Source organism: Callithrix jacchus, chromosome 22 (assembly GCF_049354715.1).
Source record: "Callithrix jacchus isolate 240 chromosome 22, calJac240_pri, whole genome shotgun sequence".
Classification (NCBI taxonomy): Eukaryota; Metazoa; Chordata; class Mammalia; order Primates; family Cebidae; genus Callithrix; species Callithrix jacchus.
In genome coordinates, this window is record NC_133523.1 from 7,719,307 (window position 1) to 7,790,256 (window position 70,950).

General features: G+C 50.4%; 1 protein-coding gene across 2 annotated transcripts; it reads left to right on the forward strand.

Annotated features, from left to right (window-relative positions):
* Positions 1-10,225: 10,225 nt before the first annotated feature.
* CERS4 (ceramide synthase 4) lies at positions 10,226-60,544 on the forward strand. 2 transcript variants are annotated; one of them, XM_035284175.3, is made up of 11 exons: positions 10,226-10,350; positions 46,214-46,419; positions 49,053-49,170; positions 51,631-51,749; positions 51,840-51,897; positions 52,378-52,428; positions 52,758-52,850; positions 53,072-53,200; positions 54,043-54,149; positions 57,664-57,820; positions 57,912-60,544. In XM_035284175.3, exons 2-11 carry the CDS (start codon positions 46,247-46,249, stop codon positions 58,092-58,094), a joined length of 1,188 nt encoding a protein of 395 aa, XP_035140066.1. In that variant the 5' UTR covers positions 10,226-10,350; positions 46,214-46,246; the 3' UTR covers positions 58,095-60,544. The 2 variants fall into 2 exon arrangements, with proteins under 2 accessions (XP_035140066.1, XP_035140068.1); XM_035284177.3 differs by lacking the exon at positions 10,226-10,350 and adding an exon at positions 10,942-11,193.
* The last annotated feature ends 10,406 nt before the right edge of the window (positions 60,545-70,950 follow it).

Genomic DNA, 70,950 nt, shown 5'->3' on the forward strand with positions numbered 1-70,950 from the left:
ACCAAAGGGCCAGACGCAGTGGGTCATGCCTGTAATCCCAGAACTTTGAGAGGCTGAGGCAGGCAGATTACTTGAGGTCAGGAGTTCAAGACCAGCTGGCCAACATGGTGAAACTGCCTCTACTAAAAATACAAAAATTAGCTGGGTGTGGTGGCACGTGCCTGTAATCCCAGCTACTCTGGAGGTAAGGCAGGAGACTCCCTTGAATCTGGGAGGTAGGACCTGCAATGAGCTGAGATCCTGCCACTGCACTCCAGCCTGGGCAACAGAATGAGACTCCATCATAAAAAAAGAAACGGCGGGGGGCAGGGGAGGGAGAAGATTGCAGTTCATAGAATAGGAGATAATTTCCTTAATACTAAAAAGAGCTTCTATATGTATTTTACCACAATGAAAATAAAGAGACTCTATAAACCAATAATAGAAAGGATGTTCCCCGCCAAAACAAAAAGTTTCCAGGGAAAGACTAGAGGTCCGTGTTTAAACATGTTGTATGTTAAAGGCCAGGCATGGTGACTCACGCCTGTAATCCCAGCACTTTTGGTAGGCCAAGGCGGGCGAATCACCTGAGGTCAGGAGTTCGAGACCAGCCTGGTCAACATGGCAAAACTCTATCTCTACTAAAAATACAAAAATTAGCCGGAGGTGGTGGCAGGGGCCTCCCACCTACTCAGGAGTCAGGAGGCTGAGACAGAAGAATTGCTTGAACCCAGGAGGTGGAGGTTGCAGTGAGCCAAGGTCATACCACTGTACTCCAGCCTGAGTGACAGAGCAAGACTCCTGTCTCAAAAAATAAAAAAGAAAGGCAGAAAAAGAAAAAAAAAAACGAGCAAAGTGGTTCCAAAAGTACTGTACCTGGTAGGTGTATACAATTGGCCGGGCACGGTGGCTCGTGCCTATAATCCCAGCACTTTGGGAGGCCGAGGCGGGTGGATCACGAGGTCAAGAGATTGAGACCATCCTGGTCAACATGGTGAAATCCTGTCTCTACTAAAAATACAAAAAAAATTAGCTGGGTATGGTGGCACATGCCTGTAGTCCCAGCTACTCAGGAGGCTGAGGCAGGAGAATTGCTTGAACCCAAGAAGCGGAGGTTTCGGTGAGCCGAGATCATGCCATTGCATTCCAGCCTGGGTAACAAGAGCAAAACTCCATCTAAAAAAAAAAAATACAATTAACATTTGTCAATTAAAAAAAAAAAAACTGGGTGCAGTGGCACGTATCTGTAGTCTCAGCTATTCAGGAGGCTGAGGCTGGAGGATCACTTGAGTCCAGGAGTTCTGGGGCTGTGGCACGCTATGCTGATCGGGTGTCTGCACTAAGTTCGGCATCAATATGGTGACCTCCTGGGAGCGGGGGACCACCAGGTTGCTTAAGGATCAGCGAACCAGCCCAGGTTGGAAACGGAGCAGGTCAAAACTCTCGTGCTGATCAGTAGTGGGACTGTGCCTGTGAATAGCCACTGCACTCCAGCCTGGGCAACATAGCGAGACCCTGTCTCTAAAAAAAAAAAGAAAAAAAAAAAGATGGCAAGAACTGCTGAACTCTGTGAATGGAACAAAAACCTTTGACTTGAAAAATTGAAATAGGTAAATTGAATGGTAAGAAAATTATATCTCTAAAGCTGTTGCCAAGAAACACAAAATAAAACACTCACTTGCCCAAGAAAGAGAAGGGCAGGAAGGAGACCCCATCTCTACAAAACATAAATGAATAAGCTAGGCGTGGTGGTCCATGCCTGTAGTCCCAGCTATTCTGGAGGCTGAGGCAGGAGGATCACTTGAGCCTAGGAGTTGTGGAGGCTGCTGTGAGCTATGATTGTGCCACTGCACTCCAGCCTGGGTGACAGAGTGAGATCCTCTCTCAAAAAAGAAAAGAAAGACGGAGACAGAGAGAGAAGGAAGGAAGGAAGGAAGGAAGGAGGAAGGGAGGGAAGAAGATGTCTTGATGTACTGATATCAAGGAACTCCCAGGAGTGGCTCATGCCTGTAATCTCGGCACTTTGGGAGGTCAAGGCGGGCAGATCATCTGAGGTCAGGAGTTCAAGATCAGCCTGGCCAATGTGGCGAAACCCCATTTCTGCTAAAACTACAAAAATTAGCCAGGTGTGGTAGCACATGCCTATAGTCTGAGCTACTCGGGAGGCTGAGGCAGAAGAATTGCTTGAACCCAGGAGGTGGAGGTTCCAGTGAGCTGAGATCATGCCACTACACTCCAGCCTGGCTGACATAGCAAAACTGTCTCAAAAAAAATTTATTTTTCTTTAAAGAATAATATAGGCCGGCTGAAGTGGCTCACGCCTGTAATCCAACACTTTGGGAGGCTGAGGCAGGTGGATCACTTGAGGTTGGGAGTTCGAGACCAGCCTGGCCAACATGGTGAAACTGTCTCTACTAAAAATATAAAAATTAACTGCGCGTGATGGCAGGCATCTGTAATCCCAGCTATTCAGGAGGCTGAGGCACAAGAATCACTTGAACCTGGAAGGCAGAAGTTACAGTGAGCCAAGATAGTGCCATTACACTCCAGCCTGGTGACAGAGTGAAACTCTGTCTCAAAATAATAATAATAATAATAATAATATAATGGGCCAGGCTCGGTTGCTCACACCTGCAATCCCAGCACTTCGGGAGGCTGAGGTGGGTAAATTCATGAGGTCAGGAGAGCAAGACTATCCTGGCCAACATGGTGAAGCCCCATCTCTACTAAAAATATAAAAATTAGCTGGGTGTGGTGGCAGGTGTCTGTAGTCCCAGCTACTCAGGAGGCTGAGGCAGGAGAATCACTTGAACCCAGGAGGCGGAGGTTGCAGTGAGCCGAGATTGCACCACTGCACTCCAGCCTGGTGACAGAGTGAGATTCCATCTCAAAAAACAAAACAAAACAAATATATATAATGGACTTTGGGGACTCAGAAGGAAAGGGTGGGAGGGGGATGAGGAATATCGGATGCAGTGGGTGCACCAAAGTCTCAGAAATCAGCATTGACCTCAGAAATCACTATATTGGGTACAGTGTACAGTGCTTAGGTGTACTGAGACAAGTGCACCCAAGTCTCAGAAATCACCACTAATTTGTTTTGTTTTCTGAGACAGAGTCTTGCTGTATCACCCAGGGTAGTGGCACCATCTCTGCTCACTACAACCTCTGCCTCCCGGCTTCAAGCAATTCTCCTGTCTCAGCCTCCCAAGTAGCTGGGACTACAGGTGTACAATACCACACCCGGCTAATTTCTGTATTTTTACTGGAGACGGCGTTTCACCACATTGGCCAGTCTGGTCTGGAACTCCTGACCTGGTAATCCACCTGGCTTGGCCTCCCAGAGTGCTAGGATTACAGGCATAAGCCACTGCACCAGGCCCACTAATCATTTAGTGATAATTTGACCATGTAGCCAAAACCCACCTGTACCCCCAAACACTATTGAATTTTTTTTTAAAAAAGGAAATTTTGATACAAAGGAAGAAAAACAACAAAACAACAACTGCTTCTAGGGTTCCCCTCAAGGCCTCCCCATCAAGCCTAGGAGAGGGGATGGTGTCTTCGACTGGCGAGTGCTGGCCTGCGGGCTTTTGTCCTAGCTGTGTGACCTTGGGGAATTCATCTCACCCCTTGGTAGGGTGACCAAGCATCCTGGTTTGCTTGGGACTGTCCTGACATTAGCCCTAAAAATTCTGTGTCCCCAGAACATGGGACAGCTGGTCACAATGTGTCTGGTTCCAGGTTTTGTTTTTGCCTCTTTGGGTGGGTGGGTGTGTGTGTGTGTGTGTGTGTGTGTGTGTGTTTGAGACGGTGTGTCATTCTGTCCCCCAGACTGGAGTGCAACAGCATGATCTCGGCTCACTGCAACTTCGACCTCCTGGGTTCAAGGTTTTCCTATCTGCTGAACAGGGATAACGGTAGGCAGAGCTAGGTGACAAGCACCTCCTCCCACTTCCTCCACCTTGCGGCTCTGTGGCTTTGAGCAGCTTACTGCACCACTCGGTTCATCTGTAAAATGGGACTTTTGTTTGTTTATTTAGAGACAGGGTCTCGCTCTATCACCCAAGCTGGAGTGCAGTGGTGCAATCATGGCTCACTGCAGCCTCAACCTCCTGGACTCAAGTAATCCCCCTGCATCAGACTTCCAAGTAGCTGGGACTACAGGTATGTGCCACCACACCCAGCTAATTCTTAAAATTTTTTAGGCCAGGTGTGGTAGCTCATGCCTGTAATCCCAGCACTGTGGGAGGTGGACAGACCATCTGAGGTCAGGAGTTTGAGACCAGCCTGGCCAACATGGTGAAATCCCATCTCTACTAAAAATGCAAAAATTCGCTGTGTGCAGTAATTCACACCTGTAATTTCAGCACTTTGGGAAGTCAAGGAGGGTGGATCATGAGGTCAGGAGTTCTAGACCAACCTGATCAAAATGGTGAAACCCTATCTCTCCTAAAAACACAAATTTAACCAGGCAGGGTGGTTATGGTGGTAAGCACCTGTAATCCCTGCTACTCAGGAGGCTGAGGCAGGAGAACTGCTGAACCTGGGAGGCAGGGGTTGCAGTGAGCGGAGATCTTGCCACTGCTCTCCAGCCTGGGCAACAGTCCATCTCAAAAAAAAAAAAAAAAAAAATTAGCCAGGCGTGGTGGGGCACACCTATGATCCCAGCTACTTGGGAGGCTGAGGCAGAAATTGCAGTGAGCCGAGATTTCACCATTGCACTCCAGCCTGGGCAACAAGTGTGAAATTCCATCTCAAAAAAAAAAAAAAAAAAAAAAAACCTCCTGGGCTCAAGTGATCCTCCCACCACAGCCTCCCAAAGTGCTAGGATTACAGGCTTGAGCCGTCACAGCTGTTCTAAAATGGGACGCTAGAGTGCACCTGCTTCACGGAGAGGGCCGGATGTGTCCATCTCTGTACATCCCTTTGCACAGCCCTTGGCACTGACCAGGTTGTCACTGCTCCAAAGGGAAAGGGCAGGACAAGTTTTGCCACTGCCCTTTCCTCACCCAGGCTTGGAGGGCTCAGCCACTGGGAACCTGAGGTGGTGCAGGACCTGGCTTGGCAGGAGGCATCATCAGTGAGAACCGGTTAGCCTGCTGGACCCATGCTGGGTTGCCAAGTGCCCTGGGGAGCTGGGCAGGGCCAGGTGGCAGGTGAAGGGGATCAGGTGCCAAGTACCTACCCTGGGCAGATGAGTATTTTTAGGCATGGAGCAGGGAGGACCCTTGGAGGGAGGCAAGCAGAGGCTGGAGAGGAGGCCTCTGCCACCAGCCAACCAGGCTCTGGCCTCCCCTTATCTCCTGAGCCCTGGTAATTTGACCTCTAAATCCCCCCTGGAATCCCTCCCTCTCCTCCTGTCCATCACCCCCGAACCAGGCCCCAAGTGCTCCCACCAGCTGCCCACAGTGGAGAGACACCTTGCCTAGCCTCCCACTCTGTTCTCTCCTAATTTTAAGTCCAATTCTTGACTGGGCACAGATTATGGTCATGCCCATAATCCCTCGAGGGATCACTTGAGGTCAGGAGTTCAAGGCCAGCCTGGCCAATATGATGAAACCCTGTCTCTAATAAAAATACAAAAATTAGCCAGGCATGGTGGTGTTTGCCTGTAATCCTAGGTACTCAGGAGGCTGAGAATCACTTGAACCCTGGAGGCAGAGATTGCAGTGAGCTGAGATCACACCACTGCTCTAGCCTGGAGGGCAGAGTGAGACTTTATCTCGAAATAAATAAATGAGTCCATTGGTGCCTCTCCCTTGAGAGAACCCAGGAGGGCTTTCTGTGGCTGGGCCAGCCCTGCTGTCCTCCCGGGAAACACTCTCAGTATAGTTCCCCCTCTGCTTATCTCTCAGGGCTCAGATGTCACCTCTTCTGGGAAGCCTGCCCTGAACAGTAACCCACTCTTGAGAGAGCTTGAGCTTGGGGTCTGGCCTGAGCTCCTGAGCTTAGGGATCGGGGTGGAAGGTGGAGGCAGGCGAGACACTGCCCAACTGCAGAGGGTGCAGCCTGGGTCCCTTCCTGCCTGGCCGACCCCGGGTGTCTTCCTCTAGCTTCCCAGCCTTTGGCCCATGTGGTATCTTCCACCTGAAATCTCTCCCCAGCTCTGGCCCACCCAGGTCCTCTTTTGAGCTCCCCTACTCCACTTCTCCAGGGTCCTGGAGATTCTCCCCCGGGGCTTAGACTCCACCATCTCACCATGTAATCCTGTATTAGATCATCTTTTTTTTTTTTTTTTTTTTCTTAAGACAGAGTCTCGACCTGTCTCCCAGGCTGGAGTGCAATGGCGCGATCTTGGCTCATTGCAACCTCTGTCTCCGGGGTTCAAGCGATTCTCCTGCCTCAGCCTCCCAAGTAGCTAGGATTACAGGCCTGCACCACCACACCCAGTTAATTTTTGGTATCTTTAGCAGAGACGGGGTTTCACCATGTTGGCCAGGCTAGTCTCAAACTCCTGACCTCATGATCCACTTGCCTCAGCCTCCCAAAGTACTGGGATTACAGGTGTGAGCCACCACACCTGGCCTTATATTATCATTATTATTATTATTTGTAGAGATGGAGGTCTCACTATGTTGCCTAGGCTGGTCTCTCTGCTGGAGTTCAGTGTCACCATCATAGTTCACTGCAACCTTGACCTCTGGGCTCAAGTGATCCTCCCACTTCAGCCTTCCAAGTAGCTGGGACTACAGGAGTGCACCACCATGCCTGGCTAACTTTTGTATTCTTGGTAGAGACGGGCTCACCCCATGTTGCCCAGGCCGGTCTCGAGCTCCTGAGCTTGAGCAATCCACTCCTCTCAGCCTCCCAAAGTGCTGGGATTACAGATGTGAGCCACCAACCCCATCGTATATTATTATTAATTCAAACAAATGCCACACGCTGAGCACCCCTGAAGGTGCCAGGTGTGATATTCGAGAGCTTCCTAGTCACAACAACTGAGAAAAATTGCTTTATTATCCTTCTTCATCAGGTGTGCAAACAAGCCGTTGGAGGGAAGGAGAGGGAAAAATAAACAGGTGAATACTGTGGGAGGACGGCAGAGCAGGCAGTGGAGGAGGAAGGAGGGGACTGAGGGCTGAGGGAGAAGAGGCAGGCTTTTGAAAAAGAGGCTGGAGCACAGTGGCTTTCGCCGTAATCCCAGCACCCCAGAAAGCAGAGGCGGAAGGATCACTTAAGCCAGGCCAGCCCTTGCAGCATAGCAAACCCACCACCTCCACCAAAGATTTTCTTTTTCTTTTTTAGAGAGAGTCTAGCTCTGTCACCAGGCTGGAGTGCAGTGGCATGATCTCGGCTCACTGCAACCTCCACCTCCTGGGTTCAAGGGATTTTCCTGCCTCAGCCTCCTGAGTAGCTGTGATTACAAGTGTGTGCCACCATGTCTCGCTAATTTTTGTATTTTTAGTAGAGACAAGGTTTCATAATATTGGTCAGGCTACTCTTGAACTCCTGACCTGGTAATCTGCCCACCTCAGCCTCCCAAAGTGCTGGGATTACAGGTGTGAGCCACTGTGCCCAGCCTATTTTTCTTTTCTTATTTTTATTGAGACAGAGTCTTGCTCTGTCACCCAGGCTGGAGTGCAGTGGTGTGATCTTGGCTCACTGCAACCTCCACCTCCTGGGTTCAAGCAATTCTCCTGCCTCAGCCTCCTGAGTAGCTGGACTATAGGTGCCCACCGCTGTGCCCAGCTAATTTTTGTATTTTTAGTAGAGGCGGGGTTTTGCCATGTTGGCCAGGCTGGTCTCAATCTCCTGACCTCAGGTGATCCACCTGCCTCAGCCTCCCAAAGTGCTGGGGTTACAAGCATGAGCCATCATGCCCAGCCTATCAAAGATTTTTTTAATTAAAAAAAAAAAAATTAGCCAGACATGGTGGCAAGCATCTATAGTCCTAGCTACTCTGAGGCTGAGGTGAGAGGATTGCTTGAGCCCAGGGGTCCAAGGCTGCAATGAGCTAGGATCGTGACGTTGCATTCCAGCCTGGGCAACAGAATGAGACTCCCATCTCTAACAAAAACTTCTTTGAGATGAAGTCTCACTCTGTCACCCAGGTTGGAGTGCAGTGGCATGATCTCGGCTCACTTCAACCTTCACCTCCTAGGTTCATGCAATTCTCCTGCCTCAGCCCCTCCAGTAGCTGGGACTACAGGCACGTGCCACCATGCCTGGCTAATTTTTGTATTTTTAGTAGAGACGAGGTTTCACCGTGTTGGTCAGGCTGATCTTAAACTGTGGACCTCGTGATCTGCCCACCTTGGTCTCCCAAAGTGCTGAGATTACAGGTGTGAGCCACTGTGACCAGCCAATTTTTTTTGCTAATTGAGACGGAGTCTCGCTCTGTTGCCCAGGCTGGAGTGCAGTGGTGAGACCTTGGCTCACTGCAACCTCCACCTCCCGGGTTCAAGCGATTCTCCTTTGTCAGCTCCCCAGTAGCTGGGTCTACAGGTACACACCTCCATGCCCAGCTAATTTTTGTATTTTTAGTAGAGACGGGGTTTTGCCATGTTTGCCAGGCTGGTCTTGAACTCCTGACCTCATGTGATCTACCCATCTCAGCCTCCCAAAGTGCTGGGATTACAGGTGTTTGCCACTGCGCCCAGCCTCTAACAGAGATTTTTTGTTTGGTTTATTTTTAAAAAAAGAGAAGGTAGGGCGAGGTGGCTCAGGTCTGTAACGAGGCCAGGAGTTTGAGACCAGTCTGGCTAATATAGTGAAACCCCACCTCTACCAAAAAAAAAAAAAAAAAAAAAAAAATTAGCCAGGCATGGTGGCCAGCGCCTGTAATCCCAGCTACTCGGGAAGATGAGGCAGGAGAATCCCTTCAACTGCAGAGGCAGAGGTTGCAGTGAGCCGAGATCACCGCATTGCACTCCAGCCTGGGTGACAGTGCAAGACTTGGTCTCAAAAAAAAAAAAAAAAAAAAGAAAAAAGAAACACAAAGAGAGACACAGTGTAGCAGAGGGAAGGCCAAGTGCAAAGGCCAGGAGTCTGCACTTGGAGGGACAGGTTCTTCCACACTTGCAACAGAGGTCTCCTGCCTCCTCCCTTCCCCCTGCCCCTGCCCTCGGCCCCCTTTCTCTATGAGGAAATCAAATCTCAGCTTGCCTAGGGCCCCATGGCCAGGGAGGCCCCAACTTCACCCCAATGGGTCTTGTGGGTCTTGGGTCTGCTGAGCCGAGTCAGAGAAAGGTTTATTATCCCCATTTTACAGAGGCTTATTGTTCAAAGGTGAAGCCACTTGTCCAGAGGATACGCGGTGTGCCAGCGACTCTGAAACCTCCTGGGACTGTCCTCTATCCACCGACTCCCCAGGCTCCCTGCCCCTGCGCGCTGCTGAGACCGGGTCATTTTCGGTTCTACCAGGCAAGTGGGGGACCCTGTCCCTACTGCTGTTGCCCTCAGCCAAAACCAAGTCTGCGTCACCACCCACCCCGCCTATCTCCCAGCCTTATCTCCCCAGCTCTGCCTCTTGACCCCTGCACCCCACCAAACCTCAGCCTTTGCCCGGATGCCCTCACCGCCTCGGCTGGACCCCGCGCGCGCCTCATGAGAACCCCTGGACTGGCCTGGCCTGGCCCTCCAACGGGCCCCCAGACTCGGGATGCCCAGGGTGGCCGCTGAGGCCTGGAAAAGTCTGGGCCTCCCCCGTGCACACACAACAGTGCGCCCCAGAGGCTCAGGACACCCCGGCAGTGTGGGATGTGGAAGGATGAGCGGAGCCCGAGCATCCAGGGCAGAAGAGGGGACCCGGGAGGGGGCCGGGGAGACAGCGAACAGGGGTGAAGCCGAGGCCGGACGGAGCGCGCAGTGGACAATGCTGAGTTCAAAGGGGAGAGATAAGGCGCAGACAAGAGACGCGAGGCTGGACCCGGGCCAGGCGCTCCGCAGGGCGGAGATGGGCGGAAAGGGGGCGGGGGCGGGGGCGGGGGCGGGAATGCAGAGGCGGGGACAGGGGGGCGGGGATGGGGATGCGGCGCGAGGCTGGGGGCCGGGGAGAGGCCTGGTTGCGCCGAGGGGAACAAGCGCCTGGAGGACCTCCCGCCCGCTCCAGGCCCTGCCCCTCCAAGTCCCCAGCACTGCGCCAGGCCCCGCCCCTCCGGGCCCTACCCTACCGTTCCGGGGCGCGCTCCCCGCCCCGCCCCGCCCCGCCCCCGCGGCCCCGCCCGGCGGCCCAGCCCCCGCCCCCGCCCCGGGCTCCCCCCACTCAAGCCTTTTTCCCCTGGCTGGGGGCGGAGACCCGGCCGGGAGCCGAGTCCGGCTGCGTGGCTCGGGCGGTGCGTGTCTGCAGCTGCTCCGGGTCCCCCGCCAGGCGCGCCGTACTCATCCCCGCCGCCGGCCCCCGGTGCGCCCGGCCTTCTGCGCCCCCAGGTAAGCGAGCGCCCCGCGCCGCGAACGCCGCTCGGAACGCCACACTCCTGGCAGGCTCCGGCCCCGCCTCCGCGGTCATGGCGGCCCCAGCCCGGCCCCCATCACCCAGTCCCGGGACTGTCCCCTCGGGGCTCCCCCTCTGGGCCGCCTCCCGGAGAGATCCGCGCTCCCCCATGAGGGCCGGGGCGCCGCGGGTGCCCGAGGACGCGCCTGCGAAACGGGTGGGAGTGAGTAGGGGCGATCCCGGTCTCGTCACGCGGGGGAATCCGGATGTGTGAGCTGGAGGAGCGCCCCGTGCCCCCGACGTGCCAGGGCTGGGGACGCAGCTGGGACTCTGGCCTCGGAGCCCGCAGCCGGCCGCATAGACGGCTTCAGAGAACCGCTTAAACACGTCATTCCAAGCCCAGGCTAAAGCTTCAGGATGCCGGTGTGGGATGGAGGGGCCCAGGTGGGGATGGGGTCATTTGGCCTGGTTGAACCAGCCAACGAGGGCTTTTTAGGCCCAGGAAATGCATGATTGCGGGGCAGGGCCCAACCGGGAGTGCGTGCCGAGCAGAAAAGGGGCCAGCGTGGCTGAAACGCGAAGAGGGAGGGTCAGGTTGGCTGGGGCCTGGGAAGCGGTGAGGAGAGCGTGGAACCCGTCCTCCGGGCAGTGGGGACCAGGGAGGCTTACAACAGCAGGTGCATGGCATGATCGGATTGTGTCTTAAGAACATCCCGTGGGAGAGATGGGGATACTTGGAAGGGTCTGCTGGCCTGACCTGGTTGGAAGGTGTGAAGGAACTGGGGGAACTGAAAATACCGCTTTGACAGAGGAGCATCGTCTACTTCCTCTGTCTGCTTGTAAGTGGGGCGTGGGGGACATGTTTCTCTTGGGTAGTTAGGAGTATATAGAAGAGGCTTTCATTGCTGGGTTGGGAGACTTTGGGGGAAACAGGGAAGCGGGCAGGGAGAGGCTGTTGTGATTTGCAAACCTATGATGGGAGAACGCTCCACAGATTGCAGTCTGAGCCCAGGTGAGGTCTGGGGCATCTGAGCTGAGGCCAGGGTGACCCCACTGGGGCGACTTGGATGTGTTCTATGGGGATAGGCTTCCTGGACTGTGGCATTGTCTTTGAAGCCCTCGGCCTACCCAGCCTCAAATGGGGTTTCCTTCCAGGAGCAGCTGCTGTGAATAAACACAAGTGGAGCTGGGGGTGCTAACCAGAAGCTTCATTCAGTGCACCTGGGCCCCAGCAGGCCCAGCCAGGCATGGAGGAGAAGGCAGTGAGGACTTTCCTTACCTGTATTTCCAGCTCACCCACTGCTAGAAGAGATACTTTGAGCCTGGGGGGTTGGGGGAGCCTTGGTCATTTAATTGGTTGTGGGGCCCCAAGGAGAGGTTTCCGACCTTCAGTCTGCCCATCTGTAAAATGAGTCATTAGTATCTGAGCCTAGGAGTGTTCGTAGATCAATGAAAGCAGAGGCTAGGCAGATCTCAGTGGCAGCCACACCCCTAAGGAACCAGGGAGGGCTCTAATGCCAGGTGGGAGTTCAGGGCTGCACGGACTTCCATTTCCTTCTCTGATAAATTCAGAATAGGCCAGGTGTGGTGGCTCACGCCTGCAATCCCAGCACTTTGGGAGGCTGACGTGGGCAGATCACCTGAGGTTGAGAGTTCGAGACCAGCCTGATCAACATGGAGAAACCCTGTTTCTACTAAAAATACGAAAGTAGCTGGGCATGGTGGCACACACCTGTCATCCCAGCTACTCGGGAGGCTGAGGCAGGAGAATCTCTTGAACCCAGGAGGCAGAGGTTTCGGTGAGCCAAGATGGCGCCATTGCACTCCAGCTTGGGCAACAAGAGTGAAAAAATCAGAACAGTGCCCACCTCCTGACCCAGGGACGTCTGCAGGTTGAATAAAGTGGTTGGCCCGGTGCCTGGCACAGAATGTCTTGGCTCAGGAGCTGCTGGGATGACTGTAGTTGGCAGCATGAGTGGACCCAAGTCCCCTCCTCCCACCCTTGGGATGGCACAGAAAGGCAGGCGCCTGGGGAGCTCCCTGCCCTGCCCCCTTCTCTGAGTACCACAAGCTGCTCCCTTTCCTACTGGCTGGGCTTGAGCCTGCCCCCTGCCCTGTCCTGCCGGTTTGAATTGAGGGCCTCTGGGCCACAGACTTCACCACTTCCTGCCCCAGTTTCTCCATCTATAAAATGGGATAATAGCAGTCATGACCTACAGACTGGTAGGTGAATCCAGGCTGGTGATGAATGAAGAATCCGTGGCTGGTGATGAGTACTTGCTAAACAGGCTATTAAAATATCATGAGAATATCAGAGCTGGAGGCTATGAAAATATCACAGAGGGGCCAGCCTCATGCCTGTTCCCAGCACTTTGGAAGGTTTAAGCGGGCACATCACCTGAGGTCAGGAGTTTGAGAGCAGCATGACCAACACGGTGAAACCCTGTTTCTACTAGAAATACAAAAATTAGCTGGGTGTGGTAGCATGTACCTGTAATCTCAGCTACATGGGAGGCTGAGGCAGGAGAATCTCTTGAACATGGGAGGCAGGAGTTGCAGTGAGCTGAGATGGCACCACTGCACTCCAGCCTGGATGACAGACTGTCTCTCACACACACACACACACAAGAAAATCACAGAGCCATGCCTGGGGGCAGTCCAGAGGAGTCACCTGACTCAACCTTAGAAGGAGTCAGGGAAGGCCTCCTGGAGGAGGTGACAGTTGGCTGGGTCACTGAGGGTGAGTAGGAGTTAACCAGGCAGAGAGGCCAGTGGGCAAATTACAGAGGAGAGAAACTGCCAGAGTGCTTAGATGAGAGAACCACAAAACCAGGGTGGTAAGATTCAGAGGGGAGAGGAGGAAGGGCAGAGCCAGCCTGCTGGCCTTGAACATGCATTTGGTATTATTCTGATCCCAGTGAACAGACTGCAGGGGTCCAAGGCAGGAGCCTGGAGACCAGGATGGAAGGGACTGCCCCAGGCCAGGGGAGCAATGATAGGGCTGGACCAGGTAGAGGTATGGATGGGTGAGGCTTGGGTGGATCTTGGAGAGGTATGGAGGAGCCTGGGGAGGGAGCAGCTGCTGGGAGGGAGCAGGTTTAGGTGCAAATCAACAATCTGTTCTCAGCATCTGGAAATTGCAGTGCCACTAGACACCCAGGTGGCACAGCCCAGCATGGCTTTGAAGCAAGCTGAGAGCTTGGAAGATAGCAGAAAGAGGACAGAAGGAAAACCAGGAGTGGGTGGAAAGCTGGGAGCCAAGGGAGCTGGGGCTTTAATAGGAGGAAAGGGTCCTGAAACCCCTGTTTAGATAATTTAGTAGTAGGCATCTTGCCTTTTCTTTTCTTTTTTTCTTTTTTTGAGATGGAGTTTTGCTCTTGTCACCCAGGCTGGAGTGCAAGCGCAATCTTAGCCCACTGCAACCTCCTGGGTTCAACTGATTCTCCTGCCTCAGCCTCAGTAATCCAAGTAACTGGGATTACAGACGTGCGCCACCATGCCCAGCTACTTTTTGTATTATTAGTAGACAGGGTTTCGCCATGTTGGCCAGGCTGGTCTCAAACCCCTGACCTCAGGTGATCCACCCGCCTCGACTTCTCAAAATGCTGGGATTACAGGCGTCAGCCACTGTGCCTGGTCTGTCTTACTCTCTTTTGTAGCTGCTCTTCCCCAACCCTGTTCTCTTCCCTTAGCCTTTCAGTATTTCAGTACAGGCCTCTTTCTTCTCTTTCTTTTCTTTCTTTTTCTTCTTCTTTTTTTTCCTGTTATTTTTTTTAGACAGGTTCTGGCTCTATCACTCAGGCTGGGGTGTAGTGGTGCAATCTTGGCCCACTGCAACCTCAGCCTCCCAGGTTCAAGCAATCCTCCCACTTCAGCCTCCTGAGTAGCTGGGACTACAGGCATGAGCCACCACGCCTGGCTAATTTTTGCATTTTTTATAGATATTTTGTATAGTTTTGTCATGTTGCCCAGGCTAGTCTCAAACTATTGAGCTCAAACGTGTCAGCCTCCCAAAGTGCTGGGATTGCAGACATAAGCCACTGCATTTGTCCTCTTTTCTTTTCTTTCTTTTCTTTTCCTTCCTTCCTTCCTTCCTTCCTTCCTTCCTTCCTTCCTTCCTTCCTTCCTTCTTTCTTTTCTTTTCTTTTCTTTTCTTTTCTTTTCTTTTCTTTCTTTTCTTTCTTTCTTGGCAAACTCTTACTGTGTCGCTCAGGCCGGAGTGCAGTGGCATGATCTTAACTCACCACAGCCTCAACCTCCTGAGCTCATTCCACCTCAGCCTCCTGACAGCTGGGACTTAAGGCATGCACCACCATGCCTAGCTAATCTTTAAAAAAAAAAAAAAATTATAGAGATGGGGATCTCACTATGTTGCCCAGGCTGGTCTTGAACTCCTGGCCTCAAGCAAGGCTCCAGCCTCAACCTCCCAAAGTACTAGGATTATAGGCACAAGCCACCGCCCCTGGCCAAGCACAAGCTTTTCTTTGCCACACTTGAATAGGCCTCTCAGACCCATCATGACTCTGACCAGAGTAGCATAGAAAGGCCAGGTGTGTGGTAGCTCATGCCTGTAATCCCAGCACTTTGGGAGGCCAAGGTGGGTGGATCACTTGAGGTCAGGAGTTGGAGACCAGCTTGGTCAACATGGCGAAACCCCGTGTCTACTAAAAATACAAAAATTAGCTGGACATGGTGGTTGGCTCCTATAATCACAGCTACATGGGAAACAGACAGGAGAATTGCTTGAACCCAGGAGGCGGAGGTTGCAGTGAGCTGAGATAGCACTGGACAACAGTGTGGGACTCTGTCTCAAAAGAAAAATAAAAGCCGGGTGTGGTGACTCATGCCTGTAATCCCAGCACTTTGGGAGGCCAAGGTGGGTGGTTCATGAGGTGAGGATTTTGAGACCAGCCTGACCAACATGGTGAAACCCCTTCTGTACGAAAAACACAAAAATTGGCCAGGAGTGATGGGTGGCTCACACCTGTAATCCCAACACTTTAGGAGGCTGAGGAGGGCGGATCACCTGAGGTCCAGCGTTCAAGACCAGCCTGACCAACATGGAGAAACCCTGTTTCTCTACTAAAAAATATATATATATATATATATATATACATATATATGTATATGTATATATATGCCGGGCATGGTGGCTTACGCCTGTAATCCTAGCACTTTGGGAGGCAGAGGCAGGTGGATCACTTGAGGTCAGGAGTTCAAGACCAGCCTGACCAACATGGTGAAACCCCATCTCTACTAAAAATAGAAAATCAGCTGGACATGGTGGCACATGCCTATAATCCCAGCTACTTGGGAGGCTGAGACAGGAGACTTGCTTGAACCTGGGAGGGGCAGGTTGCAGTGAGCTGAGATTGCACCATTGCACTCCAGCCTGGGCAAGAAGAGCAAAACTCTGTCTCAAAAAAAAAAAGAAAAGAAAAAACAGCCAATATATATATATATATATATATATATATATATATATATATATATATCTTTGGCCGGGCATGGTGGTGCCTGCTTGTAATCCCAGCAAGTCAGAAGGCTGAGGCAGGAGAATCACTTAAAACCCAGGAGGTGGAGATTGCAGTGAGCCAAGATTGTGCCATTGCACTCCAGCCTGGCAGCAAGAGCAAAACTGTCTCAAAAAAAAAAAAAAAAGTAGCATAGAGGAGACCTTCTCCTCCCTGAGTCTGGACTCTATACATTTGTTAATAGGGTGCTATCACACACACACACACTGAACTGGCTGGAGCTCAGCTCAGCTTTTCCTCCCTAACCCCTCCTGGACTCCTAGAGACAGATTTTAGTCCAGGGTCCTACGACACTATGTCTGAAGAGTGATCATTTCCTACCAGCCATGGCCTGGGGACCCCTTCTGCCCTGTGCCTGGCCCCCACCTTCCTCCCACCCCTGTCTGTCTGTCATTTGTTCATTCAGCACAGACTTAGGAAGTATCTGCAATGTGAGACACTGGAGACAGACAGTGGCCACAGGAAGCCTTACAGATCTGATGTTCCTGCAGGGAGAAGGTGATGGGGACAAGGATGAGGTTTGAAGGAGCAGCTAGACTGGAGGAAGGGTGCTCCTGGCAGAAGACCCAGCAGGTGCAAAGGCCCTGAGGCTGGAACAGGCATGGTGTGTTGGAGGAATGGCAGTGAGGCCGGGGTAGCTGGAGCAAACTGAGCAAGGAGTCTAGAGTATAGAGAGGAGCAGATGAAGAGACTGAAGGTCCTTGGGGACCCCCAGTCCAACCACAGCAGACCCTGGAGAGTCCTCGCTCAGGGGTGGAAGGTTACGGGACCCTACTGCTTTGGCACTTTTACTTTGTCATCCTGTCCGCGGTGGTCACCTTCGCTGAGTGCTGGAACGTTGAAGGCTGGGAAGCTGGAGGAACCTTCAAGGCAGGAGGAAGGAAATGAGGACCACCCAGTGGGCAAGGCTTCTCCCCTCCCCTGCACACAATGGGACTTGGCTGAACTAGGAGAAGGAGGTACCCAGGGAGGGGTACTGATGAGCGTATGGCACCAGAGGAGATGAAGGGCAGTAGGGAAGAGGAGAGTGGGAGGGAGGATGAGGAGAAGAAAAAGGATGGAGAGAAGGAAGAGGAGGAGGAGAAGGATGGGGAGAAGGAGAAGAAGAAAAAGGATGGGGAAGAGGAGGAGATGGAGAAGGAAGAGGATGGGGAGGAGGAAGAAGAGATGGAGGAGGAGGAGGAGGAAGGGGAGGAGGAGGAGGAAGCAGCAAGCAGCAGCAGCAGCCAGTGGGCAAGCAGCCAGGGCATGGAGCTGGATAAAGGAGCCAGGACGTTGTTAAATGACGGGAGCCCTAGGGATGCAGGGATGGTAGCCTTATCAGGGGCCTTGAGGACAAACAGAAACAGCAAAAGCCAAGCAACAGGGCCAAGCACAGTGGCTCACACCTGTAATCCCAACACTTTGGGAGGCTGAAGTAGGTGGGTGATCCACTGGCTCTTCCCTCTTTCTAGAATGTTCTATCACCATGGCTTCCTCCCTCACCTCCACACTTTAAAACTGTAGCCCTGCTGGGCACCGTGGCTTACACCTGTAATCCCAACACTTTGGGAGGCTGAGGTGGGCAGATCACCTGAGGTCAGGAGTTCAAGACCAGCTTGGCCAACATGTTCAGACCCTGTCTCTACTAAAAATGCAAAAATTAGCCAGACATGGTGGTGGGCGCGTGTAATCCCAGCTGCTCAGGAGGCTGAGGCAGGAGAATCACTTGACCCTGGGAGATGGAGGTTGCAGTAAGCCAAGATGGTGTCACTGCACTCCAGCCTGGGCCATAGAGTGAGACTTGGTCTCAAAAAAAAAAAAAAAAAATGTAGCCCCCACTGCCTGACTCTTCATTCCTTTTCCTGCCTTATTTTTCTCGCCACCTGACAATCACAAAACAAATTATCAAAATGCAGGGCTGGATGAGGTAACTCATGCCTGTAATCCCAGCACTTTGAGAGGCCAAGTTGGGCAGATTGCTTGAGCCCAGGAGTTCAAGACCAGCCTGGGCAACATAGCAAGACCCCATTTCTTTAAAAAAAAAAAAAAAAAAAATGGCCAAGAGGGCACAGTGGCTCATGCCTGTAATCCCAGCACTTTGGGAGGCCAAGGTGGGTGGATCGTAAGGTCACAAGATCAAAACCATCTTGGCCAACATGGTGAAACCCCGTCTCTATTAAAAGACAAAAAATTAGCTGGGCATGGTGGCAGGAGCCTGGAGTCCCAGCTACTTGGGATGCTGAGGTAGGGGAATCACTTGAACCTGGGAGACAGAGGTTGCAGTGAGCCAAGATTGTGCCATTGCACTCCAGTCTGGGCAACAGAGCAAGGCTGTCTCAAAAAAAAAAAATTGAAATAAAACAAAATATAGAGTCTTTGCTACTCCTTCATCTCTACCGTGTCCAGAATATCAGCTCCATGGGGATGGGAATTCTTGTCGACCCTGTTCTCTGCTGGGATCCCAGGATGTAGTTTGTATGCAGTAGGAGCCTAATAAATGTTAAGTGATGCCAGGCATCCCGGGTCCTGGCTGCAGCCTGAGAGGTTGGAGGTCAGGAGGATGGCGTTGGGGGTAGGATACCTTGGGTGGCAGGTAACAGGCAGGATCTGGGACAGGCAGGCTTGGATCCAAGTCCCGGTCTCTACTCCTTACTTTATTTTATTTTATTTTTTGAGATGGAGTTTTGCTCTTGTTGCCCAGGCTGGAGTGCAATGGCGTGATCTTGGCTCACTGCAACCTCCAACTCCCAGAGTCAAGTGATTCTCCTGCCTCAGCCTCCTGAGTAGCTGGATTACAGGCATGCGCCCCCATGCCCGGCTAATTTTATATTTTTAGTAGAGATGGGTTTTCTCCATGTTGGCCGGGCTGGTCTTGAACTCCTGACCTCAGGTGATCTGCCCACCACAGCCTCCCAAGTGCTGGGATTACAGGTGTGAGCCATGGTACCCAGTCTCTACTCCCTACTTTATGACCTTGAATGACTCCATGCCTCACTTTCCCCAGTTGCAAAGTACAGATGACAGAGGCACCTGGCACTTAACACATGTCAGCTTCCTGGTGACCTTGCTGGAGGCTGGAAGGAGCTTGGGGCCAATCTGTGGTTGAGGCCTCCAGAAGGTAGGACATTTATGACTTTCCCACACGCCCCTAGAATTTTCCAGAAATGTGATGAAGAGCAAGGAGACGTTACTTTATTTTGGTCAGTCAGGGCCCCTCTGAAAAGGTGACGTTACGGCTGGGGCCTGAGTTGGAGTGAGTGTTGGGCTAAGACAGGAATTTGATTTGTTTTTTGTTGTGTTTTTTTTTTGAGATGGAGTCTTGCTCTGTCACCCAGGCTGGAGTGCAGTAGGCACTCGGCTCACTGCAGCCTCCACCTCCCACGTTCAAGGATTCCCCTCTCTCAGCCTCCCAAGTAGCTTGGGACTACAGGTGTGTGGCATCATACCCGGCTAATTTTTTTTATTTTAGTAGAGACAGGGTTTCAACATGTTGGCCAGGATGGTCTCAATCTCCTGACCTCGTGATCCGCCCGCCTTGGCCTCCCAAAGTGCTGGGATTACAGGCTTGAGTCACTGCGCCCGGCCAGGAATTGGACTTGTTTACTGCCCTTCTGGAGACCCCTCATTCAGTGGGGGACACAGACGTGTCCTTGGGCAGTTACAAGGCAGATTAACCAGGCTACAAGGAAGCAACCAGAGACACTGAAGGCAAGAAGAGGCTTTTTTTTTGAGACCAGAGATCTCCCTCTGTTGCCCAGGCTAGAGTGCAGTGGCTCGATCTTGGCTCACTACAACCTCCACCTCCCGGGTTCAAGTGATTCTCCTACATTAGCTTCCCAAGTAGCTGGGATTGCAGGTGCCTGCTGCTAAGCCTGGGTAATTTTTGTATTTTTTTTTTGAGATGGGGTTTTGCCATGCTGGCCAGGCTGGTCTCGAACTCCTGACCTCAAGTGATCTGCCCCCCTCAGCTTCCCAAAGTGCTGGGATCCACACTTGGCCTTTCTTTTTTATTTTCTTTTCTTTCCCCTTACTTCTTTCTTTTTTTTTTTTTTTTAAGACAGAGTCTAATTCTGTTGCCCAGTTTGGAGTGCAGCGGTGCAATCTTTAGGAGGCCAAGGCGGCAGGATCACTTGAGGCCAGTAGTTTGAGACCAGCCTGGCTCACTTTGCCAGATGGGTTCAAGTGATTCTTCTGCCTCAGCCTCCCGAGTAGCTGAGACTGCAGACGCATGCCAGCACACCCAGCTAATTTTTTAACTTTTAGTAGAAATGAGGTTTCAGTGTTGGCCAGGCTGGTCTCAAACTCCTGACCTCAGGTGATCTGCCCGCACTGGCCGCCCAAAGCACTGGGATCACCGCACATGACCAAGGAGAGTCTCTCGACCCAGGCTGAGAGTCTTCAGGACTTCCAGGAGGCAGCCACAGGGAAGCTGCCACTTGAAGGGTTAACCATGCCAGGCATCAGATAACAAAATGCTAAACAGTGACTTAGAGGGAGCAGCCCAGGCAAAGGCCTGGCATCCAGGAATGGCATTGGAATGACATTCCTGAAATTGAGGCAGACTCTGGGAATCCGCCCCTGGAGAGCCTAGGCTGAGAACTTCGGAGTCAGGGTGGCTGCAGGAGGTCAGGCAGGGGGACCAGGACAAGGCAGGGGCTCAGCCGGGTCACAAAGGCCTTTAATGCTAGGTCAGGAGCCACTAGGAGCCTCCCAGGAAATCTTGAGACAGGGAAAGGATAGGTTTGTACTCGGGGAGCCGCTGCTGACAGAGGGTTGGGCTCTGTCTGTGTGTATCCCAGAGGAGGGGCGGTCCTGAACTGTCATCTGAGAGGAAGTGCTTTGCCTCCAGTTACAGTAACACCTCCGGTCCTTAAAGGGACCATGGGTAGCCTCTGTCCCTGACTAGGGTCCCCTCTCTGTGCCACCCCATCCAGCCCAGAGGGCTGATGGAAGACGTGTGTTCTGAAGGGGCTCTCTGTGGCTTCTTGCTTTACTAGGTGGACAGGTATCAAGATGGTGACTGAGGCCAGGCACAGTGGCTCAGGCCTCAGTAATTCCAGCACCAGGAGGCCAAGGCGGGAGGATCACTTGAGGCCAGTAGTTTGAGACCAGCCTGGCAAACACAGAGAGAACCCGTCTCTACTAAAAATACAAAAATTAGCTGGGCGTGATGGTGTGCGCCTGTAGTCCCAGCTACTTGGGAGGCTGATGCAGGAGAATCACTTGAACCCAGGAGGCGGAGGTTGCAGTGAGCTGAGATTGTGCCACTGTACTCCAGCCTGGGTGACAGAATGAGACTCTGTCTCAAAAAAAAAAAAAAAAAAAAAAAAAATTAGCTGGCTGAGGGCTGGGCGCAGTGACTTATGCCTATAATCCTACCACTTGGGGAGGCCGAGGCAGGAGGCAGGAGTTCAAGACCAACATGGCAGAACCCCATCTCTACTAAAAATACAAAAAGTAGTTGGGCGTGGTGGCGTGTGCCTGTAGTCCCAGCTACGTTTGAGAGGTTGACACAGGACAATCGCTTGAACCCAGGAGGTAGAGGTTGCAGTGAGCTGAGATTGTGCCACTGCACTCCAGCCTGAGTGACAGTGAGACTCCAGTCAAAAAAAAAAAAAAAATGATGGTGACTTGATTTCACAGGAGACTCCAGCTGCCTGAGCCACCCCGCAGGACAGGAGCAGGCTTGCTGCTGATCTCAACCCACTGCCCCCAGCTCCTCTGAGACCTGAGCAGGACTGTAGGCCTGAGTAGGTTCAGATGGATGGCTTGAGGCCGGGAGTTCGAGAGAAAAAAATGTTTTTTAATTAGCTGGGCCAGGCACAGTGGCTCCTACCTATATACAATCCCAGCACCTTGGGAATTAAAAAAAAAAATTTTTTTTCCTAAAATATGATTCAGTTCCAATGCAAGATTTTTTTTTTTTTTAATTTTAGCAGGGCTGGGCACCTCAGCTCATGCCTGTAATCCCAGCACTCTGGGCGGCCGAGGCAGGTGGATCACTTGAGGTCAGGAGTAGGAGACCAGCCTGACCAACATGGTGAAACCCCATCTCTACTAAAAATAGAAAATCAGCTGGACATGGTGGCACATGCCTATAATCCCAGCTACTTGGGAGGCTGAAGCAAGAGAATCACTTGAACCCAGGAGGTAGAGGTTGCAGTGAGCTGAGATCGTGCTATTGTGCTCCAGCCTGGGCAACAAAAGAGGAACTCTGTCTAAAAAAAGAAAACATTAGGCGGGCATGGTAGTGCACACCTTTCATCCCAGCTACTCAGAAAGCTGAGGTTCGAGGATCACTTGAGCCTGGGAGGTGGAAACTGCATTGAACCTTGATCATGCCACTGCACCGAGACCTTGTCTCCAAAAAAAAAAAAGTCCAAGGCCGGGCGCGGTGGCTCAAGCCTGTAATCCCAGCACTTTGGGAGGCCGAGGCGGGTGGATCACGAGGTCAACAGATCGAGACCATCTTGGTCAACATGGTGAAACCCCGTCTCTACTAAAAATACAAAAAAAAATTAGCTGGGCACGGTGGTGCGTGTCTGTAATCCCAGCTGCTCGGGAGGCTGAGGCAGGAGAATTGCCTGAACCCAGGAGGCGGAGATTGCGGTGAGCCGAGATCGCGCCATTGCACTCCAGCCTGGGTAACAAGAGCGAAACTCCGTCTCAAAAAAAAAAAAAAAAAAAAAAAAAAAAGTCCATGGCTGGGCACAGTGGCTCACGCCTATAATCCCAGCACTTTGGGAGGCTGAGGTGGGCAAATCATTTGAGGTCAGGAGTTCGAGACTAGTCTAACCAACATGGTGAAACCCCATCTCTACTAGAAACACAAAAAAATTAGCTGGGAGCCTGCAGTCCCAGCTACTCAGGTTGAAGCAGGAGAATCGCTTGAACCTGGGAGGCGGAGGTTGCGGTGAGCTGAGATTGTGCCACTGCACTCCAGCCTAACGACAGGGCAAGACTCTCATCTTAAACTATTGCCCCAGAAGTTCTGAGAAAGATGAGGCAGGAGAGTCCCCTAACTGAGCCCAGGGGCAATTGGTAGGATCTGCTAGAGGAAGTGTCTGTTAGACAGAGTCATGAAGAGCTGGGAGGAATTTGGAAGGCTGAAGGGAGGGCATTACTGGTAAGGGAGTGGCATTTGCCAAGGTCCATTTGCTGGGGAGCAGAGTGCCAGGTCGGTGGGAGTACTGGCAGGATTCAAAGCTGAGCATCTGATTTGCAGGCTAGAAGAAGGACCTGGGTGCTGAGTGGGGAGGCAGCCACCATGATTCAATCAAGAAATGGGAAAGTGGGCACAGGAGGGACAGTCTCAGGAAAGATGGATGCAATCACATGGCCTAGTGAGGAGTGAGTGTTGAGAGGGTGTGAGATGGAGTCAGAGATTCTCAGAATTTTGTCCCTGAAGACTGGGCGGAGGGTGGCATCCGGGCCAAGAAGCTAAGGAAGGAGGGAAGCAGGCTCTGTGGGAGATGAAGTCAGCCCTGACGTGTTGGGCAGTGCGCAGCCAGGAGGTGTTGGGTAAGCAGGTTTGGCTTTGGAGGGATAACAACCTGAGAGCAGCAGCAATCTGGAAACTGACAGCTTGGAGGGAGGGTGGATGGTGGGAGGGGATCCAGGACTGGCATAATTCAGGGAGAAAAGGGAGAAACACCAGCACGAGTTAGAGAAAACGGGAGAGGAGGGGAACCAGGAGGTCATGGTTCTGGGAAGGAGGGATGGATGAGGGGAGAAGATGGGTCCCAGATTCGTGCTTCGAGGAATTAACCACTTGGGATTGGCCATGGGAGTCTGTGACTGGTGACCAGAGCCGAAGGCCTGAGGAGTAGGATGGGGACAGAGAGGTGGCAGTGGAGGGTGGAATGGAACCACGAAGGCGAATCCTGGTTTCCGAGAATTCTGAGGCTACTGCTAAGGAGCTGCGTGTCTCTAGGCCCATGTCTGTGTGGAATACCCAGTGCCACAGAGCTGGGGTCAAATTCCTGCCCCGCCATTTGCCAACTGTGTGACCCTAGGTAGGTGATCCAGCATCTCTCCAAGACTTGGTTTGTTCATCTGTGAAATGAGAATGGTGACTGGGTATAGCGACTCACACCCGTAATCCCAGCACTTTGGGAGGCTCAGGCAGGTGGATCATTTGAGGTCAGGACTTTGAGACAAGCCTGGCCAATGTGGTGAAATACCGTCTCTACTAAAAAATGCAACCGGGTGCAGTGGCTCACACCTGTAATCCCAGCACTTTGGGAGGCTGAGGCGGGTGGATCACAAGGCCAGCCTGGCCAACATAGTGCAACGCCATCTCTACTAAAAATACAAAAAAAATTAGCCAGACATGGTGGCAGGTGCCTGTAATTCCAGCTACTCGGGAGGCTGAGGCAGGAGAATCCCTTGAACCTGGGAGGCGGAGGTTGCAGTGAGCTGAGATCGCAGCCTTGCACTCCAGCCTGGGCAACAGAGCAAGACTACATCTCAAAAAAATAAAAACAAATAAATAATAAAATGTAAAAAAATACAAAATTCAAAAATTAGGCTGGGTGTGGTGGCTCACGCCTGTAATCCCAGCACTTTGGGAGGTCGAGGTGGGCAGATCACAAGGTCAGGAGTTCGAGACCAGCCTGGCCAAGATGGTGAAACCCCTTCTCTACTAAAAATACAAAAAAAATTAGCCAGGTGTGGTGGTAGGCACCTGTAATTCCAGCCACTCGGGACGCTGAGGCAGGAGAATCGCTTGCACCCAGGAGGCAGAGGTGGCAGTGAACCAAGATTGTACCATTGCACTCCAGCCTGGACAACAAAAGTGAAATTCTGTCTGGGAAAAAAAAAACGTAAAAATTAGCCAGGTGTGGTGGTTCATGCTTATAATCCCAGTTGCTTGGGAGGCTGAGGCAGGAGGAAGCACTTGAACCTGGGAGGTGGAGGTTGCAGTGAGCCGAAATCACACCACTGCACTCCACAAGCACCTGGGCGACAGAGCAGGACTCTGTCTCAAAAAAATAAAAAAGAATGATGGTAACAGTATCTTCCTCAGAGTGTGGCTGCTATTTCCGACGAAGGGAGGTAAGGGATTATCCCTGGGTAAGTGTCTGATGGATAATACCTGGGATGGTACCAACATTATTGGTCACTGTTGCCTTAGGGTAATCCTCGTGTGGGTGTGGGCAGAAGCTCGATCTCCCGCAGAACAATCTGGCCTTGCCCCTGCTTGGCCCTACTTGAATTTGCCTCCATGTACACCACCACCAGGGGGCAGCACAGGGACCACCCAGCCCACAGCTGGTGGGAGAAGTGGGGGCAGATGTTAGAGCAGGTTGAGTGAGGGAAGAATGCCATCAGGGCATAAACCAGATTCCACAATTATTTCCACCCTGGAAGGTGGGCAAGGACACCACCAAAGGGTCTGATCTTGATTGAGAATTAGTTTCTTGGCCCAATGTGGTGGCTTATGCCTATAATCCCAGCACTTTGGAAGGCCAAGGTGGGCAGATTGCTTGAGCTCAAGAGTTCAAGACAAGGCCGGGCACAGTGGCTCATGCCTATAATCCCAGCACTTTGGGAGGCTGAGGCATGTGGATTGCCTGAGATCAAGAGTGCGAGACCAGCCTGGCTAACATGGTGAAACCCTGTCTCTACTAAAATTACAAGTTGGGCATGGTGTGCACACCTGTAGTCCCAGCTACACAGGATGCTGAGGCAGGAGAATCGCTTGAACCCGGGAAGTGGGGGTTTCAGTAAGCCAGGATCACACCACTGAACTCCAGCCTGCTTGACAGAGCGAGACTCTGTCTCAAAAAAAAAGGGGCGGGGGGCGGCCGGGCATGGTGGCTCATGTCTGTAATCCAAGCACTTTGGAGGCCAAGGTGGGCGGATCACCTGAGGTCGGGAGTTCAAGACTAGCCTGACCAATATGGTGAAACCCCATCTTTAAAAAAAAAAAAAAAAAAAGGGACGGTGTTCAAGACCAGCCTGGGCAACATGGCAAAAACCCATCTCTACTAAAAATACAAAAATTAGTCAGCGATGGTGCGGTGCACCTGTAGTCCCAGCTACTCTGAGGGCTGAGGTGGGATGAGGTGGGAGGATCACTTGAACCCAGGAGGTCAAGGCTGCAGTGAGCCATGATCATGCCAGTACACTCCAGCCTGGACAATAGAGCAAGACCCTGTCTGTTTTTTTTGTTTTTTTTTTTTGAGACGGAGTCTTGCTCTGTCGCCCAGGCTGGAGTGCAGTGACACCATCTCGGCTCACGGCAACTTCTGCCTCCCGGGTTCAAGTGATTCTCCTGTCTCAGCCTCCTGAGTAGCTGGGGTTATAGGCACCTGCCACCATGCCTGGCCAATTTTTGTTTGTTTGTTTTTTTTTAATAGAGATGGGGTTTCACCATGTTGGCCAGGATGGTCTCAATCTCCTGACCCCATGATCCACCTGCCTTGGCCTCCCAAAGTGCTGGGATTACAAGATAACTCTACTAAAAATACAAAAAAAATTAGCCAGGCGGTGGTGCACACCTGTAGTCCCAGTTAGGAAGCTGAGGCAGAAGAATCAATCGCTTGAACGGAGGAGGCAGATGTTGCAGGGAGCCAAGATCGTGCCATTGCACTGTCACCTGGGCGGCAAGGCACGACTCCATCTCAAAAAAAAAAGGAATTGGTTTCTTAAGTAGTGAGGTGGGGATAGGGGGCTCATTGCCCACCAAAAATGTCCCCTCTGAGCCCGTCTCTGGGTCAACCACAACTTCAGTGGAAATCTTTTCATTTCCCTGTACTATAATTTTCTATTTAAAAAGTCACCCTTCATACATACATACATACACTGCAATAGGTTTTGGCTTTTTTTTTTTTGGAAACAGTCTCTGTCATCTGTCATCCAGGCTGGATATACAGTGGTGAGATCATAGCTCACTGCAACCTCTGCCTTGATCTTGGCCCAAGCAATTCTCATGCCTCAGCCTTCCAAGTAGCTGGGACTACGGGCGTGAGCCATCCCACGCCCAGCTAATTTCTGCATTATTAGTGGAGACAGGATTTCGCCATGTTGCCCAGGCTAATCTCCATCTTCTGACCTCAAATGATCCACCCACTTTAGTATTCCCAAGTGCTGGGATTACAGGTGTAAGTCACTGCACCCAGCCTGATTCAGCCTTAAAAAGGAAAGATGTAACATATTGTCACATGGGTGTACCTTGAGGACATTATGCTAAGTGCAATAAGCTAGTCACAAAAGGACAAATACTGCTTGATTCCATTATATGATGCCCCTAGTGTCACCAGATTCATGGTGAAAGTAGAATGGTGGGCGCCAGAGGGGAGGGAATGGAATTGTTGATGATTAGGCATGGTGTTTCAGTTTGGCAACATGAAAGAATTTGGGTGATGGATGGTGGTTATGGTTGCACAATGGTGTGAATTATTTAATGCCACTGAACCGTATAATTAAACACAATTAATGGTAAATGTTAGGAGTATTTTGTCACAATTTTAAAAAAGATTTAGTAAGTCAGCCAGGCACAGTGGCTCATGCCTGTAATCTCATCACTTTGGGAGGCTGAGGTGGGCCGATCACCTGAGACCAGGAGTTTGAGACCAGCCTGGCCAACATGGCAAAACCCCATCTCTAGTAAAAATACAAGAAAACATTAGCTGGGCATGGTGGTGAGCATCTGTAATCCCAGCCACTTGGGAGGCTGAGGCAGGAGAATTCGCTTGAAGAAGGAAAGGTACCCAGCTTTTTTTTTTTCTTCTTTCTGAGACAGAGTCTGGGTCTATCAGACAGGCTGGAATGCAGTGGTATGATCAGGACTCATTGTAGCCTCAACCTCCTGATCTCAAGTGATCCTCCTGCCTTAGCCCCTAGAGTAGCTGGGACTACAGGCACATGCCAACATACCCAGATAGTTTTTTTTTTTTTTTTTTTTTTTTTAATTTTAGTAGAGACAAGGCGGAGGGAGGCGGAGGTTGCAGTGAGCCAAGATCACCACATTGCACTCTAGCCTGGGCAACAAAACTCTGTCTCAAAAAAAAATTTTTTTTTTAATAAGTCACCCTTAAACCCACTCCTTATGAAAAATCAGTGACAGCCAAGCGTGGTGGCTCATGCCTTTAATCCCAGCACTTTGGGAAGCTGAAGTGGGAGGATTCCTTGATATCAGGAGTTGAAGACCAGCCTGGCCAACATGGCGAAACCCTATCTCTACTAAAAATACAAAAATTAACTGGGTGTAGTGGTGTGTGCCTATAATCTCAGCTACTTGGGAGGCTGAGGCAGGAGAATTGCTTGAACCCCTGGGGCGAAGGTTGAATTGAGCACCATTGCACTCCAGCCTGGGCGACAGAGTGAGAACTTCATTTCAAAAAAAAAAAAAAATCAGTGAAGGCCAGGCATGATGGGTCATACCTGTAATCCCAGTAGTTTGGGAGGCTGAGGCAGGCAGATTGCTTGGGTCCAAGAGTCTGAGAACAGCTTGGCAACATGGGGAAACCCCATCTCTTAAAAAGTTAAAACAGTAGCCAGGCATGGTGGTGGTACACACCTGTAGTCCCAGCTACCTGGGGGGCTGAGCTTGGAGGATCACTTGAGCCGGGGACACGGAGGCTGCAGTAAGTTATGATCAGTAAAACACAAGACAAGTTCACTGGCTCCCACCCCAGCCCCCACCAGCTCCCTAGTATAATAACTCATGTAAATGTGGACTATTCCCTTACAGCCTCCTCCTCTATTTCTGTTTTTTCTTTTTTTGAGACAGATTCTCAGTCTGTTACCCGGGCTGGAGTTCCCTGGTGCAATCTTGGCTCACTGCAAACTCCACCTTCCAGGTTCAAGTGATTCTCCTGCCTCATCCTCCTGAGTAGTTGAAATTACTACCACCCCCAGCTAATATTTTGTATATTTAGTAGAGATGAGGTTTTACCATGTTAGCCAGGCTGATTTCGAACTCCTGACCTTAGGTGATCTGCCCACCTCCTTGGCCTACCAAAGTGCTAGGATTACAGGCGTGAGTCATCGGGTTTGGCCTTTTTTGTGTTTTGAGACAGGGTCTCTGTCAGAGAAGCTGAAATGTGTGGCATGATCAGGAGTCACTGTGGTCTCAACCTCCCGAGCTCATGGGGTCCTCCTGCCTCAGCCCCTAGAGTAGCTGGGACTACAGGCACACACCAACATGCCCAGCTAGTTTTTTTCTTTTTCTTTTAGTAGAGACAAGGTATCACTATGTTGCCCAGGATGGCCTCGAACTCCTGAGTTCAAGCAATCTTCCCGCCTCAGCCTCCCAAAGTACTGGAGTTACAGATGTGAGCCACTGCATCTGGCCTTGCAGCCTTCTGTGTGTTTCTGTGAATATGTGTAGCCATAGGAAAAAAAATCAAACTCCTTTGGTGTTCTTTCTTATTTTTTCAAATATTTCACCTGCCCCATTCTTTTTCCTTTCTCCTTCTAGTACTTCCATTACATGCAAGTTAGATTTTTTTTTTTTTTGAGACAGAATCTTGCTTTCTTGCCTGAGCTAGAGTGCAGTGTCACGATCTCAACTCACTCTGGCCTCTGCCTCCTGGGTTCAACTGATTCTTCTGCCTCAGCCTCCCAAGTAGCTGGGACTACAGGCACGTGCCACCATGCCCAGCTAAGTTTTGTATTTTTGTTAGAGACAGTGTTTCACCATGTTGGCCTGGCTGGTCTTGAACTCCTGGCCTCAAGCAATCTGCCCACTTCAGCCTCCTAAAATGCTGGGATTACAGGGATGAGCCACCATGCCTGACCATAAGTTAGACCTGTTGGTATTATCCAGAAAATACCAAGGCTCTGTATACTTTCTAAATTGAGGTAAAATATACATTCAAGGTGTTAGCCAATTGTTGCCACTCTCCTTTTTTTGTTTTGTTTTTTTGAGACGGAGTCTCACTCTGGAGTGCAGTGGCATGATCTTGGCTCACTGCAGCCTCCAACTCCTGGATTCAAGGATTCTCCTGCCTCAGCCTCCTGAGTAGCTTGGGACTACAGGCGTGCACCACCACGCCTGGCTAATTTTTTTGTATTTATCAGTAGAGATGGCGTTTCACCATGTTGGCCAGGCTGGTCTCAATCTCCTGAATGCATGATCCACCCGCCTCAGCCTCCCACAGTGCTGGGATTATAGGCGTGAGCCACCGCACCCAGCCTACCACTATCCGTTTTCACTTTAACTTTTTTCTTCTCTGTTTTTCAGTTTGAATATTTCCTATCAATCTGTCTTTAAGCTTGTTAACACTTTCTTCTGTCATCTCCAATCTGCTGTCAAGCCCACACAGTGACTTTTTAAATTTCAGGTAACATAGTTTTAAGTTTTAGAATTCCCATTTGTTTTTTGTTTTGTTTGTTTGTTTTTGAGACAGGGTCTCACTCTGCTGCCCAGGATGCAGTGCAGTGGCACAATCACAGCTCACTGCAGCCTCAACCTCTTGGGCTCCAGTGATCCTCCTGCCTCAGCCCCCCAAGTAGCTGGGACTACAAGCTTATGCCACCATGGCCAGCCAATTTTTATATTTTCTGTAGAGACAGTGTTTCACCATATTGCCCAGGCTGGTCTTGAACTCCTGACCTCAAGTGATCCACCCACCTTGGCCTCTCAGAGTGCTGAGATTCCAGACATAATAGGTGCCTCAAAGACCTTTCTGCTAATTCCAACATCTGGGTCATGCCGGGGCCAGTCTCCTTCAACTTCCTTCTTTGCTGAGCATGGATCATGTTTTCCTGTTTCTTCAGATGTCGAGTAATTTTGGATTGTGTTCTGCGCATTGTGAAACATGTCATAGAGTCTCTAGATTCTGTTACGTTCGTTTGAACAGCACTGATTTGTTTAAATTTAACTCTTTTTTATCAGGCAGTTAACCTGGCTGTACTTAGACTCCAAAGAGTGTTTCTACTGTGGCGGGCAGCAGAGGAAATCTTGGCATAGTTCCTGTAGCTTCAGCGGGGCTAGTTGGAGTTCATCCAGTACACATGAGCCAAGGGTCAGCAAGAGATGTACACAGACTTCTAATGCAGAATGTGGGCTTTACCTCTCTGGTGCTTTTCTTTCCTTTCCTTTATTTTTTTTTAGAGACAGTCTCACTTGCTCCCCCAGGCTGGAATGGAGTGGTGCAGTCATAGCTCCTGGGCTCAAAAGATCCTCCTACCTCAGCCTTCTGAGTAGCTGGGAATACAGCCATGTACCACCTCACCTAGCTTTTTCTTTTTCTGTTTTTTTTTGGTAGAGACAGGGTTTTACTATGTTGCCAAAGCTGGTCTCAAACGCCTGGCCCCAAATAATGCTCCTGCCTCAGCCTCCCAAAGCAGTGGAATTATAGGCATGACCCACCACAACCAGCCCTGTCCTCTTATTCTTTTTTTTTTTGGACACAGTTTCACTCTTGTTGCCCAGGCTGGAGTACAATGGTGGGATCTTGGCTCACTTCAACCTCTGCCTCCTGGGTTCAAGCAATTCTCCTACCTCAGCCTCCTGAGTAGCTGGAATTCCAGGCATGCACCACCATGCCCAGCTAATTTTGTATTTTTAGTAGAGACAGGGTTTCTCCATGTTGGTCAGGCTGATCTTGAACCCTGACCTCAGGTGATCCACCTGCCTCGGCCTCCCAAAGTGCTGGGATTACAGGTGTGAGTGAACATGCCTGGCCCAGGTAGTTGTTTTTCCTATGTAGCTCAGTGTTTATTGTTGTTATCTACGTAAGAGCTGGCCTGATGTGGCTGACTCCACCATTATCAGAAGCAGAGCTCTTGTGGTTTTCCATTACATAAATTAGGTATCAAGCCATTAGTGTCTCTCTGCACTTGGCTTTTATTTTTTTAACTCCATAATTCTCCCAAGTTACTGAACATAGCTCTTCCTTCACCCCATACCTCCTTGAGTAATTTTTAAAATTAAATAATTTTTAAATTGTGATCAAATACATGTAAATACATGTAAGATAACATGTACCATCTTAACCATGTGCACTTAACAGTGCACGTCAGTACTGTTAAATATGGTCACATTGCTCCACAGCCAGTCTTCAGAACCTTTCCTTTTTATTTTATTTTGCAAGAAAGGCTCTCCCTTGATTTTTAATTTTTTTTTTTTTTTTTTTTTTTTAAGGAAATAGAGCCAGGCTAGGCGTGGTGGTTCATGCCTGTAACCCCAGCCCTTTGGGAGACCAAACCAGGTAGATCGCTTGATTCCAAGAGTTCGAGACCAGCCTGGGTGACATAGTAAAACCCTGTCTCTACAAACAAACAAATAACAAAAAAACAAAACAAAAATTAGCCAGGCATGGTGGCACATGCCTATAGCCCCAGCTGCTCAGGAGGCTGAAGTGGGAGGATCGCTTAAGCCTGGGAGGTAAAGGTTGCAGTTAGATAGCACCGCTGCACTCCAGCCTGGGCAACAGAGACCTCATCTCAAAATAAAAAAGAGAATCACCCCGTCTCCAAGGCCAGAGTATAGGAGTGCGACCATAGCTCACTGCAGCTTCCACCTCCTGGGCTCAAGTGATCCTTCTGAGTAGCTGGACCATAGGCATGAACCACAGCCCCCCGCTTCCAGAATCCTTACATTTTCCAAAACTGAGACTCTGTACTTCACCTGTTCAACTCTAACTCCCATTCCCCTTCCCCTTTCCCTGGCACCCACCATTCTACTTTCTTTTTGGAGATGGAGTCTTGCTCTATCCCCTAGGCTGGAGTGCAGGCATGATCTCGGCTCACTGCAACCTCCACCTCCCGGGTTCAAGTGATTCTCCTGCCTCAGCTTCCCAAGTAGCTGGAATTACAGGTGCCTGCCACCATGCCCAGCTAATTTTTGTATTTTTAGTAGAGATGAAGTTGTTGGTTTTTTTTTTTTTGAGATGGGGTTTTGCTCTTGTTACCCAGGCTGGAGTACAATGGCACGATCTCGGCTCACCGCAACCTCCGCCTCCTGGGTTCAGGCAATTCTCCTGCCTCAGCCTCCTGAGTAGCTGGGATTACAGGCACGTGCCACCATGCCCAGCTAATTTTTTGTATTTTTAGTAGAGATGGGGTTTCACCATGTTGACCAGGATGGTCTTGATCTCTTGACCTCGTGATCCACCCGCCTCGGCCTCCCAAAGTGCTGGGATTACAGGCTTGAGCCACCGCGCCTGGCCGAGATGAAGTTTTGCCATGTTGGTGAGACTGGTCTCACACTCCAGACCTCAGGTGATCTGCCTACCTCAGCCTCCCAAAATGCTGGGATTACAGGTGGGAGCCACTGTGCCCAACTGTCTTTTTGCTTTTTTCCTCTGTCTTTTTCCTGTTTTAAAACTTCCAGTTCAGGCCAGGCAATGGTGGCTCATGCCTATAATCCCAGCACTTTGGAAGGCCAAGGCAGGTGGATGACCTGAGGTCAGGCGTTCGAGACCAGCCTGGCCAACATGGAGAAACCCCATAAAAAAATTAATTAACTAATGAAAAAATAAAACTTCTAGGCTGGGTGTAGTGGCTCATGCCTGTAATCCCAGAACTTTGGGAGGCCGAGGTGGGCGGATCATGAGATCAGGAGTTTGAGACCAGCCTGACCAACATGGAGAAACCCCATCTCTACTAAAAATAAAAATTAGCTGGCGTGGTGGCGCAAGTCTGCAGTCCCAGCTACTTGGGAGGCTGAGGCAGGAGAATCACTTGAACCTGAGAGGTAGGGGTTGCAGTGAGCCAAGATCGCACCACTGCACTCCAGCCTGGGTGACAGATTGACCTCTGTCTCAAAAAAAAAAAACGAAAAGTAATCTCTGTTTATTTCTTAGCTGGCAAGGCACCTTGCTGTCAATTCTATCACAGTTATCTGCTGCAGGAACATAGAGATGATTGTAGATAAAGATTCTGTTACCTTGGACCTGGTAAAGGCTGCTGGACTAGGTAGATCTTGCCCAGCCTCCTGTTCATTACCTTGATTGACGGGTCGATTTCATGGGTGTGTACATATGTCAAAATGTGTTGGATTTGCTGGGTGCTGTGGCTCACACCTGTAATCCCAGCACTTTGGGAGGTGGAGGCGGACAGATAACCTGAGGTCAAGAGTTCAAGATCAGCCTGGCCAAAGTGGTGAAACCTCATTTCCACTAAAAATACACAAAAAATCTGCCAGGTGTGGTGGTACATGCCTGTGATCCAAGCTACTCAGGAGGCTAAGGCAGGAGGATTGCTTGAACCCGGGACGTGGAGGTTGCAGTGAGCAGAGATTGTGCCACTGCACTTAAGCCTGGGCAATAGAGACTCCATCTCGGAAAAAAAGAGAAAAGTGTTGGATCTCACATTTTAAACACATGCGGCTTCTTGCCTGTTGATTACACCTCAATAATGCTGGGTTTTTTGGTTTTGATTTGTTTTGTTTTGTTGAGACAAAGTCTCACTTTGTCACCCAGGCCGGAGTGCAGTGGCACGATCTCGGCTCACTGCAACCTCTGCCTCGCACGTTCAAGTGATTGTTCTGCCTCAGCCTCTGGAGGAACTGGGACTACAGGCACCTGCCACCACGCCTGACTAATTTCTATTTTTAGTAGAGATGGGGTTTCACCATATTGGCCAGGCTGGTCTCGAACTCCTGACCTTGTGATCCACCTGCCTGAGCTGCCTGCCTCAGCCTCCCAAAGTTCTGGGATTACAGGAGTGAGCCACTGCACCCTGCCAATGCCAGGGTTTTTTAACCGTTAATAGCCCAGTGGGCTCCTCTCACATCTCACATGTATACTTAATCCTGTCCCTTTTCGAATAATAATCAAATGCTAATCCCCCACCATCAGCCCGCCCCATTACTCCACCTTTAGGGCTGGGAACTGCTCATTTTTCCCCTCCAACCCCCAGAGACCAGATCTTCTCTTCTCCCTCAGTCTTTGAAGCCTCCCTGCTGGACCTCTCCCGCTTACTCTGGGATGCTGGGGTCCCTGGAGGTCTCACCCTGGCCTGATCATTACTAACTGGGAAGAGACCTAGAGGCAGATTTGAGCACTCCAAGTTCCAGGGAGCCAGGGCTGGCTCAGAAGACAGACCCACAGGCAGGGAGGGGATCGTCTGGGGAGGGGGCTCTGCCTAGTGTAGGAAGTGGCGGGGTGGGGCCTCTTAAATAGGGAATTTAATGCAGAATGTTAAAGGCAAGTGGGAACCTGCTGGGTGGAGGAAAAAGGACACTGATGGAAAGGCTTGGGGCTGGTCTTGGGAATTGTAGCATCTGAGTGGCATGGGGCCAAGATAACTGCAGTTTGAACAGAGCTTCAGAAGAGAGAGATGATTCCAGAAGGGAGAGAAGGTGGAGGCCCCTCTTTATTTTCTTCCCACAGCCAGCACCAGGCCAGAGTTGGGCGGGCACCTGTCGGGGACCCTCATGGTCCAGTATTGGTCGTAGGTTTTGAGGCTGTTGATGGGGGAGGTGATTGCCAGGGAATGGTTCCATGAAGGTGCAATAGGGGAGGAGGTGGGGCATACCCAGGGAACATGATCCAGCTCCCTGAGCCTCCTGAGCTGCCGGGGGCGTAGCGGCTGGGCGTAGTGGCTCATGTCTGTAATCTCAGCACTTTGGGAAGCCATGGTGGGAGGATGACTCAAGACCAAGAGTGCAAGATCAGACTGGGCGACATACCAAGACCGCATCTCTACAAAGATAATAACAAAGTAGCTGGGTGTGGTGGCATGTGCCTATAGTCCCAGCTGCTTGGAAGCCTGAGGCAAGAGGACTGTTTAAGTCCAGAAGTTCAAGGCTGCAGTGAGCTGTGATGGTGCAACAGAATGAGACCCCATCTCTTTAAGAAAGCAAAATTGCAGGCCGGGCGCGGTGGCGCACGCCTATAATCCCAGCACTTTGGGAGGCTGAGGCGGGTGGATCACGAGGTCAAGAGATCGAGACCATCCTGGTCAACAAGGTGAAACCCCGTCTCTACTAAAAATACAAAAATTAGCTGGGCATGGTGGTGCGCTACTTGGGAAGGCTGAGGCAGGAGAATTGCTTGAACCCAGAAGGCGGAGGTTGCAGTGAGCCGAGATCGTGCCATTGCACTCCAGCCTGGGTAACAACAGAGAAACTCCGTCTCAAAAAAAAAAAAAAAGAAAGAAAAATTGCAGCCAGACACAGTGGCTTACTCCTGTAATCCCAGAACTTTGGTCGGCCGAAGCAGGCAGATCACCTGAGGGCAGGAGTTCGAAACCAGCCTTGTCAGCATGATGAAACCCCGTCTCTACTAAAAATACAAAAATTATCTGGGCATGATGGCAGATGCCTGTAATCCTAGCTCTTTGGGTGGCTGAGGCAGGAGAATCGCTTGAACCTGGGAGGCAGAGGTTGTAGTGAGCCAAGATCACACCACTGCACTCCAGCTTGGGCAAAAAGAGCAAAACTCTATCTCAAAAAAAAAAAAAAAAGAAAAATTGCATGCTGAGCTCCTAGTACCCTGAAAGCTTAGAGGGCAAGTAGAAGCAGGAGCTTGCTTTTTGGGGAAACTTTAATCAGCAGAGGCAGTCCTGGGGAGGCCTCCACAGGGTCCTGTGAATCCTGAGCCCACTGTGAAGGCAGAGCAGCCCCCTCGTCACCCAAGGAGACTTCTAGCCTTGACTCTCCCTTGCTGGCTGAGTGACCTGGGACCTGTGACCTGCATCCAGTTACTTCTTCCTTTGAGCCTTGGGCTTCCCAGTTCCTAAGTTTCCTTTACAGGAATGTTCATGGAGATCAAGCCAACCAAGCCTGTTAAGGGGGTTTCTTTTCTAGAGAGTTTGACCACCTGAACTAACATCCTTGCCCCCTTCCACCTGTCCCTCTGTCTATTCTACTCATCCATTAATCTAGCAAACATTTAGCACCTAATATGTTCAACCCTGTCTGGGGCGCTGAGGCTACAGCAGTGACTCAAACTCTTTGTATTCATGGGACTTATGTCTTGTCTTGGGGTGAAGAAGACACCCCAGTGAAACAGATCAACTGGGACAAGAGGGCTGAAGGAACTACACAGGATCAGGAGACACAATACAGTGGCCTCTTTGGTGGCAGTCTGGGAAGGCTTCTTGGAGGAGGTGACATTTGAGCTGAGATGAGAATGTATGTGACTGTCTGGGGTGCAAACATGATACACGTGCACTTGGTGAGTTGGAAGCCAGCAAGCAGCAGTTGCTGTAGATGAAGCTGGAGGGGCAGAGGTGGGAAGGCAGCAGGGCCAGAATGCGGAGGCCAGGAATGTGTCCGGAAATAAGGGGCTCAGGTAAGGTGAAACCCTAGACTTGGGGTCCACTTGGGATCTTTGGGGGAAGTGGTACCTCAATTGGCTGCATCTCTGGTCGCTAGAAACCTGTGGGACCCCTGCTCAGAGAGGCCCAGAGTGGAAGAGCCAGGGCCCGACACAGAGGCAGGCTGTGGTTATCTACAAAGCCTCCTTCCCTTACAGCACATCACGTGTTCCCGCCTGAGCCTCTGGCCGCAGGAGTCAGGTGACCCCAGGCAGCAGGCCAGGCTTCGGGGGCGGGAGACTGAGTGAATGTATGCAAGCGTGTGTGTGTTTTCATCTCTGGGAGGCCCAGACATCTGGGGTCTGAATTTCCTTTTTCACAACCCTGGACACGTCCTTCATTTCCAGCTAGATTGAAAGCAAAAACAAAACAAACCTATCTGCGTAGCTCTGATCTGCTGAGCAGTGCAAGGGTCCTTCAGGGTTCAGGGCAGCTGTGGGGATCCTGCTCACTCAGACCCCTGGAGAGGGGCCAGGGATCCTCTGCTCGTCACCCCCTCAACCCACCTCCCATGTCGGTACAAAGCCCCGTGTCTTCTGTTTCCCCCAATCCAAGGCTATTTTTAGCCACTAAGAAGGATTATCACTTCGGTTCCCAGGTGGCAGGGGCCGAGCTGGGAGTGGGGCCAGGGAGGCTTCAAACAGCAGCCAGGCTTGGGGGTGGGTGGGGTGAGAGGAGAATAGAGACTTGGGATGGTCACACTGGCCCTGCCACCCATGAGGTGGCTCTGCAGATGACCCTGAGCAGCTCTTGTCCAGCCCAGCCCAAACACATCACTGCTGCTTTAAGGAAAGGTGGCAGACGCAAGGAAAGCTTCCAGCAGCCTGAGGCACCTCAAATGCTGGGAACCGTCCTAAGGGCTTGGAAGAACCATCTAGAAGCCTCCATAGGCCAGCACCTCTCCTTTCCAGACCGCTCCCCATCCTGCCCCAGCCTCCTGTCTATAGTAACCATTACGGCCACTAAGTTGTTTTTTGGGGTTTTTGGGTTTTTTTTTCCAGAACGGGTTGCTCTGTCACCCAGGCTGGAGTGCAGTGGTGTGATCACAGCTCACTGCAGCCTCAAACTCCTGGGCTCAAGAATCCTCTCACCTCAGTCTCCTGAGTAGCTGGGATTATAGGTGTGCACCACTATGCCCACTTAATTCTTAAGTTTTCTGTAGAGATGGGATCTTACTATGTTGCCCTGACTGGTCTCGAACTCCTGGCCTCAAGCCGTCCTCCCACCTTGGCCCCTCAAAGTGCTGGGTGTGAGCCACCGCACCCAGTCCTCTAAATTTTACTAAGTGCTCACTCCACTCCAGTTACCATTCCCAACCTCTCCATGGGGAACAGGGACTATTGATTGTTCCATTTTACAGATGAAACTGAGGCACAGAGAGGCCAGGTAACATGGCTGGCAAACGGGTGAGGCAGGAATCTGATCTGTTGTGATGCCAGCATGGAGTGTTTATAAACTGCCTGCCTCCTGAGCCTTATAATAGCCTGGTAGAGCAAAGAGGGAATCTGGCTGTACCCATTTTTCAGATGGGACAACTGAGGCCTAGGAAGACAGATGACGGGGAGTGAACAGAAGAGCTGGGATCTAAAAGAGAAAAGCTAGAAATTGAGGAACACATCCCTCAGCCTCATTTCCTCCCTTCCCTCAGGAGGAGAAGCTGAGCCGTGCTGGCCTGGGGTGCCTGGTTACAGCCGTACCTGAGTCCCTGTCCTATGGCAGCCTCTGCCTCAGTGCCCCAGGTGCAGGGTCTCTGGGCTGCTTAACCACCCTTCAGGGAGGGCACCTGTCCCACCAACAGATGAAGACGTTGAGGCTCCCAAGGCTTTGAAGCATTGCAGCCAGGACTCTGGCCAGTCTGCTGGGCTCCAGACCCTGTTCTTTTTCTCAAACTACAATATCTCTTATTTATGCTTTAAGAGAGAGAAGAGGGAAGGGAACAGACAGAGATAGATTAGCGAGAGGGTAGGACCTCTGGGGCCAGACCTCTGCAGTCAGGGTATATCAGTCCGAAGCCTCCTTGGAGAGCTCCCTGGTTTAGAAAGTGCAGGGTTAGAAAGTACTGAATCAGGCACAGAAGAGTAGAGTTTACAACTGGTTATGCTTTCTTCTTCAACCCTCCCTGTAAAACCATTGCTTGGCCAGCTCCTGACATCACAGTGAGCGAGACAGGGTTGGGGAGAGCGCTTTAACAGGATCCAAAGCAGGTCAACCAGGGGCTACATTCAGGAAGAGGTGATAACTGAGCTGGGTTTTGAAGGATGCATAGGAGTTTGCCAAACAGAGAAAGAAAGTGTGTAAGCCCTCAGGGCAGAGGTGTTGCTTGCTTTCCCCACTATTTTGTGTCTTCAGCACCCAGCATGGTGCAGTAAATACTAAATGAGTATTCTAGGCAGAGGCCAGTATTTGTAATGACTAGGATGTGTGAAACTATATTGTCTGGTGGGGGCAGAGTATCAGCCAGTGAACTGGTGGCTTTGAAGCTGGGCACATCAGCAGAGGCCTGAGATTGTGAAAAGCCATTGTTCCTGTGGTTCTCCCTCATCCGCTAAGCCCATCATGACTTGAATGCACCAAGATGTACAAGGATGCATCTAAGACCCTTGGGTGAGGAGAAAACATGGAGCTGGGGTGTCTGGATTCCTGGGACACCTAGCCCCCTTCTATCTGCACCCAGGGGTCTGTCACATAGATAGCAGGGTCTCTAAGAGAAGGCTGCACCAGTGACTTGGGAGGCTGAGGTGGGAGGATGGCTTGAACCCAGGAGTTTGAGGCTGCAGTGAGCTATGATCGGGCATAGCTCATGTCATCCAGTCTGGGTGACAAAGTGAGATCCTGTCTCTTAAAAAAAAAATAGGGGATTTCAGATACCCTGCAGTGTCATGGTTCTGGCCGTGAGGCTGAGTACAGTTGGGACCAGAAGTGCCAAGCTGGCTGTGTGTCCTTGAGCCCCATGGGTGCACAGGATCAAGCCAACCTTGTCTGCTAGTAAAGATGGTTTTGTTTTCTAGAGAAATCAACCACCTGGGCTGAAGTCCCCACATCCACCCAGCTGTTTATGTTTCTACTCTGTCTCAGATACCTGGGCCTCATCGTGGGTCTAGACTATCCGCTCTCCCACACGCCTGACTGCTTGTTGGGCCGCTGACTTCTAGTGTCCCTCCCCAACCAAAGTATCCAATGCTAGCAGCTGCTCCTAATGCTTCGCTGATGCCTAAATGTCAGGTGCCCCATGGCATGGTATTCTGACTGCCCTTCATGTGCACCCTCTTGCTTTGGGTTTTTTTTCCCCCCAAAACAGGGTCTTGTCGACCCCTTGCTGATAGATAGAGGACTCCATCTATCTTCATGGATTTCAACAGCAACCACTCATTGACAAGTCCTACCCAGGCCCCACCTACCCCAATCTGAATAGATCGTGCCTCTTCCACATGCCCACAGGAACATTTTAGCTGTGCCCCTCCCCTGCCCACTTATATTATCTGACACTAGCCTGACTCCCGTCCTGAAATCAGCTCACCCATTCTGGTCCATCCATTTCTTCAGATTGGAAGGCTGATAGTTTCAGTATCCAAGTGGGGTGATGCTGAAGATGGAATTAAATTTGTTAATCAGCTGACCTTGAGATGGGAGATTATCTCAGTAAACCCAGTGTCATCACAAGGGTCCTAAAATGATGAAGACGGAGGCGGGAGAGACTTTTTCAGAATGATGAGGTGGGAGAAACACCCAACTAGCCACTACTGGTTCTGAAGATGGAGAAAGGGACCAGGAACTGTGGGATGCAGGCGGCCTCTAAAGCCAGAAAAGGCAGGAAACAGCTGGGTGTGGTGGCTGGAGCTGGTAGTCTGAGCTACTCAGGAGGCTGAGGCAGGATGATGGCTTGTGCCCAGGAAATCAAGGCTGCAGTGAGCTATGATTGCGCATTCCAGCCTGGATGGCAGAGTGAGATTGCCTCCCTGCAGAAAATCTAGTCTGTTAGCAATTTTCTAGTATTTAATACATCATGATACAGCAGATATCTTGGACTTACTACTCCTGCTAACTGAAATTTCAAATCCTTTGACCAGTATCTTGCCAATTTCCTCTCCCAACCCTTCTCTGGCTCCTTTTTGGAAGGCATTTGGCTCTTGCGGGGGAGGGGGGGAACCCATGTCTCTGGAATCTTTCCCCTTATCTCTGTTATCCCACCTGGACACGCTAGAGCACCCTCTTCTGGCCTACAAAATGCTATGCCCTGCATGGCAATGAACACCCTGAGGATCCCTGCGTTATTCAAAATAAAACCAAGGGCTTTATTTATAGAAACCCCACATTCCCCTGATGGGAGTGTAAAATGGTGCAGTCTCACCCTGGAAAGCAGTTTGCCCACCTTGGCCTCTCAAAGTGTTGGGATTACAGGGGCAAGCCACCATACCCAGCTGCCCACCACCACCCAGGCTAGTCTTGAACTCTTGGCTTCAAGGAATCCTCCTGCCTCAGCCTCCCAAAGTGCTGGGATTACAGGCATGAGCCACTGTACCCTATTTTTTATTTTATTTATATTTTTTTCTTTACTCTGTTTTTGGAGACAGGTTTCACTCTGTCATTCAGGCTGGAGTGCAATGGCATGATCATAGCTTACTGCAGCCTCCGCCTCCCGGGTTCAAGCGATTCTCCTGCCTCAGCCTCCTGGGATTACAGGTGCCTGCCACCATGCCTCGCTGATTTTTGTATTTTTAGTAGAGACAGGGTTTCACCATGTTAGCCAGGCTGGTTTTGAACTCCTAGCTTTGAACTCCTGACCTCAAGTAATCCACCCACCTTGGCCTCCCAAAGTGCTGGGATTACAGGGATGAGCCAGCTCCAGCCTATTTTTATTTTGTAACATTGCAAGGTTGTCAAGAAGAACTGACAAAACCAAGCTATGATGACCAAAACAAATGTGGGGTCCGGGGGCAGGGCAAGGTGGCTCACACCTGTAATCACAGCAATTTGGGAGGCTGAGGTGGGAGGATCGCTTGAGCGCAGGAGGTTGAGGCTGCAGTGAGGTATGATTGCACCACTGCACTCCACCCTGTCAAAAAAAAAAAAGAATGGAATGGATGTTACCTTTGGATGACAGAACAGGGACAGAGATTGATTGGGAAGAGGCAAGAGATAAGTTTCTAGAGGGAATATTTGTGGTAGGAGACTGGATTAGCCAGGTACATGGCTTTGTCCAAACTCAGTGACTGTGCCCTGAAGAGGTGCAGGCCAGGTGCAGTGGCTCACACCTGTAATCCCAACACTTTGGGAAGCCAAGGCAGGAGGATCACTTGAGCCAGGAGTTTGAGACCAGCCTGGGCAACATAGGGAGACCCTCTCTCTACACACATAAAATGTTAAAATTAGCCAGTCATGGTGGCGTGTGCATGTTGGTCCTGCCTACTCGGGGGCTGACATGAAAAGACCATTTGAGTCCAGGAGGTCAAGGCTGCAGGCAGCCATGATCATTGCTCTCCAGCCTGGGCCACAGAGCGAGACCCTGTCTAAAAAAAAAGCATGCATTTCACTGGGGTAAATTTTACCTTGAAAGAAAAACCCCTTAAGCAAATATTGATCCTAGTTAATGATCTGTGTGCGGACGTGTTTCGGGGCGAGACGGCTTGAGGTCTGCTGCCTACGTTGCGTCAGGAATAACTAGATAGACCAATGGGTGCATAGAGGGATGGACAGGCAGATGCAGGGGCAGACTGGTGATTAAATAAATAGAATGGAATGCAAAGGGGAGAATCTGGTATTGAGAATACAGGTATTCATTGTAAAAATCTTTCAACTCTTTTTTTTTTTGAGATGGTGTTCTGCGGCGTCACCAGGCTGGAGTGCAGTGGGGTGATCTCAGCTCACTGCAACCTCCGCCTCCCAGGTTCAAACAATTCCTCTGCCTCAGCCTCCCGAGTAGCTGGGATTACAGGCAAGCACTACCATGCCTGGCCATTTTTTTGTATTTTAGTAGAGATGGGGTTTCACCATGTTGGCCAGGATGGTCTCAATCTCCTGACCTTATGATCCCCCCACCTCAGTCTCCCAAAGTGCTGGGATTACAAGCGTGAGCCACCGCATCGAGCTCTTTCAACTTTTCTGTAGGTTTGAAATGTTTATTGCAAAACGCTGGGGGAAGGCCAGGCACAGTGGCTCACGCCTGTAATCCCAGCACTTTGGGAGACTGAGGCGGGTGGATCACTTGAGGTTAGGAGTTCAAGACCAGCCAGGCCAACATAGTGAAACCCTGTCTCTACTAAAAATACAAAAAAATTAGCCAGGCATAGTGGCGCACGTCTGTAATCCCAGCTACTCAGGAGGCTGAGGCATGAGAATTGCTTGAACCCACATGGCAGAGGTTGCAGTGAGCTGAGATCACGCCACTGCACTCTAGGCTGGGTGACAGAGACTCCATCTCAAAATGTTGGGAGGAATAATCCAGATTCTTCCCTGTGGCCCCCGCACCTTGCATGCCCTGTGCTGTTCCTCATCACCTCCCTGGCCTCCCGTCCTCCCTCTCTCCCCATTGCTCACTCTACACCAGCCACAGGAGCCTCTGCTGTTCCTCCAACACATCAGGCATGGTCCTGCCTCAGGGCCTTTGTACTTGCTGTGTATTTAGAAAGCCCCTCCCCCAGCCCCACCTCCTTGTGTGCACACCCCACAACTGTCTCGTCTTTTTTGTTTTTCCCAAAAATAGGGCCTTGCTCTGTCCCCCAGGCTGGAGTGCAGTGGTGTGATCATAGCTCCATGCAGCCTCAAACTCCTGGGCTCAAGCCGTCCTCTCACCTCAGCCTCCTGAGTAGCTAGAACTACAGATCCATACCACCACACCTGACTACTTTTAACATTTTTTTTTAGAGACATGTTCTTGCTATGTTGCCCAAGCTAGTTTTGAACTCCTGGGCTCAAGCGACCCACCTGCCTCAGCCTCCTGAAGTGTTGGGATTACAGGTGTGAGCCACTGCGCCTGACCCAACCTCATCTTTTTTTTGTTTGTTTTGTTTTTCAGACAGAGTCTCACTCTGTTTCCCAGTCTGGAGTGTAGTGGCACAATCTCAACTCACTGAAACCTCTGCCTCCCAGGTTCAAGTGATTCTCCTGCCTCAGCTTCCCAAGTAGCTTGGGTTACAGGGGCATGCAACCACACCCCACTAATTATTTTTATATTTTTAGTAGAGAAGGGGTTTCATCATATTGGCCAGGCTGGTCTTGAACTCCTAATCTCAGGTGATCCACCTGCCTTGGCCTCCCAAAGTACTGGGATTACAGGTATGAACCACTGTGCCTGGCCTGACCTCCTCATCTTTAAGTCCCAGTTCAGATGGCACTCCTTAGAGAGCCTCTCTTTGATCACATTTAAAATCATGCCACTCCGTTTTCTCCCTGGCCCTGTTACACTTCAGTATCTCATTCATGTGTGAATCTGTTTACCTGTTTCTTGCCTGCCCTCTCTATTGGTCTACGAGGTGGGCAGGAATGTGTTGGCTTTTTCCCCTGTTGTGGCACCAAGGCCCAGCCCTGACCTGGCATGTACAGGTCAATTGCAGAACATCTCTCTGCCTGGATGGATAGATGGACAGACGGACGGATGGGTGCAAGGATAGATGGGAAAATGGATAGAAGCGTAGCTGGAAGAATAGATGGGTGGAAGGATGGGTGGGTGGAAGGACACACGGGTGAATGATGGGTGAACAGATGCGTGGATGATGGGTGGGTGGATGAATGGGTAGGTGGATAGTTGATGGCTGGATGGACAGATGTGTGGATGGGTGGATGATGGGTAGATGGACAGATTTTTGGATGGGTGGATGGATGATGGGTGGGTGGAGAGATGTTTGGGTGGGTGGATGGATGGATAAATGGTAGGTGGATGGATGATGGGTAGATGGATACATGGGTGGGCAGATAGATGGATGATGGATGGAAGATAGGTAGATGGATGAATGGGTGGGTGGATAGGTGGATGGTAGATGAATGGGTGGATAGGTGGATGATGGGTGGATGGATAATGGCTAGGCAGACAGATGTTTGGATGGGTAGACAGAGGGATAGATGAGTAGATAGACGGGGGATAGGTGGACAGAGGAATGAGTGAATGAACAAACTTTCTGAGTGGGAACCACTGTGGTAGGCCAAACTCTTGGCTTAAGATCTCAGGAAAGGGAGCAGCTCTTTGGGCTCCACAAACAGGCTGGGACATGCTGGCTGGAGCTGCCCGACTTTGACTCCGCTCTGTTATCCAGCAAGCTTAGTCATGCGATAGGCTCTCTTACCCACCCGCTTCATGGGCTCTGCGATAACGAGCAAGACCCCTGAAATTCCCACATAGAGGGGAGTCCACCTTCCAAAGGATGGCCAGGAGCTCTGGATCCCTTTTTTGAGATGGAGTCTTGCTCTCTTGCCCAGGCTGGAGTGCAATGGCACCATCCGACTCACTGCACTCTCCGCCTCCCAGGTTCAAGCAATTCTCTGCCTCAGCCTCCCAAGTAGCTGGGATTAAAGGCGCCTGCCGCCATTGCTGGCTAATTTTTGTATTTTTAGTAGACATGTGGTCTCACCATGTTGGCCAGGCTGGTCTTGAACTCCTGACCTCATGATCTACCCGCCTTGGCCTCCCAAAGTGTTGGGATTACAGGCTTGAGCCACCGTGCCTGGCCGAGACTCAAGTTCTTGACCCCACGCGGCCACTCCCCTGCCTTCTGGCTACCATCTTGGCATCAGTTAAGTGCAGAGTAGTAACTATTGTGTTGGGCTGTGTTGTTATCACTCTTGTTAAGGATCAGTGGGCCAAGCACTTTAGGTTGAGAAGCCTGGGTATTACTGTCTCTGTTTCACAGATGAACTTGAGGTTCAGAGAGGTCAAGTCATTTGCCTGAAGACACACACTTCAACTCTGCCTCTAACACTGACCAGGCAGTTGGGGGCAGGGGGATGAGAATGGAGTGGTGGCTAAGGCCTCTCTCTTCTGGGGCCAGAGGACAGTTCCAAAGTCCCAGGCAAGGGGAGTTCCATCTTCCAGTCCCGCCTCCTGGTTGTCAGCTGTGCTGTTAGGGGCCCAAGTAGGAGTTCTGAGGCTCCAACCTCTGAGGCCCACTTGCCCCACCCATTCTGCTTGCAGAGCTCCCAGCTAGCTGGAACCTGTGTCCACAGAATGCTGTCCAGTTTCAACGAGTGGTTTTGGCAGGACAGGTTCTGGTTACCGCCCAACATCACATGGACACAGCTGGAAGACCAGGATGGCCGTGTCTACCCTCACCCCCAGGACATGCTGGCAGCCCTGCCCCTGGCGCTGGTCCTCCTGGCCATGCGCCTCATCTTTGAGAGGTGAGTGACCCATCACCCCCGCGGCCACTCCAGCATATGCTCCTGCCCCCGCGTGCAATTTGCCATTGCAGCATGCACCCAGCAGAAGCTGGCTTTTCACCAAAGTGCTTTCCCTGGCTCCACCCTACCCCCAGTCACCTCCATCCACACTTCTGGCCTCTGATTTCGGGTTTACTGGAACACAGGCCACAGATTGGGGCTGGGTGTACCAGCAATCTTCCTAAAACAGGGATGGGAGGTTGGGCACAGTCACTCACATCTGTAATCCCAGCACTTTGGGAGGCTGATGTGGGTGGATCACTTGAGGTCAGGAGTTCAAGACCAGCCTAGCCAACATGGTGAAATGTTGTCTCTCCTAAAAATACAAAAATTATCTAGGGGCACACCTGTAATTCCAGCTACTCAGGAGGCTGAGGCAGGAGAATCACCTGAACCTGGGAGATGGAAGTTGCAGTGAGCCAAGATTGTGTCACTGCACTCCAGCTGGGCAACAGAGCGAGACTCCATCAAAAAAAAAAAAAAAAAGAAAAGAAAAAGAAAAAAAAGACAAATGTGAGCTGGGGGTGTTATCCCATCCCAAAGACATCCCAGGGACTCTGTGAAGGACAGTGGGGTGGGCAGAGGGTTTTCCAGTTTCAAACGCAGGGGTTTTAGTCCCTGTTTAAAAAAAAAAAAAAAGAACATGCCAGGTATGGTGGCTGATGCCTGTAACGTCAGCAACTTGGGAGGCCGAGGCGGGTGGATTACTTGAGTCCAGGAGTTCAAGAGCAGACTGGGCAATATGGTGAAACCTTGTCTCTATTTTAAAAATACAAAAATTAACTGAGAGTGGTGGCTCGTGCCTGTAGTCCTAGCTACTTGGTGGGCAGGGGCTGAGGCAGGAGGATCGCTTGAGCCCAGGAGTTGAGACTACAGGCATGCGCCACCACACCTGGCTAATTTTGACTGCAATAGCGTGATCTTGGTTCACTGCAATCGCTGCCTCCCAGGTTCAAGAAGTTCGCCTACCTCAGCCTCCCAAGTAGCTGGCATTACAGGTGTGTGCCACCACCCCGGCTAATTTTTGTATTTTTAGTAGAGACAAGGTCTTAGCATGTTTCCCAGGCTGGTCTTGAACCCTGAGCTCAAGCAATCCTCCCACACTCTACCTCCCAAAGGAGACCCTGCCTCTTAATACAAAAACAAGAATCCTAACTTCAAATTTTAGGTCTTCTGCCTACTCCCAGTGTCACCTCGGGCATGTCTCTAACCCTGTGAGCCTCAGTTTATCCATTAGGACGGTGGGACAGTTAGGGTTAAGTGAGCCAGTGCATAACATGGACCTGGCCTTATGCTTAGCAGATAATAACCGCTCCTTAAATGTCTCCGCATCATGACTAGTCTGCAGTCAGTTCCTTGCTAGGCTCCTCTGGGCCTCAGTTTCCCCAAATGAGGGATGATGTTGGGATAGATGGTGGATATTAAATTTGGTTTCCATCTGTGATGTTGGGGCACCCTCTTGTTGGCAATGTGGTGATTGACCAGGGTCCCTAATCTCCAAGTCCCTACCCTGGAATGGGGGATGCTGGGAGGAGGGACTTGGAGAGAGACCAGATCTGCCCCTGTCCCTGACCCTGGGAGCCCCTAGACTGGCAGGGGGACTCAGACCAGGGCCCAAGCCACAGTGAGACCGGCGGTAAGGAGACTCTTATCCCTGGTTTGGGATTGGGCAAAGGTACCTAGGTACCACGAGTTGGTCTGCACACCCACACCCTGCAGACAGATCCCGCTGCCTTTTTTTTTTTTTTTGAGACAGAGTCTCACTCTGTCACCCAGGCTGAAGTGCACTGATATAAGGCTCACTGTAACCTCTGCCTCCAGGTTCAAGCAATTCTCCTGCCTCAGCCTCCTGAGTAGCTGGGAATATAGGCTCCCACCACCATGCCCTGATGATTTTGTTTTTTTTTTTTTTTTTTTTTGAGATGGAGTTTTGCTCTTGTTGCCCAGGCTGGAGTGCAATGGCACCATCTTGGCTCAAGGCAACCTCCGCCTCCCAGGTTCAAGCGATTCTCCTGCCTCAGCCTCCAGAGTAGCTGGGATTACAGGCATGTGCCACCATGCCCTGATGATTCTGTATTTTTAGGGGAGACGGGGTTACATCATATTGGTCAGGTGATCCGCCCACCTGGCCTCCCAAAGTGCTGAGATTGCAGGCGTGAGTCACTGAGCCTGGCCCGATTTTGCATTTTTAGTAGAGATAGGTTTCACCATATTGGTCAGGCTGGTCTTGAACTTCTGACCTCAGGTGATCCACCCATCTTGGCCTCCCAAAGTGCTGGGAGTACAGGAGTGGGTCAGCTGCCTTCTTACGTTCGGTCTATTGCAGCAGCCCCACTACCCCTCCAGGGCCCCAGGGGGTGAGGCCAGAAGTGGAAAATTGAGTCCTGCCCCATGAGCCTTTCTGACTCAGGCCTCCAAACCTATGAGAAGGAAGATCCTTCTCATCACACTCTCTGCCATGTGCCAGCTGTGCTCTCTGAGCCTGTAACTTTGCCCCTCCAAGACTTGGTTTCCCCACCGATAGCATGTTTGCCCCCCACACACAGGAAATCCTGTCTCTTCACCTAGACTGATGGGCTCTCTCTTGTACCCAGATTCGTTGGCCTGCCCCTGAGCCGGTGGCTAGGTGTGCAGGATCATACCAGGAGGCAGGTGAAGCCCAACGCCAGACTAGAGAAACACTTCCTCACAGAAGGCCACAGGCCCAAAGAGGTGAGAGTTTCCCATGCTCTCCAACTGGCACTACTGTCCTGGAGGTGGGGCCTGCAGGTGGTATGTGGCCCATTTGTTGGAATAGGGGAAGCCAAGGTGGGTTCAGGCACCCCCACAACATCCCCACTTTCCCGTTCATCCCGAGTTCCCTGGGCTGCCTCACCAATCTCCCTGGGAAAGGAGGCCCCACCCCTCCCAGCCTCCCTGGGAAATGGGTCCCACCCCTCCAGCCTCCCTGGGAGAGAGAGCCCTTGTCCCTCTTAGTCTACCAGGGAGATAGAGCTCTGCCCCTCCCAGTCTCCTTGGGAGATGGAGCGCCGTCCCCCCTACCGGCCACTACCAGCCTCCCTGGGAAATAGGCCCCATACCTTCTGCCTCCTTGGGAAATGGGCCTCGCCTTTCCAGCCTCCCTGGAAAATGGAGCCCTGCCCCTCCCATTCTCCCTGGGCCTCAGTGGGTACAGTTACCCAATGGACACATTCTAGGAGGCTGAAAGTAGTTGCTTGTTGCCTATCTTGGGAAGGAATGGAAGGTCTGACTGTGCTCATGGGGGATGGAATAACAAGCAGCCCTGTGACCCTCCCTCCATTCCCATCTCTGGCGTGGCTGCCTGCTGGACAGGCTCTGCACTGTGGAAGCGTGGCTGGGTCCAGAGTGGGGTGGGAAATGGTGAAGACCATGTACCCCAGGGGTGACAGACCAGCTTCCACAGAGCTAAAAACCACTTAACTCCCCCTTTTCTTGTCAATTTCCCTCTGCAGGGAGGGCTTGGTGGGTGGGGCAAGGTCTCAACTGCCTGCCTAGGTTGGAGGTGTGTAGAGCCACAGCCCTACAGGATCGTGGGGTGTCCCCTATTGCTGTGCTGAGGCACAGGATCCAAGAAATAAAGAGACAAGACACAGAAGGACAAAGAAAGCACAGCTGGGCTCGGGGGCATGGGGCATGCCACCTATAAGTGGAGACAGGCGAGGCCCCAAACATCCAGAAGCATCTGTATTAGATATAGGTTGTGGGGAAGGGTAGTAAGTGAAGTCATCTTTAAGGACAGTGATAGGGTCAAGACATTCATGTGAGCGATAAGCAAGGGGTCCACCCCCATTAGGTCACCTAGGCTAGGAGGTGGGCCGTAGGCAGTGAAGAGGGTGTAATGTGCAATCTCTCTTATCCAGGGGCAGGCTACTTCTAAGGGATTCTCTAGGAGGATGCTTTAAGCAGCAACAGAGCTGACAAGGTCTACAGCCCCCTGCTGGCAGCTTCCAATGCTTTCTCTAGGAGGATGCCCTGAGCCAGCACAGTAGCTATACTGGAGGGGTTTTAAGCCCTCGAACGCTCTTGGGATTGCCCCCTGAGGGCAGCCTTCCACAAGAACTGGATGCAAGGTACTACAACTCCTTTATCAGGAGGAGAGGCCCTTGTTCCATGTCTGCCCTACAGCAGGTATCTTTATGATACTGAATGCTGCCGCCTGGGCCAAAGATGCTTGTCCTGGTATAACTGCTTTTCCCTTAAATCATGCTGTGCACCGTGTCTGCTCTAGACATTCCTCCGACTATAAGCACGATATGCTTACATAGGTTGTATAGCTGTTTATCCCTTAATTCATGCTCTGTACCATGTCTTCTGCTCTAGGCATTGCTCCCACTATGAACTAAGATAATTATACATATATAAATGAGTAGTAAGATATTCTTCAGGCACTAATTCTATAATCTGTTATTATATATAAAGGATAAAAAGATATAACTAATAACACTATAAACTAAGATATTCTTCAGGCACTAATTGTGCCGGGAATCTGCTTCGCTCTGCTTCTTCGGTGCCCAGATTGGGGGTTACCCACAGAGGTGAGAACTGACCGTTCTGGAGGGGCGCAGGAAAGCCTCTGTGGGGGCAGGGTATGCTGCATGCCAGTCTCTCTTAATCCCAATCCCACCAGCGACCTGCCTGCCCTGTGAACAGGATTTGCTTCTCATTTTTTTGAGATGGAGTTTCACTCTCACCCAGACTGGAGTGCGATGGCGAGGTCTCAGCTCACTGCAACCTCCACCTCCCGGGTTCAAGTGCTTCTCCTGCCTCAGCTTCGTGCGTAGCTGGGACTACAGGCACATGCTACCACAACCGACTAATTTTTGTAGTTTTAGTAGAGATGGGGTTTCACTGTGTTGGCCAGGCTGGTCTTGAACTCCTGACCTTGTGATCTGCCCACCTTGGCCTCCCAAAGTGCTGGGATTACAGGCGTGAGCCATGGCACCCGGCAGGATTTGCTTCTCTTAAGGTCTAAGTGTTCTGCAGGACCCCACCCTGGGACCCCCAACACTGCCTCTCCATATAGACACAGCCATCCTGTAGGCAAGACATGGGACTTCAGTGGAGGAGAGGACAGAGCCAAGTCCTGTGAGGACATGGGGGGAAGCCACCATAGGGCCTCTGTAACCCTTGTCCCCATCACCCACTCCCCAGCCCCAGCTGTCCCTCCTGGCTGCCCAGTGTGGCCTCACACTGCAGCAGACTCAACGATGGTTCCGGAGACGCCGGAACCAGGATCGACCCCAGTTGACCAAGAAGTTCTGTGAGGCAAGGTAAGCCCAGGATGGGTCTGGCTGGGGCTTTTAGGGTGCAGGGCAGCAGGGGGGTGTCTGCTGTTCTCACAGCTTCCTCCCTGTCCGCAGCTGGAGGTTTCTCTTCTACCTGTCCTCCTTTGTGGGCGGCCTCTCCATCCTATATCACGTGAGTATACCTGACTGCTCACCTGCCCCGCCCACCTGCCCCAGAAACACCTTCTATGCCCCAGACTTGGCTCTGGTGGGAGGGGAGTGTGTGGAGGGGTGCAGCCAGAGCGCGGCGAGAGCTTGGGGGGGGGTGGTGGTGAATGTTCACTCAACAGGTACTTAGGGAGGATCTACCATGTACTATAGGTTTGGGTATCTGATGAGGCCCTGCCCCTCTCAGCCTTCTTGGGCAATGAGACTTCACCACCACCACCACCACCCACCACCCCCACCCCCTCTGTCTTCCTGGCTGATGAGGCCCGGCTTCTCCTGGCCTCCTTGGAATGAGACCCCCACTCATGAGTGAGAGGCAGGAAAAAGCAGGGCTGGGTAAAGACAGCATCTATGAGATTATGGAAGGAATCCCAAAGAGGCCACAGACCCAGGCTGGGAGGCTGGATTCTCACTTCCGCACAGCCTGACACCCGTTTCCCTGCAGGAGCCATGGCTGTGGGCACCAGTAATGTGCTGGGACAATTACCCAGAGCAGGTGAGTAGCAGAGTGTGTGTGAATGCTTGGCGGGTCAGAGTGATGATGACAGTTGCTGCAGCCATGATCATGAGATCCGAACCCTGATACTAAACCACCATTCCTCTGAGTCCCACTCTATCTCTGATTCCCCTGTGGAATAGAGAGGGGCCAGGAAACTCGAAGCAGGAGCTTCCACCAAACCACTGCCCTTGATTACCTCCAGGGATGGGAAGCTCACTCATTGGGATTCAAGTGTCCTGGTTTTGGGTGGAGAGGGTCTTGAGCCATGCCCCTGCCCGATGGGAGGCTTTGCTCCCCACAGCTAACCTTGCCCTGCCCTGCCACAGACCCTGAAGCCATCCATGTACTGGTGGTACCTCTTCGAGATGGGTTTCTACCTCTCACTGCTAATGAGGCTGCCCTTTGATGTCAAGCGCAAGGTGAGGCCAAACAAGATTCTGGAAGCCCCAGTCTATGGACAGGGAGCTGGGGTGCCGGGCGGTGAGGCAGCCTCACAACCAGATCCTGAGAACTTCCTGGTGCCTCCTGCATGAGGCAGAGGCCACACCAACTCTGAAAGGGCCTGCTCCTTGGCCCATGGGGTGGGGGGCCCCCTCCAGCATCAAGCCTCGTCCCCACTATGACCCAACGTCTCCCGCAGGATTTTAAAGAGCAGGTGATGCATCACTTCGTGGCAGTCATCCTGATGACCACCTCCTACAGCGCCAACCTGGTGCGCATTGGCTCTCTAGTGCTGCTGTTACACGATTCCTCCGACTACCTGCTGGAGGTGGGCCTGGCCCCTGCCTGACCCCTCCCAGTTGCTGTACCCAGCCCCTCCCAGGTGCCCCTCCCATTCCTCCCAACCTTGCAGGGAGATGAAGCGAAGCCCCGCCACTCCCAGCCTCCTTGGGAGATAAGGCCTCGCCCCCCTGTCTTGCTGGCTGAGGCCCTGCCCTTTCTTGCCTCCTTGGGCAGTGAGGCCCCACCCCCTCTGTCTTCCTGGATGATTAAGCCACACCCCTCCCGGCTTCCTTGGGCAGAGGTCCCACCCCTCTCATCTTGCTTTGGTGATGATGCCCGGCTCCCTCCATCTTCTGGGGAGATAAAGCCCTGCCCCTTTCAGCCTTCCTCCTTGGAGGACAAAGCTACACACATGTGCAGACACACATGTATTCACACTTTCTTTTTTTGAGATGGAGTTTCACTCTTGTCACCCAGGCTGGAGTGCAATGGTGCAATCTCGGCTCACTGCAACCTCCACCTCCTAGATTCAAGCGATTCTCCTGCCTCAGCTTCCCAAGCAGCTGGGATTACAGGCACCTGCCACGATGCCCAGCTAATTTTTGTATTTTTAGTAGAGACAGGGTTTCACCACATTGGCCAGGATGGTCTTGAACTCCTGACCTCAGGTGATCTGCCTGCCTTGGCCTCCCAAAGTGCTGGGATTGCAGGCGTGAGCCACTGTACCCACCCTATATTCACACTCTTTACCTTTCTAGGTAGTTCCTGGAAAGTCAGGTCCCACCCCAACTCACCTGGTCCTTCCTCATGGCACCTTCTCCTTGAGACCAGGCCCCTCCTTGCCTGGCCCCTGATCCTGAGCGCATTTCTCTCTGCTGTCCTCCTCAGGCCTGTAAGATGGTCAACTACACGCAGTATCGGCGAGTGTGCGATGCTCTCTTCCTCATCTTCTCCTTGGTCTTCTTCTACACCCGCCTGGTGCTCTTCCCCACCCAGTGAGTCAACCCTCCATGGGGGTCAGGGAGGTGGGAGGGCATGTCTGAGATTCCAAGACTGCCTCACCCTTGGTGCCCTGCCCCGGGGAGCTGGGGATATTGGCTGGGAGACTCCAGGAGGAGGGCACAGCATATGCAAAGGCCCAGAGGTGAGACAAACTGAGATTTATACTTACCATTACTCAGCATTCCTGGACCACGGAGTAGAAGGAGAGGTCAGGGTTGCCAGCGCACCAAAGTCTGACCCGTAAATATTTGAGGGGCCTCTTGAATGTGCTGGGAACACAGCAGAGGCCACAGTGTAAAGATCCCTGCCCTCGTCAGCAGACATTGCAGCAGGGAGTGGGTGGTGGGGGGTTGGGGAGCAGATGGTAAATGAGGCAGCCAGGTGAAATAGACAACACGCGAAGGAGTGACCATACTAACAAGCAAATTAAGTCAGGGGCCAGGCATGGTGGCTAACGCCTATAACCCAGCACTTTGGGAGGCCAAGGCAGGCAGATCACTTGAGGTTAGGAATTCAAGACCAGCCTGGCCACATGATGAAACCCCATCTCCACCAAAAATACAAAAATTAGCTAGACAGGATGGTACATGCCTGTAATCCCAGTTACTCGGGAGGCTGAGGCAGGAGAATCACTTGAACCCAGGAAGTGGAGGTTGCAGTGAGCCTGGATTGTATCACTGCCCTTCAGCCTGGGTGACAGAGTGAGACTCTATCATAAATATATACAGCTATACACACACACACACATGCCAGGTGTGGTGGCTCCCACCCCTGCAGTGTCTCCTCACGAGGGCAGGGATCTTTGCACTGTGGCCTCTGCTGTGTTCCCAGCACATCCAAGAGGTCCCACAAATATTTACTGGGCAGACTTTGGTGTGCTGGCAACCCTGCACTCCAACCTGGGTGACAGAGGAAACTTTATCTTAAAAATAAAATAAAATTGGCTGGGTGTGGTGGCTCACACCTGTAATCCCAGCACTGTAGGAGGCCAAGGAGGGCAGGTCACCTGAAGTCAGGAGTTTGAGAGCAGCCTGGCCAACATAGAGAAACCCCGTCTCTACTAAAAGTACAATAATTAGCTGGGCATTGTGGTACATGCCGGTAGTCCCAGCTACTCGGGAGGCTGAGGCAGGAGAATTGCTTGAACCCAGGAGTCAAAGGTTGCAGTGAATCAAGATCATGCCATTGCACTCCAGCCTGGGTGACAGAGCAAGACTCCGTCTCTAAATAAATTAATTTAATTTTAATGAAGTTGGGAAGGGAACAGGAATTATGGGCGGGGTGGGTAGTTGGAAAGTACAGGGGTAGGGAATGCCTCGTCCACAGCATTCGTACAGGCAGATGGGAGGGGGCCAAGGAGAGAACCGTGCTGATCAGAGGAAAAGAAGGTGCCAGGAAGAGAAAACACGCATGGGCAAAGGCCCTGAGGCGAGACGGTGCCTGGCATGTTAGAGGAACAGCGAGGAGGCCTTTGTGGCTGGAGCACAGTGGGTGAGGGGGAGGGCAGGGAGGAGATGGGGGTGGCTGTCCAGGGCCTTAATGTAGGGGGACTTTGGCTTTGACCTCGAGGGAGATGTGAGCTATGGAGGTTATAAGCAGAGGAGGGATTCGATCTGACCCAGATGTTCTGGGTGCCCTCCAGCAGCTGCAGGGAAACATAATGGGAAGTGTGGGCAGGAGCGAGGGAACCCAGGGTAGGCGAGAGACACCAGACCCAAGGGGATGTCTCTGGGGTCAGATGAGAACAAGCACAGAAGGAACTGCTGGAGGCATCAGGAGTTTGCCCGGCTGGGTTTGAGGGGGTCTGTAGCCTTAGAGGAGACATGGAGAAGGCACTGGGCATGCCATTCTGGGCTTCTGAGGAAAGAGGTAATGTAGGATTTGCCAGTCCATGGCTGGTATTTGCAGCTACCAGCCTGGATGGGGTCACCTAGGGACCAGATTTGGACAGAGAGGCTCACTCCTGGGGCTCCCTGATGTTTGCATATCGAGAGAGCAAGAACAGGGCTTATGGAGCATATGAGTCAGATTGCATCCTTCCTCTGCCTACAACCCTCCATGGCTCCCACCTGTCTTGGAGTCAGAGCCTGAGATTAGGCAGAAGTGGCTGTGAGATGGGGAGATAGTGAGGTCGGGGGAACCAGAGAGGGAAGGGGCCCAGGGAGGAGAGTGGACTACTGGGCACCTGCTGTACTGGTTGGTGAAGGTTGGGGCTGGGACTCAGCACTGTGTAGTGAGGAAGGAGAGGTCACTGGTAACCCTACAGTTGATTTTGGGGTAGGAGAAACACGGCAGCTGCAGCCAGTACTTTCAACGAGTTCCAATAAATAAGCCTATAGGGAAAAGAAGTTGGTAGGTAGCCAGAGGGGCAGAGTAGAGTCAATAGAGAGCTTTTTGGTTTTGGCTTTTTCTTGTGTGAAATAACAGTGGGGTTGGCATTGATGATTAAGAACCAACAGGAAGGCCGGTGACTCATGCCTGTAATCCCAGCACTTTGGGAGGCCGAGGCAGACAGATCATTTGAGGTCAAGAGTTCGAGACCAGCCTGGCCAAATGGCAAAACCATCTCTCTACTAAAAATACCAAAATTAGCCAGGTATGGTGGTGGGTGCCTATAATCCCAGCTACTTGGGAGGCTGAGGCAGGAGAATCGCTGGAACCCAGGAAGCTGAGGTTGCAGTGAGCCAAGATCATGCCACTGCACTCCAGCCTCGGGGACAGTGCAAAGATGTGCAAAGCTCTGCCACTGCACTCCAGACTCGGGGACAGTGCAAAGATGTGCAAAGCTCTGTCTTTGCACTGAGTTTCAGAAGAGAGGGTGCGGTGGGAGCTGGCTCCAGGACAGTGTCCCAGGCAACAAGCAAAAAGGTGGAATTTGAGGGGAGGAGCAGGGCACTTGGGAACGTTATTTCCAACTGACGGGTTGCACAGTGAAAAATGAAGCCCCGCCCTTTCCAGACTACCAGGGAGATGAAGCCCCACCCCTGTCTGGCTCCCTGGCTGATGAGGCCCCACCCTGTCTGTCTTCCTGTAGATGAAGCCCCGCCCCTCCCTAGCTTCTCGTATCGAGCCCCACCCCTCTTAAACTCTGGGAGATGGAGCCCTGCTCCCTCTCAGTCTTCCTGGGAGATGAGGCCCCACTGCCTGCCTTCCTGAGAGATGAGAAGGCAGTCACCTGCTAATGAGAGGGAGGTGATAGGGGTCTGAGAAGAGAAAAGGGGTCAAAGTGCCACCCAGTAAAGCAGCTGGGATCATAAGCACCCTCTTGGGTTGGGGTTCGTGGTCATTAAGGGCCCGTCAGGGAGCTTGAGTGTGTTCTGCGCATTTAGTGCAAGCCAGTGAGAGGCCCTTGAGTGCCCAGCTTAAGAGCATAGGAATCACAGGGTGGAGGGCACTAGGGCGCTATAGAAGGTTATGGAGCAGGGAAGGCCATGCCAGTTAGAGATTCCTGGGACTGGGGTCTACAGCAGCTGATGCCCCGGCGTCCTCCTCTCCCTCCTGCCATAGGATCCTCTACACAACATACTATGATTCCGTCAGCAACAGCGGCCCCTTCTTCGGCTACTACTTCCTGAACATGCTTCTGATGTTGCTGCAGCTGCTACATGTGTTCTGGGCTTGCCTCATCCTGCGCATGCTCTATAGCTTCATGAAGAAGGGCCAGGTATGGCTGGACCTCCCCACGGTCCCCAGCCCCAGCCCCAAGCTCCTCCTTTCTCCTTGCTCCAACCTGCATCCCTCTCTCTCTTCCCCAGATGGAGAAGGACATTCGTAGTGACGTGGAAGAATCGGACTCCAGTGAGGAGGAGGCGGCAGCAACCCGGGAACCTCTCCAGCTAAAGAACGGGGCGGCTCGTGGGCCCAAGGCAGTTCTTGCTGACGGCCCTCGCAGCCGAGTGGCCAGGCGTCTGAACAACAGTCACACAACGGCCACATAGCCAAGTGGGGGTTGGCCATGAGGGGCTGCCCCCAGCGCCTTGGATATTTCTGGGGTGATGGGACTGGCAGTCCTGGGGCCACCTTTCCGGAGACAGGGAGGGCCCCACCCAGGGTGGGCAGGGAGGGCTGATGATCTGTCTCCTGCCCCTTCCTTCGGCCCACCCACCCTCCTTCCCACTGGGCAACTGGACAGAGCTGAGAGGCAGCAGCTGGATGTCTCAGCTGGCCACAGACACCTCCGGGCTACAGCCTGCAGGGGGAGCCCCAGGCTGAAAAGGGTCCAATAAAACATAAACGGAGCCATATTTTCTGCCTGAGAACTTGGGTCCCCATCAAAGGCTCCTTCTTCATCCTCAGAGACCCCTGAGGGAACCAGACCTCTACTTACATATCCCATTGATGTAAGGGCCCCCCAGGGGCCCCAGACAGCAGCAGAGCCCGGAGACCCACCCCCTTGCTGTTCCCAGATGAGCCCCTGACTCCCCAGCCAGGGCCTCGAATAAGCCTCTCCCTGCACCCTTAGGGTGCCCTTGGTCAGCCTTTCAAAGACCCCCTTACAAACTAGCTCTGAAAGGTCCAGTCCTTTGCGCAAGGTCACACAGAGGTCATGGACCAAGCAGAAGAGATGCTTAGGCTCATCCCTGGCATCTCCCTTGGGACAATGGAAGGACTGGGGATAAAATCCCACGGGCTTCCCAAGGGTTAGCCTGGAGAAAGTCACCATCTCTTAAGCTCCCAAAATAAAGAAACGGAGGCCAGGTGTGGTGGCTCACACCTGGAATTCCAGCACTTTGGGAGGCTGAGGCAGGCACATCACTTGAGGTCAGGAGTTCCAAGACCAGTCTGAGCCTGAGCAACATAGTAAAACCCCATCTCTACTAAAAATACAAAAATTAGCTGGGCATGGCGATGCATACCTGTAATCCCAGTTACTTGGGAGGCTGCTGCAGGAGAATCGGTTGAACCTGGGAAGTGGAGGTTGCAGCAAGCTGAGGTCACACAACTGCACTCCAGCCTGGTCCACAGTGAGACTCTGTCTCAAAAATAAAAAGGAAGTTGGACAACAGAATTGGAGAGAATGGGGGGGGGTCTGATCTCACATACATTACTGAGGGGAGTATAAATTGCTACCAACACTGGAAAAACCATTCAGCATTGTGTACAATTGTTTACCTTTTATAAAGCTCAAAAGCAACCCAAATGAAATAACGTTGCATAGGCATGAATGCCTAGCTAGTAGACCTATAATAAAATAAACACAGGCTGGGTGCAATGGCTCACATCTGTGATCCCAGCACTTTGGGAGGCTGAGGCTAGCGGACCACCTGAGGTCAGAAGTTCAAGACCAGCCTGGCAAAACCCTGTCTCTACTAAAAATTACCCAGGCACGGTGGCAGGCACCTCTAATCTCAGCTACGCAGGAGGCTGAGGTGGGAGAATTGCTTGAACCCAGGAGGCAGAGGTTGCACTGACCCGAGATCATGCCACTGCACTCCAGACTTGGCAACAGAGCCAGACTCGGTCTCAAAAAGTAAACGTGTAAAGAAACCAGGTGTGGTCGCTCACCCCTGTAGTCCCAGCACTTCGGGGATTTAGGCAAGAGCATTGCTTGAGTCTGGGAATTCAAGACCAGCCTAGGAAATAGAACAAGACTCCTGTCTCCACAAGAAAGAAAAAAAAAATGGGCAAAGGATTTGAATAGAAATTTACTGGCCAGGCGTTGTGGCTCAGGCCTGTAATCCCAGCTCTTTGGGAGGCCGAGGCAGGTGGATCACCTGAGGTCAGGAGTTCAAGACCAGCCTGATCAACATGGAAAAACCCCATCTCTACTAAAAATACAAAAATTAGCTGGGCATGGTGGTGGGCGCCTGTAACCCCAGCTATTTGGGAGGCTGAGGTAGGAGAATCTTGAATCCAGAAGGCAGAGTTGCAGTGAGCTGAAATTGTGCTCCATCTTAAAAAAAATTCTCAGAAATAAAAAGCACATGAAAAAATATTCAACATCATTAGTCATTAGGAAAATGCAAATCAAAACCACAATGAGAAACCCCTTTACATCCGCAAGAGTGGGTATAATGAACGAAGTGTCGGCAAGGATGTGGAAAAATGGAAACAACTCTGTTCACTGCTGGTGGAAATGTAAAATAGTTAATCACTGAGGAAAATCATTTGGTGGTTCCTCAAGAAGTTAAACAGAATTACACTATGATCCAGCAATTCCACTCCTAGGATTAGACCCAAAAGAACTGGAAGCAGGTACTCAGATACTTAGACATGAATGTTCAGCGCAGCACTAGTCACAATAAAGGTAGAAACAGCCGGTCATGATGGTTCACTCCTGTAATCCCAACACTTTGGGAGGTTGAAGCAGGAGGATTGCTTGAATCTAGGAGTTCAAGACCATCTAGGCAACATGGTGAGACACTTCCTCTACAAAAAAACAGAAAAATCAGCTGGGCATGGTGGCTCACACCTGTAATCCCAGCACTTTGGGAGGCCAAGGCGGGCAGATCACAAAGTCAACAGATTGAGACCATCCTGGCCAACATGGTGAAACCCTAACTCTACTAAAAAAAAAAAAATTATATATATATATATATATCTCCTAGCTGGGTATAGTGGTGTGCACCTGTAGTCCCACCTACTCGAGAGGCTGAGGCAGGAAAATCACTTGAGCCTGGGAAGCAGAGATTGCAGTGAGCCAAGATTGCGCCACTGCACTCCAGCCTGGTGACAGAGTGAGACTCCATCTAAAAATAATAATAATAATGGCCAGAGTAAGGTTCTAATAGAGAATATTATATAAAATATGCTAAAATGTCTAGGAGCAGTGGCTCACGTCTGTAATCCCAGCACTTTGGGAGGCCGAGGCGGGTGGATCACCTGAGATCAAGAATTTGAAACCAGCCTGGCCAACGTGAAACTCTGTCTCCACAAAAAAAAATTATAATTTAAAAAATGGAAAAATAAGCAGAGTGTGGTGGCATATGTATATAGTCCCAACTACTCAGGAAGCTGAGAGGGAAGTTTGCCTGAGCCCAAGAGTACAAGACTGCTGTGAGCTATATCATGCCACTGTATGCCAGCTTGGGCCACAGAGCGAGACCCTATCTGGAAGAAAAAGGTAGAAACATCCCAAATGTCCAGTGGGTGAATAAACAAATTGCAGTCAATCTATACAATGGAATACTACTCAGCCATGAAAAGGAATGCAGCACTGACTTATGCTACATGTGAAGGAACCCTGAAACCATTATGCTCAGTGTAAGAAGTCAGACATAAAAGGTCACACATTTTATGATTCCACCTATATGAAATATCCAGAAGAGGTAAACGTATAAAAATAAAATGCATATGTATAGTTGCAGGGGGCTGCGGGCTGAAGGCATGGGGAGAAACTGTCTCATAGGTACAGAGTTTTATTTTGTAGTTAGGAGAATGTTTTGGAGCTAACGTTGTAGGTGTACAACATTGCAAATGTACTAAATGCCACTGAATTGTTCACTTTAAAATGGTTAATGTGCTATGCAAATTTCATCTTAATAAATGCATGAGAAAGGGACTTGTATAAATCAACTATGGTGTCTCACGAAGCAAGGCTTATAATGATTTCATTTACCTGGTGTTTCCCTATCCAACTATTCCCATTCCCCGCGAAAAACAAATGACAAAAACTTCATGGGTTGAAAGATAACTGATAATGGAGATAGAAAATACACTTTCATAGATGAATAGCAAAAATATTACATAGAAATGCTTGTGAAATGTAGCTTAAGCGATCCTTTGAAGGAAATGTATAACTAGGCTTATATTGGAAAAGAAAAAAAAAGCAGCTGGGTGTAGTGGCTTATGTCTGTAATCCCAGCACTTTGGGAGGTCAAGGTGGGCGGATCACGAGGTCAGGAGTTCAAGACCGGCCTGGCCAACATGGTGAAATCCTGTCTCTACTAAAGATGAAAAAAAAAAAAAAAATAGCCAGGCATGCTGGCATGTGCCTGTAATCCCAGCTACTCAGGAGGCTGAGGCAGAAGAATTGCCTGAATCCAGGAGGCAGAGGTTGCAGAGAGCCAAGATCATGCCATTGCACTCCAGCCTGGGCGACAGGGCGAGACTTCATCTCAAAAAGAAAGAAAAAGCTCAAAAATAATTAGCTAAACATTTAAGAAGGTTTTAAGAACAGTAAAATGAGCCTAATGGAAGAAAAGCATCATACACAGTAAGTGTATTTTAGAGGATTAGCAAACAAAAGTTATTTGAATGACTAATAGAGGAACATCTGGTAAGATTCATAAAGAAAAATAGTAACAGGAAAAAAAAAAAAAAAAAACAGGCCAGGTGCAGTGGCTCATACCTGTAATCCCAGCACTTCTAGAGACCAAGGCAGAGAATCCCTTGATCCCAGGAGTTCAAGATCAGCCTGGCAACATGGCAAGACCCTCATCTCTATACGAAATTTAAAAATTAGTCATGGGTCCAGCCAAACTAAGCTTCACAAGTGAAGGAAAAATAAAATCTTTTGCGAACAAGCAAGTACTCAGAGATTTCATCACCACCAGGCCTGCTTTACAAGAGCTCCTGAAAGAGGCACTAAACAGAAAGGTACAACCAGTACCAGCCACTCCAAAAACATACCAAATGGTAAAGAGCATCAACACAATGAAGAAACTGCATCAACGAATGGACAAAACAGTCAGCTACTAGCATCAAAATGGCAGGATCAAATTCACACTTAACAATATTAACCCTAAATGTGAATGGGCCCAATCAAAAGACACAGACTGGCAAATCAGATAAAAAGCCAAAACCCATCGGTGTGCTGCATCCAGACCCATCTCACGTGCGAGGATACACAAAGACTCAAAATAAAGGGATGGAGGAAGATTTGCCAAGCAAATGGAGAGCAAAAAAAGCAGGAGTTGCAATTCTCATCTCTGATAAAACAGACTTTAAACCAACAAAGATCAAAAGAGACAAAGAAGGCCATTACATAATGGTAAAAGGATCAATGCAACAAGAAGAGCTAACGATCCTAAATATATAAGCACCCAATACAGGAGCATCCAGATACATAAGGCAAGTTCTTAATGACTTACAAAGAGACTTAGACTCCCACACAATAATAGTGGGAGACTTTAACACCCCATTGTCAATATTAGACAGATCAATGAGACAGAAAATTAACAAGGATATCGAGGACTTGAACTCAGACCTGGATGAAGCAAACCTAATAGATATTTACAGATCTCTCCACCCCAAATCCACAGAATATACATTCTTCTCAGCACCACATCACACGTACTCTAAAATTGACCACATAATTGGAAGTAAATCACTCCTCAGAAAATGCAAAAGAATGGAAATCATAACAAACAGTCTCTCAGACCACAGGGCAATCAAGTTAGAACTCAGAATTCAGAAACTAACTCAAAACCGCGCAGCTTCATGGAAACTGAACAACTGGCTCTTGAATGTTGACTGGATAAACAATGAAATGAAGGCAGAAATAAAGATGTTCTTCGAAACCAATGAGAATGAAGACACAACATACCAGAATCTCTGGGACACATTTAAAGCAGTCTCTAGAGGAAAACATATAGCAATAAATGCCCATATGAGAAGCAAGGAGAGATCTAAAAATCTCTCCCATCGTCAAAATTGAAAGAGCTAGAGGAGCAAGATCAAAAAAACTCAAAACGTAGCAGAAGAAATAACTAAGATCAGAGCAGAACTGAAGGAGATACAGACACAAAAACCCTTCAAAAAATCAATAAATCCAAGAGCTGGTTTTTTGAAAAGATCAACAAAATAGACCACTAGCCAGATTAATAAAAAAGAAAAGAGAGAATAATCAAATAGATGCAATAAAAAATGATAAAGGGGACATCACCACAGATTCCACAGAAATTCAAACTATCATCCGAGATTATTACAAACAACTCTGTGCACATAAACTAGTAAACCTGGAAGAAATGGATAAATTCCTGGACACTTGTGTCCTCCCAAGCCTAAACCAGGAAGAAGTCGAAACCCTGAATAGACCAATAACAAGGTCTGAAGTTGAGGCAGCAATTAAGAGCCTACCCACCAAAAAAAGCCCAGGTCCAGACGGGTTCACAGCCGAATTCTACCAGACATACAAAGAGGAGCTGGTACCATTCCTTCTGAAATGATTCCAAATAATCCAAAAAGAGGGAATCCTTCCCAAATCATTTTATGAGACCAACATCATCCTGATACCAAAACCCGGCAGAGACTCAGCAAGAAAAGAAAACTTCAGGCCACTATCCATGATGAACATAAATGCAAAAGTCTTCAATAAAATACTGGCAAGCCAACTGCAACAGCACATCAAAAAGCTTATCCACCATGATCAAGTAGGATTCATCCCGGGGATGCAAGGCTGGTTCAGCATACGCAAGTCTATAAACATAATTCACCGCATAAACAGAACCAAAGACAAAAACCACATGATTATCTCAATTGATGCAGAGAAGGCCGTTGACAAAATTCAACAGCCCTTTATGATAAAAACCCTCAATAAACTCGGTATTGACAGAACGTATCTCAAAATAATAAAAGCTATTTACAACAAACCAACAGCCAATATCATACTGAATGGGCAAAAACTGGAAGCATTCCCTTTGAAATCTGGCACTAGACAAGGATGCCCTCTCTCACCACTCCTATTCAATATGGTACTGGAAGTTCTAGCCAGAGCAATCAGGCAAGAAAAAGAAATAAAGGTATTCAAATAGGAAAGGAGGAAGTCAGATTGTCTCTATTTGCAGATGACGTGATTGTACATCCAGAAGACCCCATCGTCTCAGCCCAAAATCTCCTGAAACCGACAAGCAACTTCAACAAAGTCTCAGGATACAAAATCAATGTGCAAAAATCACAAGCATTCCTATACACCAATAACAGACTTAAAGAGAGCCAAATCAAGAATGAACTGCCATTCGCAATTGCTACAAAGAGAATAAAATACCTAGGAATACAACTCACAAGGAATGTAAAGGAACTCATCAAGGAGAACTACAAGCCACTGCTCAACGAAATCAGAGAGGACACAAACAGATGGAGAAACATTCCATGTTCATGGTTAGGAAGAATCAGTATCATGAAAATGGCCATACTGCCCAAAGTAATTTATAAATTCAACACTATCCTCATCAAGCTACCAATGACCTTCTTCACAGAACTGGAAAAAACACACCTTAAAATTCATATGGAACTAAAAGAGAGCCCGCACAGGCAAGTCAATTCTAAGCAAAAAGAACAAAGTGGGAGGCATCACACTACCGGACTTCAAACTATACTACAAGGCTACAGTAATCAAAACAGCGTGGTACTGGTACCAAAACAGAGATATAGACCCATGGAACAGAACAGAAGCCTCGGAGGCAACACAACGTATCTACAGCCACCCGATCTTTGACAAACCTGACAAAAACAAGCAATGAGGAAAGGATTCCCTGTTTAATACATGGTGTTGGGAAAACTGGCTAGCCATGTGCAGAAAGCAGAAACTGGACCCCTTCCTGACACCTTACACTAAAATTAACTCCAGATGGATTAAAGGCTTAAACATAAGACCTAACACCATAAAAACCCTAGAAAAAAATCTAGGCAAAACCGCTCAGGACATAGGCATAGGCAAGAACTTCATGACCAAAACACCAAAAGCATTGGAACAAAAGCCAAAATAGACAAATAGGACCTAATCAAACTCCACAGCTTCTGCACGGCAAATGAAACAGTCATTAGAGTGAATCAGCAACCAACAGAATGGGAAAAAATTTTTGCAGTCTACCCATCTGACAAAGGGCTGATATCCAGAATTTACACAGAACTAAAATAGATTTACAAGAAAAAAAAACAAACAAACAAGCCCATTCAAAAATGGGCAAAGGATATGAACAGACACTTTACAAAAGAAGACATACATGAGGCCAACAAACATATGAAAAAATGCTCATCATCACTGGTCATTAGAGAAATGCAGATCAAAACTACATTGAGATACCATCTCACGCCAGTCAGAATGGCGATCATTAAAAAATCTGGAGATAACAGATGCTGGAGAGGATGTGGAGAAATAGGAACAGTTTTACACTGTTGGTGGGAGTGTAAATTAGTTCAACCATTGTGGAAGACAGTGTGGCGATTCCTCAAGGACCTAGAAATAGAAATTCCATTTGACCCAGCAATGGTATTTGACCCAATACCATTACTGGGTATATATATCCAAAGGATTATAAATCATTCTACTATAAGGACACATGCACACGAATATTCATTGCAGCACTGTTTACAATAGCAAAGACCTGGAACCAACCCAAATGCCCATCGATGACAGACTGGACGGGGAAAATGTGGCACATATACACCATGGATTATTATGCAGCAATCAAAAATGATGAGTTCATGTTCTTTGTAGGAACATAGATGAACCTCAAAACCATCATTCTCAGCAAACTGACACAAGAACAGAAAATCAAACACTGCATGCTCTCACTCATAGGTGGGTGTTGAACAATGAGAACACATGGACACAGGGAGGGGAGCATCACACACTGGGGTCTGTTGGGGGGAAATAGGGGAGGGACAGCAGTGGGTGTGGAGTTGGGGAAATAGCATGGGGAGAAATGCCAGATAAAGGTGAAGGGGAGGAAGGCAGCAAATCACACTGCCATGTGTGTACCTATGCAACAATCTTGCATGTTCTTCACATGTACCTCAAAACCTAGAATGCAATGAAAAAAAAAATCTAATTCAAAATAAACCATTAATTAATTACAAAAAAAAAAATAGGCATGGGTGGTATGTACCTGTAATCCCAGCTACTCAGGAGTTCAAGGCTGCAGTGAGCCATGATCTTGCCACTGCACTCCAACCTGAGCAACAGTGGAAGACCCAAAAACTAAAAAGCAAAAATACATAAAGCATCATACATGTCAAGTGTTACATTTAATATCATCCTGACCAACATAGGGAAATCCCATCTCTACTAAAAATACAAAACTTAGGTAGGCATCATGGTGCACACCTGTAATCCGAGCTACTCAGGAGGCTAAGGCAGGAGACTCTCTTGAACCCAAGAGGCAGAGGTTGCAGTGAGCCGAGATCGTACCACTGCAATAAAGAACCCTCTCAGGCTCAACTCCACTTTGGAGCTCACCTGTCCTGCATTGCTAGGGATGAACTGGGCCCAGTCATAGTAGACAGAGGGGCGTGTGGTGTATTGAGACACCAGCTGGGGTGACTAAGGAAGTGCTGGCATCACCCCATGCCTCACCTCAGGTTGCTCATGGCTCAGAGACTTCTTCCTTCTGCTTGGGGAGAGGAGTGGGAAGAGCATCTTGCATCTTGGAAACCAGCCCAGCCACAGCAGGGTAGTACGTGGGTCAGAGTCACCAGGCCCCCGTTCCAGGCCCTAGCTCCCAGAGGGCCTTTTTTTGAGATGGAGTCTCACCCTGTTGCCCAGACTGGAGTGCAATAGCATAATCTTGGCTCACTGCACCCTCTGTCTCTTGGGTTTAAGTGATTCTCCTGCCTCAGCCTCCCAAATAGCTGGGATTACAGGCATGCACCACCACGCCTGGCTAATTTTTTTTATGTTTAGTAGAGAGGAGATTTTGCCATATTGGCCAGGCTGGTCTAGAACTTGTGACCTTGTGATTCGCCCACCTTGGCCTCTAAAGTGCTGGGATTACAGGCGAGAGACACCGCGCCTGGCCACAGACATTTCTAGACATACACTGGGCCAAAAGGGAACCCAGTGCCTTGAAGGGAAGAACCCAGTCCTAGAGGATTCATCACCTGCTGACTGAAGAGCCCTTGGGCCCTAAATAATCAGCAGTGATACCCAGGTACCGCGTTGAGGGGCTTGGGTGAGACTGAGACTTGCTGGCCTCAGGTAAGACTCAGCACATTCCCAGCTGTGGTGGCTATGGAGTGAGGCTCCTTCAGCTTGTGAAAAGCAGAGGGAAAGGCCAGGCACAGTGGTTCATGCCTGTAATCCCAGCATTTTGGGAGGCCCAGATGGGCGAATCATGAGGTCAGGAGTTTGAGACCAGCTAAGCCAACATAGTGAAACCCTGTCTCTACTAAAAATGTAAAAATTGGCAGGCATCATGGCTCATGCCTATAATCTCAGCACTTTGGGAGGCTAAGGCAGGTGAATCATAAGGTCAGAAGTTCAAGACCAGCCTGGCCAACATAGTGAAACCCTGTCTCTACTAAAAATACAAAAATTAGCTGGGCCCAGTGGCGTGTACTTGTAGTCCCAGCTACTTGAGAGGCTGAGGCAGGAAAACTGCTTGAACCCAGGAGGAGGAGGTTTCAGTGAGCCGAGATGCACCACTGCACTCCAGCCTGAGTGACAGAGTAAAAGTCCGTCTCAAAAAATTTTAAAAATAACAAAAAATTAGCTGGGCTTGGAGGCGGAGGTTGCAGTGAGCCAAGATCACGTAACTACACTCCAACCTGGGCGACAGAGCGAGACTCCATCTCAAAAATAAATAAATAAAAAGAAAGAAAAGCAAAGCAGAGGGAAATGTAAAGGGGATTTTGTCTTCCAGCTTAGGTACCAGCTTGGTCACAGCAGGGTAGAGCACCAGGTGGGCTCCTAGGGTCCTCGATTCCAGGACTTGACTCCTGGATGGCCTTTCTGGACCTGCCCTGAGCCAGAGGGGAGCCCACTGCCCTGAAGCATGAGTCCCAGGCCAGGGAGTACGCACCACAAGCTGACTTAAGGGCCCTTGGGCCTGAAGGGAACAATGGTGGTAGCAGGGCAGGACTCCCTGTGGGAATGAGGTGGGAGTGAGAGTGAGCCTAGGTGAGGCTCCTCTGTCTTTGAAAAGCAGAGGAAGGAGTGGGAAGGATGTGTCTTGTGATATGACAGCCAGCTCAGCTGCAATACATCAGGTATGCTTCTAAGGTTTTTTTGTTTTGTTTTGTTTTGTTTTTTTGGAGATGGAGTCTGGCTCTGTCACCCAGGCTGGAGTGCAATGGCGCGATCTCAGCTCGCTACAACCTCCGCCTGCAGGGTTCAAGCGATTCTTCTGCCTCAGCCTCCTGAGTACCTGGTCACCACCATGCCTGGCTAATTTCTTTATTTTTAGTAAGGACAGGGTTTTGTCATGTTGGCCAGGCTGTTCTTGAACTCCTGGCCTCAAATGATCCACCTACCTCGGCCTTCCAAAGTGCCGGGATTAAAGGCATGAGTAACTGCACCCAGTTGACTTCTAAGGTTTTGACTCTAGACCCTGGCTCCTGCACGGCACCTCTGGACCCTCCCAGGGCCGGGGGAACTCACCACCCTGGAGGCCTGCCTGGCTTTGCCACCTGCTGATTGTAGAGCCCCAGGACCTTGAGTGACATAGGTGGTAACCAGGGAGTGTGACAGCAGGCCTTTGGGGAGACCCAGTGCTGTGCTGGTTTCAGGTCTGACCCAGCACAGTCACAGTGGTGGTGACCACAGGGGTGCTTGTGTCACTCCACCCCAGCTTCAGGTGGCTGAGAACAGAGAGAGGCTCCATTCATTTGGGAGAGAGTAAGGGAAGAGAACAAGAGTCTGGCCAGGTAATCTAGAGAACTTCTCAGATCTTGTCCAAGACTATCAAGGTGGTACCTCTATGAGTCTGCAAAAACCACCCACGGTGTTACCAGGCTTGGGGTGCCCCCTAAAGCAGATACAGCTTAGATTGCAACACCCAAGTCCTTTTGAATATCTGAAAAGCCTTCCCAAGAAAGATGCGTACAAAGAAGCCCACACTGAGAAGACTACAATAAATAGCTAACTCTTCAATGCCCACACACAGGCAAACATCTACAGGTATTAATACAACCCAGGAAATACAGGCTGGGTGCCACGGCTCACTCCTATAATCCCAGCACTTTCTTTTTTTTTTTTCTTTCTGAGACGGAGTTTCGCACTTGTTACCCAGGCTGGAGTGCAATGGTGCCATCTCGGCTCACGGCAACCTCCGCCTCCTGGGTTCAGGCAATTCTCCTGCCTCAGCCTCCTGAGTAGCTGGGATTACAGGCACACGCCACCATGCCCAGCTAATTTTTTGTATATTTTTTAGTAGAGACGGGGTTTCACCATGTTGACCAGGATGTTCTCGATCTCTTGACTTTGTGATCCACCCGCCTCAGCCTCCCAAAGTGCTGGGATTACAGGCTTGAGCCACCGCACCCAGCCTAATCCCAGCACTTTCATAGACCGAGGCAGTGGATCACTTGAGGTCAGGAGTTCGATACCAGCATAGCTAACATAGGAAAACCCCGTCTCTACCAAAAAACAGCCAGGCGTGGTGGTGCCCACCTGTAATTCCAGCTACTTGGGAGGCTGAGGGGTGAGAATCACTTGAACCCAGAAGGCAGAGGTTGCAGTGAGCTAACATCATACCATTGCACTCTAGCCTGGGTGATGGAGGGAGATTATGTGTAAAAAAAAAAAAAAAGTCAACTCAGGAAACCATGACTTCAACCAAATAAACTAAATAAGGCACCAAGGATCAATCCTGAAGGAAGAGCTATGTGACCTGCCAGACAGAGAATTCAAAATAGCCACGTGGAGGAAATGCAAAGAAAGTCAAGATAACGCCAAGAAGTCATTCAGAATTCTATGTAAAAGCTCAGACGTTTCTACAGGACATTATTAAAATTCATGATGAGTTTGGAAAGTTGGTTGAACCCAAAATCAGTATAGGAAAAGCATTTATTTTGATTGCTCAGCAATGATCAGTTAGAGAAGATACTACTTATAAACAAAAAACAAGAAAAGGAAAAGACTACATAAGAGTAAATCTAGTAAGAGTAAGGTTCTTATAGAGAATATTATATAAA

Bases quoted from the DNA above. Each gene is read 5' to 3' on its own strand.
- CERS4 (XM_035284175.3), top strand. From the start codon at position 46,247: ATGCTGTCCAGTTTCAACGAGTGGTTTTGGCAGGACAGGTTCTGGTTA. The intron at 52,429-52,757 runs GTGAGTAGCAGA...GCCCTGCCACAG, and splicing joins GGGACAATTACCCAGAGCAG to ACCCTGAAGCCATCCATGTA. The intron at 52,851-53,071 runs GTGAGGCCAAAC...CGTCTCCCGCAG, and splicing joins CCTTTGATGTCAAGCGCAAG to GATTTTAAAGAGCAGGTGAT.